This window comes from Tyto alba, unplaced genomic scaffold (genome assembly GCF_018691265.1).
Source record: "Tyto alba isolate M040663 unplaced genomic scaffold, T.alba_DEE_v4.0 Super-Scaffold_8, whole genome shotgun sequence".
NCBI classification, from domain to species: domain Eukaryota; kingdom Metazoa; phylum Chordata; class Aves; order Strigiformes; family Tytonidae; genus Tyto; species Tyto alba.
Window position 1 is genome coordinate 20067160 of NW_024881329.1, and position 68669 is coordinate 20135828.

Consider the following 68669-nt stretch of genomic DNA (forward strand, 5'->3'; position numbering starts at 1 on the left):
GGCTGTTCTATAAACCAACAAAACTGATCTAACTGGAGTAATATTTTACCACTTCCTGAAGTGAAGCATCAGTCCCAGAACAGTGAAGGCAACTGCTCTCAGCAGAAGGAAGAGGCCACTGATAACACATACCCACGCGGGAGCTGTGATGTGCCAGTGAAGAGGCCCAGCCCGCTGTCGGGATGAGCAAGGAAGGGAACTGGGCTGGTGCTGTGGTGCCCCGGCACTGCTTGGCCACAGTTCTGTGCATCTCTTGCTGCCCACAGCAGAAAACGTTCTCTGGGCTGAGCCCGGCCTGGCTGGGGAGGTGCTGCTGCGGGACAGACCTGTCCCGTCCCGTGGTGGGTCCTGTGCTGGGCTGAGCCCAGACCCAGCCAGCACGGGGAGTGTGAACTCACCAGAATAGTTCTGATTCTGCTGAAGTTGCTGTTCTGACCCGTGCTTGGGAGGAGGAGGCGGCGGCGGCCGCAGTGTCGGAGTGAGGCAAGTAACAGTTTGGGGGATGAGGAACAATATTTGGACTGTGAGTAATTTCCTTTGATAAATTTGGTCATTAAGTCTGATAAGGAATGAACTAGTGCAGAGGAGAATGGGTGTGAGAGGGATATTATGTTTAAAAAACCCAACAACCTCACTGCATAACAACTGAAGAAGTTGAATTTGAGAACTGTGAGCACAGATGGCAGAAACCTCTGGGCACCTGATGTCTCTAACACGTGAGTACATTGGGCAACATTGGGACTTGCTCCCATATCCACTAATGGCAATTAAAAAAGGTGATCCAATTTAAGAAATGCAATGGTTTATTTCTTTTTTTTTTTAGAAAATAAATAAGTCAGAAATTTACAATATATAATCCCAGTATTATCTTAATACCGCAGGGGAGGTATGGTGTCTTCTTGGGTGTCAGACCATGCTTGGAATATCTTGTCTCTCACACCTACTTGGGTTGGTTTCTTTTTATTTTTTTATAGCAGCATTTCAGAATGCATTTATCATTGCAGTTTCTAGGTGTAACTGTTCTCATGTAACAACCCCTGCATGCTGTAGCTTTGCCGTGACTGAGCTCACTTTTCCAGAAAAGACAGAAACTTGAAGAACAAGTTGAGGGATGAGTGGGGACTTTATTAGATTACACTGCAGGATGGCACGCACTTAAAATTTTGGGGAGAGAGACTGTTGTTCCTGCAGTCAGGAACACATTTCTTCTAGTATTGTCTCAAATTAAGGGCAAAGATCTTATTTAATAGCAAGAGGGTGGAAGAAGCTCCTTTTTAAAACTGTGGTCTCACAGGTTTCTCTTCTATGGCTGCATTTAAAGACACTCAACCCCCTGCAGCCCTGTGAGGTAGCAATAAAAAGGGGCTTGATGGCCAAATAAATCCATGGAGAGGTTCATCAGCACAAGGTTCTCCAGGCTGCTGGTGCTAAGACTTGGAGCAGCCACAGATCTGCTCAACTGCAGGTTGAGGTTTAGGGGTCCCATCCTCCCCATTTTTCTTCAGCAGCATTTAGGGGTTTTTTTGTTTCCTTGAACAATTTGGAGGATTTGACCTACAGTATCTTAGCTCTAGGATAAACATTTGTAATAAAACAGTTGCAGTTCCCATTTCCTTTTGTATTCTTAAATGTATCTTCTTCCATCACTTGCTATTTACAGGTGTATGACTGAGATTTGACCTTTTTTTTGGGGGTGTCAGGTCACTTCCTCCCCCTCCACTTGTGACATCGGGTGACCACAAGTGCCTGATTTTGCAGGGTCCCTGGTGCAGATATTTTGGCAGGCCAACCTGCAATTCTTGGGCTAATGTTATTTCAGGACACGATAGGAGGAAGGCTGGGATGTGGCTGATCTGTACTGAATTATTGCTATTTCCTGCTTTTTTAGGATCCATAAGCAAAGTCTGTCTTAACTGGTGCTAGGAAAAGAGCTGGGCCATATGTTTCCAGTTCCTTCCTGTTGGATGAGTAAGAACTCACTGTGTCAAAGCTGTTCAGTGCACAAGGTTGTAACACAGGTGAGATTGTGTGTGGCAAGTGGACACTGATGCAAGTTCTGCATTCACAGAATGAGGCTTTGCTGTCCTAGAAAGTAGAAGCTTAAAGATGGTAAAGAGGAACCTCCCCTTCTGTTGCAAGACAAGAACAAGATATTGGGAACACAGACCTCCAGGTGTGTCTGCTGGAAGGTTTGGTGTTAGTGCAGACAGACAGCACAAAGTATGTGCTAGGGCTAACGGAGGCTGAGGACCATTTGCCCTTCAAAGTCCTATGGCTGGGCATAGAACTCACCTGTTCTGTCACCGAGGGGGGAAGTGCTGTTACAGGTGCACGTGCTTCATGAAGAAATGGGAAGTGAGTAAAGCTCTGAGGGAAGATGTGTGCAGTACTCCTGCAAAGGGAGAGTGAACACCAGTAGTGTGTAGGCCTCCCCCCAAGGTCCTAATGAACATGGATCTTTGAGGAGTTCGGTTTTCCCAGCAGCAAGGAACAGATTCTACAGCTCAGTGCTGAGCCCTCTGTTGTCATTAACTGGGATGGCATCATGTAGAAGCAGCACTGGAGAACTGCTTTCTGCTACTTGAATGGATAATTCAATGTGTTTTCTGAGGAGCCATACTCAGCTTTCTGTGTAGGGGAATTGTCTGGGCAATAGAGCTGGCTAGCTTGTTATCTGAGCAACAACATTACTTTTCACACAGTTTAGAAATTGTTAACAGTTGTTATCCTAAGCCCATAACATAGAACTAATTTAGCCTCATGAAAAGAAGTTTCAGTAAAGCTCTAGAAATGTCGAATCGGTGTAGATGAGAACTCTGCAAGTGTGTGTGTGGTAGCTGGAACTCCTCATAATATGCCTTGTAATTGGCAGGGTCTTTAGGAGATACAGATCCAGATCTGAGAACTTGCCTGAAGGCCTGGGAGACTCAAAGTTAGACTTGGGAGTGAGAACCAGCCCCTGGGAATAAGGAGATGTTAGAAAAAAAAAGAAGAAAAGCTACACTGTGGTAATGTACATTTCCACAGAGGAAATGCTGGTTTATGTTGTGTGGATACCAGAGTACTGAAAAGTGTCCTCAGCTGACTGGGGGGGGGGGGGGTGGGCAATTAAAAAGCCAGCACTGGTGGTACAGGGAAGTGGTGTGCTGACAGAAATGGGTGGAGGTTCTACCAAACTGACCTTCCCTCCTCTCACCAGAGGCTGTGTCTGCATTAGCAGGTGCTGTTGCCAGAAGGAACAGTGCTTTAGAGGGAAACAGCTTTTGCTGAGCCCCTGCCACCCCCACTTACATGTATTTCGGGTGACTTTATTCCGGGCTAGCTCTCAGCTGGTGGGAGCATAGCAGGTGGGCTACTGGAGAGTGTCTCTGTTAAATTTCCTTCAGAGGGATTTAGCTCTGAGACTACTCTGATGTGGAGATGCATGTGATGAATGATGAGGGAACTTACTGTAAAAATGGAAGTCTGAATCCAGGCTAAAATATTAATGTAGATGCTACTGTGAATGCCAACAACTAGCTCATGCTCAGCTACAGGCCCTTTCATGCTGCTTAAATACCTTAGTGCTAAGGTGTGGAAGAGTGAAGCACTCTGAAGGGTGATCTCTTCAGACTACTTCCAATACCTAGGATAATAAAGTAGTAAATTCCTGAAGGATTTCAGGAGTTCCCCAGAGTGGAAAGGGACAGTAGTAGTTTTTCAAGCTGGTCTTTAACTTCACTGTATACCTCCAGAAACCTTTTTGAAGTGGAGCAGTAAGGGAAGTGTCTCTTAGAATATGCTTGCTTCAATCTCGACATCCGTTTCAGCTCCTGGGTGTGCAGGCATGGCTACTGTAAGCCTTGACACCTCTGCCACTGGGATCTTTTCTTCCAGTTGTTCTGCCAAGCCTTGTTCTCCCTCAGGAACGCTCTGAGCTGCTTCCTTCTGAGTCTCTGGCTCTCCAGGAAAGCCTGCTTTTGCATAGTTCTTCACCACCTCCTGCACCTCCATATTCAGAGTTTTCAGTTTCTCTTCATACTCTGCCAGTGCTTCCTGCTGGAGCTGCAAACAGAGACATCGAATCATTCTCCAAATACTGATGCTAAGCAGACATCAGGCTGAGAATGGCATAAAACCTTCTCTGAGACACCAATACCATGAGACGTTAGCACTGTGTGATTTTGGTTTCTATATTGAATGATTTCTCTTCACCCCCCTGGCAACCTTTGGCTTCCCTGAAGATGAAAGTAGGGAGGATTGCTGGTTTACATTACTCTGATTTGCACCAGAGTTTGAAGAATTGAGACTGCATGTTCACTGCACATCAACCCTGAAAGGACACAAACGCATTTTGTGTGTTTTGAGAGTTTGAGGAGCTCAGGGATGAGACTCATCTCCTCTAAAGCTGCATTTCTATCCCACTTCCACTTGAGGAGGTTTTTGGATGATCAGATGGATGTCAGTGCTGGCACAGGGCAGGGAGGAGTGCAGCACCCCTGACTTAGAAGGTGGTTCTACAGGAGCCCCCACAGATCTAAGTCATTCATTTTCTCAGTGTACTGAGGAGTGGGTGGCTAAAGTATGTGTGTGTGGGATGAGTGGAGCATCAATTAAAGAATGCACAGGCAGACCGATCCCCTGGGGTGATCTGGATTTACTGCACTGACTAACAGCATTGACCCCGAGCTCCATCTTTGCCTTTACCTGGCTTTCTTTCTCCTTGATTGTTCTCAGATTATCTGCCTGCTTCTCTTCCAGTTTCTGCTGATACCTGGCTGTCTTTTCTGTCACCTTTAAAAAGAACACATTAAAAAAAAAACACTTCAAGTTTTTATAAAAAAAAATGCATTAGCCACCCCAAGCTTTAACAACAAGGCCTAAGGTTATAGAGCATATGCCTCCGTATCCCCCCCGTTCCCAATTCTGAGCAGTTTCTGCTGCCCCAAGCTCCAGCACTGGGGAAGCATTGCAAGAGCATGCACTTGGGTGAGTGTGGACACACACACAAACGCTCTGCAAGGGGATGGGGCTCTGAAGGGCAAAGATGAGATCTTTAGGGTCTCCTCCCCTCCTGCAAAACTTTGCACATTATTAAATAGACATGGAGTTACACTGATAATTAGTTGTGCTTCAAAAAAAAAAAAAAAAAATCCCTGAATTAGAAATGCAAAATATCCCGGACAGCTGTTTGCCCTGCATCTCTGACCATGTGTGAGGACTCACTAGACCCTTATGGACCAGTGGTATTTTAGTAGGGGTAGGAGCTGTCTTCAGCTGCACTTTGGCTGTCTGAACTACACCCTCAGAGTCCTCAATGCAGTTGCAGTTTAATGGGATCTAAATACCTCAGGGAGCTCACGTTCTGTGAGACATGGTGATAATGTACAAGACACCCCCACTCTGCAGAAAACAGAGATGCTGTGTCAGACTGTCACAGGACAACTTACCAGTTTGATTGTTTGCACCACTTCCTGAATGTGAGAGTTATTAATTTCTTTCTTCAACCTTTAAAGAAAGCAAGTGTATAAAAACCTATAATTCATCTGTTCTCTTTATATAAAATCTGTTTATCAATACTGATACTGTATGGTGCTTTAAGACAGGACTGCTGGTACTGACACAGACAGGTGTATTACATTCTCACAGTGTCCTCCCACACTGAGAGGTTGCTGTAATTTTAGGAAAGGCAAATAAAACATCATTCAAATTTCACTGAGGCATAAGCCAAATAACTGGATGCAAAATTCTATTTTTTTCAGCTTAACAGACAGCAAGAGGACCTTGCTATGAGCTGGAAGCAAGAAGGTAGCGTACCCTTGAACACGTGAAGCTGTTACAACTGATTCATATCATGTGGTACTTGAACACACAGGCTCAGTAGCAGAGTATTATTTTTATAACAACAAAGGGGAAGGAAGGCTGCAGCCATTACATGGCTAAACCCAACCTCTTAACTGGGAGGGTTGCTGGAACTGATTACAGACAGATTCCAGAGAGGCTGGGGAAGACCTGCCTTTGATTCAAGGGGGAGATAAATACCCACCAAGGCAGGAGGAGGGGCAGGAGGTGTTTGGAAGTGCTCTTAGGCTTCAGCTGAAGTGACTGGAAGGTATGTTAGCAAGCAGCTTGCATGTCACCTAAGAGCCACAGCAGTGGGTGCATGGCAGGCTGGTCTGTAAGGTACAACTTCTCCACCTGTAATGTCCTTCCCCTGCATTTCCCTCTGAGCTCCTGCTGCCCGCGCCAGGGTGGGGGGCATTGCTAAGGCACTGCTCCTCTGGGGCTAGGCAGAGTCCAGTCACTGAAGCCATTTTTGCTGACAGCCTTACACAAAAAAATTAAGCCTAGAGAGAAAGCTCCAGAAGCTGCTGTGGGCAGTGACTGCGGGAACGTTCTCTCTACAGCGAGGGAGCAGATGTTTGGCTTCACTGCGCCCTTGCCTGCGCACTGGAGTGCGATGGAGAAAGCGCTGTGCCAGGAGCAAGGGCAGGCTGGCACCTTCCCCGAGCCAGCAGCTCCTGCTCGGATGAGGATTCCCTGTCGGAGAGGGGCACGGCGCTGGGCCCTGCCCGGAGCAGGGCAGCTGGTGGTCTGCAAAAATCCCCACTAACATCTACCCCAGTACCTCTCCTGAGCAGCCTTGTCACTGGTATTCCTCATCATGGCTTGGATTCGGTCCACTCTCCTTGCCTCCAGCTTCTTCTTAATGTCTTTAATATTGCTGTGGAGAGAAAAGGGTGCTGTGAGAGACAGGACTGATTACAAAGCCCAGAGACTGAAGCAGCCCTCTGCATTTGCTCTCTGGAGCGCTCTACTGTCCAGAAAAGCAAAGTTTAAGTGATTGTACAGCAGAAAGCCCTAATTCTTAAGAATATTTTAAGTCTCCTAACTTTTTCCCATTTTTTTTTTAAAGGGAGTCATAACAAAGGGACAGGAGAAAACACGTTATATAGTTAATTTGTGTTACATTACATAACTAGGTTGTATTGTATACATACACTGGGTTCCTCTTGAGCAGCAGGACACTTGCTGAAAGTACTTACACTGCTAAATTAAAAAAAAAAAAGAAAAAAGGAACTAATGTCTGTATAGCAGACCTAAAAAGAAGACCTGAAGCAAGCAGAAAGGCACATAAACTATGGGATGTGACTTTCAAAGCAGAAACCATAAACACTTAAAAGGCACTTGATCAACCAGTAAGAAATATGAAAAGAACAAACCCCAGAACACCCAAGATCTGTACCCCTGCCTGAGGCGTATGTGGCCATCGAACACGCTAACGGCAGGCCCGAGCCCGTGACGAGGCGGATGGAGGAAGGTGTCTGTTTTGGGGGGTGGGAGGCCCTGGGCCGCCCCCCCCACGCAAAGCGATTCCCCAGGAACAGGCACCAGGTGGGGCCCAGGGCTGGGCTCTGACCCCCACAGTGGAAGGCACGAACTCTGGAGAGAAGCATAAGAGCGAGCAAGTGTAGGGGGATTTTTCCCTCCTCCACCTCCCCAGCTCCCAGGCTATCCTCCAGCTCCCAGGTGTTCATCTCCCATGAACATTGCTCATACCTTGGGAGTTTAGCTCTACCTTTGGACTTCATAGCTCCTTGCCTTGGGAGGAAAAGAACTTAATTCACATGCTGTGACAGAAGCACTCCCTGAGAACTTCACTGGGTGCCCCACATTTCTTCTCTTATGAGAAACAGTGAGTAATCACTTCCCTATTCTTCTTCTCCATACCATTCATGATTTTACACACTTCTGTCACATCCCCCTCAATCATCTGTTCTCCAAGCTGAGTCCTATTTTATTTCTCTTTCTGCAGAAATTACTCCTCCCTGCTGACTATCCTTGCCAACCCCCTCTCGCTCTTTCAAAGCTTTTTGTTCAAGATGGGTATGGAAAAGGTGACTGCACTATGGAGGTAGATCTAGTGGCATAATGCTGACTTCAAATCTTCCTTTTTTTTTTTTTAATACAATTCCAAAAATTCTATTTACTGCTTTGGCTACTGCAGAGCTGTTGGAGAGAAGTATCCACAGCAGCTGAAGATCTCTCCTGAGTGACAATAGCTCACCCCTGTGTACAGCTGAGCTATGTTTTTTTTCCATTCACATTATTTTGTATTTATTCATACTGAACTGTACTGGGATTAGATGATCTTTAAGGTCCCTTCCACCCCAAACCCGTCTATGATTCTATGCTCATTCTATGATGATCTTTAAATCTTTGTGGAGCTCCTCACAGCCAGCTATAGATGGGATTGTACCAAATGACATTGTACTGTTAGCAAACCATTACTTAGCTACTCCACCTGTTTTTCTTAGTCTTGCCTGAATATGTCGAATAGCTGAGAGAAATGGAGACTCTGTCTTGATAGATGACACAAAAAGAAGTTTTGCCTGAGTTAGCAACTAAAAGCTGAGAGAGGATTTAATGGGGAGGAGGAATGAGTGAGGATTTTAGCTTCAGGACAATATTATTGCAAGAACAAACGGATAAATGCCTGGCTAGAAATTGAGTTGATTCTGCCAGTTAAGTACTGGAGCCAAGATGCTCAATACACTTCAGACTGAGCTGATCAGTCTCTGGAAGGGATTGTGAGAGATGTACTGACTACAGCAGATAGAGGTGACATCCTGTGACCAGCAGTCTTATTTCCTATCTTTCTGAATTAGTCAGTCAAGGCTACTTACTGCAGCTTGCACACTAGGACCCTGCTTGGTGCCCCGTGACAGGAACACTGTTCTGGAGATGACAGGACAAGAGCTGTCTTCCCACCACTGCCCCTGTGTAACTGTGTGAGACCCTGGGTCACATCGCTGTGCCTCAGTTTCTCAGAATAAAAGAAATGCTTCTCTTCCCTTGTATTCACTCACTGCTTGTAGTGAGCGCTTTGAGATCTAGCGGAAAGTGCTACCCCAGATAAGAACTATAGCATTATTACTCTGTTATCTAAATATTAAGTTTACCTTTCTGATGACTCCTTCAGTGCCTTCAGCTCAGCTGTCTGCTTCTCTCTGGCTAGCTCTATTATCTTGGTAACTTGCTGTTCAAGGGATGAAAACAAGATCAAAACCAAACAAACCAAGATGAGACACAGCACATCATCTGTATCTAATTACCACCAGATTCAGCTTTAGCCCTCCCTCCACTGAATTCCAGGGCCCAGCTAATCCACGAGGCTTTGTGCAAACCCATGCACCACAGCAGCAAGTTGATGTGCACACTGATGCACCGTGCTAGTGGACTGACTAGCTCCAAGGCTCCAAAGGCTACTCCACGAGCTGTCACACACCTCTGGGTTGTCTTTATGCTCAACTTCCTGTCTGTGCAGGAGGCAGCACCAGATTCACCGTACTGCTGGGAGATGGCAGTAGAGCCTACCTTCTAAACAACTGGGGCTAGCAGCGAGAGGATGGGCCTTCTGTCTTGGGGAAACAAAATTCTGTGGCAATTCCTGGCAGAGGAAGTGGCAGTGCAGTGAGACCTGCCTGCCGAGACACAGCCTGGAAGGGAAAACCCTGGCTGCTGGGCTGTGTGCTGTGCAGTGGGAATTCAAGGAGTTTATTTCCCTTTTTGTAGCCTTGGCCATTAAGTCTCTTGATCTTTGACGGAGTTGTGAGACAAGGATGTTTTATTCCTTTGGCTTCTCTCTCTGGTGATAAGCATGATTCCCAGGTAAGCTAATTCTCAAGAGGCAGGGTTTTTTCCCTCAGGGTTGGTATGGGCTAGACCAGCCAGTCTTGTAGATAGCCTGCAAGGTGCTTGTCAAGCCAAACTGCACCAGGGAACCCAAGATTTAAGACATATGATGCAAACCCCTTTGGTAAATAGTGATAGGAAAAAGCCTCCAAATCCTGGAATCATCCCCCTTTCACTGGAACAGCTCGCATACCCCATATTCATCACCACCATCTTGTGCACTTTGTCTCCAGGCACTGTGTCTCTTGTTGGGGTTTGCCTAATGTGGAGCATCTGAAGGTGTGGGAAACACTGATGCACTTGCAGGACTTGCTGGCAACACCCTACTTGGACACTTAATCTGACTTCTACTAACTGAAACAGCAAAACACTTTCCAGGTTTCAGGAGGAATGAGATCCAGCCCTGCTGTCAGTACTAAGGGGTGGGCCCGGGAGTGCTGTCCCCCGCAAGGCTTTCATGTTACCAGCACAGATGTGGCAATGGCAAGCATCGAATGCACCGGGTGGGGCTGCACACTCTCTGGCTGAAAGACAGCGGTGAGCATGGTTGCCCCTACGGTGTGTCTGTAAAGCTGTGATGGTTCCACCTGCAACATACCTGTGTGTCACGCTAGCTCTGACAGTACAGCATCAAGCAGGGAGCTGTGAGAAGTGTGGTACAGCCTCATGCATCCATGCTCCTAGAGAGCTGGCACCTGGCCGTGTATGAAGCCAGAAAATGCCACGTTAACTCCAAGCTAAGCTATCAGAAGAGTTTAAGCAGATGGAGCCTGATGTGCTCCAGGGCAGCGCTGCTCAATTTTTTCAAATTGCAGACCCATAAAAATGTTTCTGCTGGATTTTTATAGCTTCTAACAAATAAGCATCACTGTCTACATTCTCAATTATCTTGCATGGACCTGACAGTTGCTCTGAGCAGTGTTTTTTGCCCTGTGGCCATGTTTCCAAGCTCACAGTTTAGTGAAGAACTTGGGGTTTTCAGGCTGTCCTTGCAGGGTCTGTCCTAGGCTACATTTTCTGTTGACACTTGCAGTCCTTACCTCTGTGGCATGCTGCTCTTTCTTTCTTCGAATCCCATCATGGTGTTCCTCCCCCAGCTGGATGAGGTCCATCTCCAGCCTCTCTCTCAGTTCCAAAACTCGGCTATCAATTCCTTCCACCATTTCTACAGGATCTGTGTATGTACCAACGTCACCTGTTGTCAAACTCCTGCAGAACAGATATAGCAGCTGTGCTGCTTCTGGAGATGCTGATACAATCCCAACCTTCCAACCCACCCCTCAGTGGAAATGTCTGACACTATAAACACAGGGAGATGTGGCTGCCCGCACTGCTCCATGCTTCCTTCTGGGAGCAGCAGCCCATGGTTCTCTCAGGGAATCCCTCTGCTTTGGTTTGGGGAGGTGATCCCCAGGCCAGGCCCTGCTGGAGACCCTGTGCTGTATTTACCTCTTCTTCTGGGTTTTCCTACAGTGCATCACCCTTTTCCTGCCTCCATAGCAGACAGGTTCCGAAAAGAGTACAGAATATTTCTGCAGCAGTTCCTCCCTCCGTTTACTTCCTTTCCGCTCCAGCTCCCTCAGTTCCTTCTCCTGCTTCTTCAGCAGCTTCAGAAAGAGTTTCATCTGCTGCAGTTCTGCGAGGCTGGCTGTCTGAGGCTCTAAAACACAAAATAAAGAGAGGCTGTTCTCTTTCAACTAGCATTTCTCAACCTACCTGATACTTTTTGGGGTCACAAAGCTTTTTCAGCACTGCCTTCATTCAGCTTTTCCTCCCTCTTGTCAGCGTTCCATGCAGCTCAGCTCATCATCTGGTAGATGCGTGGCATGAGGGTGGCCAGGAAAACTGCTGCCTTTTGGTATTTTGGCCAGAGGAACACACTGGTGGTGACGTGCCAGTCTGTCTGTCTTGTGCCTTGCACCCTTTTCCACAATTCTAAGTATCCCAAAGACAGCACAACTGTTCAGCTACTTGGCAGCTCTAATTACAAGGGCAAAGCTGTTTTGTTACTGATTTTTTTGCAAAACTGAGTTACAATGACAGGTGCTTCCATCCCTTCCAGGTTTAATGCCTGGCATTTCTTCAATTGTGAGAAAGAAATGAAAGGGCTTTTGAGGTAAATGAAAATGAGAGGGAAAGGATGCCTGTGATCTGTTGGAGAACTTGTTATCTGGCAGTAGCAAGTCAGTCAGATGTGGTTATCTGTGGCAGAAAGGCCACAGGGAGTTATCTTCTCAGGGGAAGTAACTTTTTTTTTTTTTTTTAGTTTGGAATGTGTGAAAATTAACAGAACTTGAGGGTGTGTCTGCTATGCAGTGCTGTGCTGGGTGAACTCCTAAAAGGCTGGTATTGAGGAAACTGAAGCGTACAGTCTAAGTGGAAGTGTCTCTGTCAAGAAGTCCAGACTCTCAAATCAGACCCCACTGTGCTTCCACACTATGTAACGCCTTTTACCAGAGCACGTAATTGTAGTAATCATAGCTCTGTCCTGGGGAACATTTTTCTTTAGGAATAACTTTTAAAAACTGTAAAAGCTGACTTGCTGCAGCCAGTGGCCCGAGGGCCAAAGCTGGAGCAGTCCAAAGCTCTTCAAACCTGCCTGTGCAGGTGACAGTGGCCCAGCTTACATAAGCTACGGTCTGTGGCAACTCCAAGCCTCTTTTCTCCTTGAGACTTGCTGTGAGCTCAGTCCCAGCCTGCGAGCTCATCACACACCATGACAAAATGGACAAATGATGCCACAGGCAGAGGGACCAGGTCCCCGAGCCCGAAGACTCATGTGTTTTGTCTTCAGTACTGGCTACAACAGGCAGGGTTGGGTCAGGTCTTTTTAATTTGCAAAACAGGCTTCATCTCTATCCCAGTCAGAAGTCAGGCAGAGAGGGAATGTAAGATGACTGACAGGGCCTCAGCCGAGCAAACAACACAAGAGGACTTACCTGCAATCTGTGTCACTTCTGTCACATTTTCGTCCTTGGCAAACGCTCCTGCTCCTGAAATCACAGAAGAGGTTCCTGTTTTATGTTCCATCTTGGATCTTCGTGTTGAAAGTGGACAGTGGAGAGCTCATCAAGAACGCGGGCCACACGAATGATGTTGTTGTGAATACCAAGGAATTAATTAAGCTGCTGAGATGCTTAAGTGCTTGGGAACTTGTTTCCTGGTATTCCCAGTAGCTACCTGAGGTTACTTTTCTGTTGTGGAGTAAAAGCAGCATGCACGTCACACTCACTCCAGCCCAAGAGTCAGGGGATACCTACAACTTTTGCCATTAATGACAAGCACTGGAATTTAAGTTGGTGACTTGGCCTGAGAGGTTCTGACCCCATTACCAAGAATCTTCACCCTCCACCACTGTCTCTTTCCTGCCTTGTGAGTGTACAGGATTCCCCCTTCTACTTGTAGCTCACCCCACATCCACAGCTTTACCTGCAGGCCCATTTGAAAAAGGAATGCTGAATTTCCCAGTGGAGTCTGGTGTCCCATTAGTTTCAGCAGATGGGAAGTTCCTCTGTGTGCCAAGCCTCTAAAACAAAGATCAGAAGTAAATCAAAGCTCTATTATTTTAGGCTGACTCCATGCAACGTGCTTCAGAGACAATGACAGAACCTGGAAAAACTTACCTCCACCGAGCCATCTTTTAGCTTAACTGATTTCTTGTCTTGCAGACTGAAGAACTTAATGGGGTTGGAGAGAGCAATAGTCAGATCTAGAAACAAAGAGGAGGTCTTTGCTCAGATTATCAAATAACTCATTGTACTCTAATTTTCCTTGATTTCTGATTTCCTTCCTGGCCTAGGTCAGGAAATTATGGAGAAGGGATGTTTTGTACTCTCTACTTTTAACAAGCTTCTCCCTGAAAGCACAAAGGGAGGGCTCAGTCCCATCAGAGGCGATGGCTCACAAATGTTTCAGGCAGCTCTATAAAGCTGAAAAGAGCATATGGCTCCCAAAATCCAAAGCCAGGTTAAGACTTTCCTAACCTGCCCAGCTCCCTGCTCCAGTTCCAGTCCAATGCTGTATAAACCTGGTCTTTTTTTATGAATACGTGTTAAAACCATCAATTTCACAGGACTTCCCCCATGAATAATGTTTGTTTGTAGGAACACAAGAGAAGAGAGAGTAAACATGAAGTATTCACAAGAACTTCTGTGGCTGATGCTGCTACATGCTACATGGCTTCGGTCACGATTGTTAAAAAGTTTTGCTGTTAATACCTCAAGTAGCGCTTCTTTTCTGATTCATCTCTCACTGTTTGACCATCCCCTTTTTAAAGGGAAGATGACTATCTCAGTGCTAGCAAGAACCTCCCTCTCTTCAGAGAAGAACAATACTCCTGTGCTCCCTCAAACCCTAATTTTCATCACTCCCTGAGAGTTATCACCTCTCCACTCAAGGAAACCTCTCCCTACCTCTGAATAAACGTAGTAAAGACTGAGCCATTCCAAACCAGAGAGACAGTCACATCTGCGCTGCACGTCAGGTGTGTGTGCCTTGGCCTGTACTGGGAACCAGTCACCACTACAGTGCAAGCATCCACTCTCTTCTGGTGAAAGCAAGGGCGTGGACAGGATGCTGGCATGCGCTCAAGTCCCACCCTGACAAGGAACTAAGGGTGCAGCAGGAAGGCACCCTTTGGGCTGGAATAATGCTTCTGGATCACAGTTTAGACAAAGGCAGAGGACCCCTCATGCACATTCGAACGTGTACTACCTGCCCAAGCATCAGGAACGTAGTCCTTTATTTCCAGGTACACAAATAGAGAAGGCATGGTGAGCGGCATGTTGCTCTCGCTGCGGAGACAAACGTGGTGATAACCTGAAAGCAGAAGAGGTAAGCTGACAGACTCTGTCCCTTCTTGTCTGGGTGCTCCAACAGTAAAACAGAGTCTCTACAGGAGGGCATGGTGAATATATTATGGAATTAAGCCAAAGCTATAGTAGGACGAATGTGAATGCTCCACTGCCTACAGGAGCAGAGACCAAGTAGCAAAATACACAGATGTTCATATCTTCTTTACAGCTTCCAATGGGTAAGTCCCAAGGGTGCAAAGCTGAAGGGATTTCTACAAAGTTTACCTGGGTGCACTGCAATAACGGGAATGACACGATGACCAATGAACTTCCCTCCTTCCTCCCAAGCCACAATTTTGAGAGACGCCAACTCAGGCATCATGATCTAAGGAAAAAACAGAGTAAGGCACCAATGTCCTCACCTCTAACTCCTAACAGCATACTAGCTTCACTAAGTAGGACTTTACTTTCTCCTTCCCAAAAAAACAATGCCATCTCTCCAAGGAAGTCACTGCCTATTTCTGCATCCTGTAATTTAAGACTACAGTTTATCACAGACGTAACTGAATTCACAGAAACTCCACAGAACACAGGCTTCTCGGAGGAGAGACAGCACAGGGTCACAGGAGGGCAGTTTACCTAAAGAAAAAAATAGGGAAACAAACCCTCCAAACCACAAATTTCATGAAGCAATTCACCAGAGAGGGAATGAACTTGGAAGGATAATTTGGCAAGCATGGTAACTTTGCTGTAAGGGCTCTTGCCTCCCTCCTCCCCCATTTTCTTCTACCATAAAATGAGCTAAAAATTATTCTGCCAGAACTGATGCCTGAAAAGTGTTTTCTGAAATGAGGACAATATTTATCTACCACATCCCAAGTAGGCTGAAAATATCTGCCATTTCACAGTGTGCTTGACAGATGAATTGTGTATTTTGCCTTTGCAGCTTCCTGGAGAAAGGCCAAACACTACTAACACCTTTAACTTAACTTCCCTGTACCCTGTAGCTGGATTAGTGAGCACTGAATTCCTGTAGAGAAGCAGGGCAGCTTTCTGTACTCTGGCATGACTGAAAACCTCCCACTAGTCCCACTACTTTCCAGTTTATCTGTTTCTCATTTACATTTTCACCACAGACATTCAGTTCCTTTCTGCTTCCTAGTGCCTGAAGTTTTCAAAGCTGATTAGTCAATTCAGTCTGAAGTACATCACAAATGGGAGACTTTTGATGCCTGTTATTTCCAGAAATGTTCCCAGCTACCCCTTGTCTGTTCAGGGAAATAATGATGGAGAGTTGTTTTGGATATCATTGTCTGGATATTATCTGAGAGCGCAACACGTAACGCCTTGTGTGTCTAAAGCCATGACCAAGACCTCCATAAAGGAGTTCCTCCTGTTGTCACTGACATCTCAAGAGGCAGTGCTTGTGGCCAACAGGAACTTTAAGGATTCTCTGTCTAAATTACTATCAACTGTTTTTACCTTTTCAAAAACAAATGCCTCCTCTTTCCATACAGGGTTAATGGAATTGGCAGTGGAGGTCACTTTTGTTCTGTATTTGCGTTTTGTGTCCCTTGGCAACCCAAACAGCTCTACTTCCACATATGTCTTCACACTGCGGTCTGAGAGGAACTGACCGGAGAGTATCTACAAACAAGCAGAAACAATTAGCAACTGCTGAGAAGAATAAACCAGAAGAACTTGCCTGTATCTTTGCCCCAAAGTCACCCACCAAGCCCAAAATGTCTTTTCTGCTGCAGCTTCCAATCCACAACAGGCTTTTCTTTTACCTCCACCCATGTTTCTTGCTTCATCACTTCCTCCAACCTCCTCCCTCCCCATGATCACAGCTTTGGCTTCTTCTCTGTGGCAGATGCTAATTTTCCATTTTCATGCGATTATGATAAATTTAAAATAGTGAAAAGACTGGGAGTTGCCATGGTAACACTCTCCCACAGGACTCTCCGGGTTCATTTGCCACTAAGAACTCTACTGGGTAATAAATAGCTGGGACATAGATGCCAGTTATATCCATGGTGCCAGGAACTGGCTGTCAGGGGAGGAACAGCACCTCGGTTTGTACTTGCCGTGACAGACAGGGTACTTGCCACCACCACATCAATGCGGTCCACAGAGAAGGGGTCAAACTGCTTGTCTGGACGCCGCATGAATTCATGCTTGAGCAGATAGCCACACTGGCCATTGAATTCAAACAGAGCCATGTTCTGCTGCATGGGGACATCTGAGATAGAGGAACACAATGAGAAAAATTTCTGTGGGACCTCATCAGGTGGCTTGCGTGCTATGAGTGAGCTGAAAGATGCTGTGCTTTTACAGCCCCTGCTAGCCAAAGGTTCACAAAGCTGTTTCAAAAACTAATTAAGCCTCTCAGCACCCTACAGGGAAAAATATTACAGCAGCTGTTGTAAGGAAGGTAAGTGGTTTGCTTATGATTGCACCATAAGTCATGGGTAGAACTAAATTAAAACCTACTTTAAGTACCACCTGCTATTTTAGGGTGTGAAGCAAATAGTTGTCTGAACCCCTCTACTCCTTCCCCCTTTCATTTTAGGCCTCCTCTCAGTCCATCTTCTCCTCTGCCACTTCTCTTGAGAACACTGTCTTGTGGTTCCTGCACCCATCTTCAATATGATGTCCTCTCCATAACCAATCTCTCACTCTCTCCCTTTAGAAGTTGCTGCTTCTTTTCTCCTACTGATCCTACAGCTAGTCTCCTACACTCTCTATATGTAAGACACTCCTCTGAGGAAAGAAGAGCAGTACAGAATAGCTTTCTCTGGAGGCTTTTCTTTCCTTCTCATGCTGGCTGTGCATCAAGGAAAGGCCCTTCTTCCCTGGTCAGGTCAATGTACTGGAAATAATAGCACAGGCAGACCAGTCCTGTAGCCAGATGGAGCTCTGCCTGCTGCCTTGAAAAAGCAGCAACTCAGGGGAAGAAGGAGCTTCTGGTGCATTTGTGCACATTATTTAGTGTGACATCACGTTACAGGACAGCCAGGGACAGTACCCAGACACTGGACGACAGCAAGTCTGTGTATGTGTGTATGCATGAGTGTGCAGGACCAGCACCCTAAACTGTATGCCAGGTTTGTGCTGGGCCTGGAAACATGCTTTTGGTCTGTGTGAGACAGAGTCAAAGAACACCACCACTCTGGGGGGAAGGCACATGGAATAAACGCATTCAGGGAAACAGCAGCGGAGGGAAATGGCACCGAAGGAAGAAACTGTGAACACGAGCACACAACCGCAGCCACTTCAGGGGCTGGAGGACAGTGGGACACTCACCCATGGTCTGGAAGTTGAGTGCCACCATCTGACAGCCGACATTCCAGAACATCTGGGGCATGTAATTAGAGGAGTCCATCCGGGTGCCTTTGGGGTAAATCCGGCTCATCTGCCGCTTGTTATATCTACAGTTGCTCTATTGGAAACAAGTCTGAAACACTCCTTATGTACCCTGGGGCTAGCTCGCATATGCAGATTATGACAATTGTTTAAGCTCTGCTACCAAATGCTTAGAGCCTTCCAGAGTAAGAGAGGCCCTGGCAGCAACAGGCTCCTTTCCTAAACCCCTTCCACTTAAGGACAAGCACCTGGCAGCCTTGGCGTTCACTCAAGCAGGATGTATCCTTTCAAGAACCTCTGAACAGCCCCAAAGCCACCCGGGAAGATCTCATGTCCCACCTGCACACTTTATATCTCCGATGAAGAGTTCACCAGGTCCTGAAACCAGAAGCCAGTTGGGTATGCCTCAGCCTTACTCAAGCTTCAGATTAGCTCTCACTCCATACAACTAACTACAGTGGACAAAGGTTGCCAAAAGGATACTCTACGAACTGCACAGGGAACTTGGTTAGTAGATCATAACCCTTCAGCTCTGTGAAGGAAGAGATGACGTAACTCCGGTTCTTCTCTAGAAACAGGAGATAAGAAAGCATTTAGAAGGCAGGCACACCCAGCCCCCAATTCTCTGTGTGGGGACTGATGGATCCAAGAAACACTTGGCTTCTTTGCTCTCACTTTCTACTAGGTATTTTCTATCAAGGAAATTTACCTTTCTCTAGTCCCTTGAAAAGGGACTGAAGAATAATACTCTGTAGAAGGTGACTTATGTTTAGCAGGGAGATAGCAGCTATGTGCTACAGGACAGGAACTTCATGGAGTACAGACAGGTTTGGCTCACAAAGCTTAAATGGCAATAATTTTGTCCCTCTCTCCCTGGATTTCAGTGACACTTAGAGAAGAGCTCCTGCCTGGAGTTTTAGTTCCAAGTAAATCCAAACATTCAAAATCTCGCACAAAGTTCTTTATTTTGTCAAGTTTCCCCTTCTTCACTCCCGTGTTTTTTTCTTTTTCTTTTCTTTCTTTCACCAAACCAGCTCAAAGATAGACCCAAATGTGGGAACTGTTTAAAGGAAACTATTGTGTATAAAGAAATTGCATGCATTTTCAGTGTTTCAGACATTTCTCTGTCCAGTCACCACAGAAGTGGAAGGCCAGTCACATACTTTAAGAACAGCTGGGCTCAGAAGCAGCAAAGCAAGGCCACAGAGATGTCACTGGCCTCTAGGCTGTTTCTTTTCATCCTCACTCATATAACTGGGAGCAGTACCAGACATCTCCCTGTCTTCTCCTCACCAATTCCTTACGACAGGGAGGAGGGCAGAAGGGAAGTGTTGTGACCATGCACTTGTGGGAGAGAGAGAACACAACAGAAAATAGGTGAAAGCAAGTCACAAAGGCAGGTGGAGTACAGCAGCATCTGAAAGCACTACTCTCCTGGTCAAATGAAAATACTTGGGATTCTGAAAGGATCAAGTTGGACTTACGGGCAGAGACTTCAAAGGAGTCAAATTTGATAGGCTGTACATAGTTAACAAGGCTGGACATCTCCTCGTACGCTGTCACTTCCAAACCAGCAGTGCCCTGAGCAGAAAACAAAATCCAAGAGAAGACAGGTGATGAGACCTTTCCTAGAGTTGGAAAAAAACACACCTGGGCTTCACACTCAAAGGGCTCTGGTGGCTGCCATGACTACAGCACACCAGTTTCTTTGGCCTCCTGGTCCTACAGTTAACATCATGGGCAGCGCAGTCAGGGACACAGAGATTCCAGGCAGCTTGGCAAAAATTGAAACCGAGGCATATGGAGAGGCATCAGTCAGTATGCCAGAAGCCCAGGACCTCTTCAACCCCTCAAAGGGTAGAGTCTGGGACAAACCAGGGACCTTGTTTTCTCTATTCTCTGAGTGATACCAGGAAGATGGAAATGGGAAACGGATTTTTTTATTCAAGGGAATGCTGATCATCTTCCCCCTTCAACAGCAGCTTTTCATGTTTTGTTAGCAATTTTTATCAGACTAAGGGTAAGCCTCTCCAAACGCCCTGAAGGCAGGCAGTTATCTCACGGTTATGCAGAATATCAAAGGCAGAGTCAGTAATAACAACTATTCTGCCATATTCTCTGTCTTAGTTTGGGCTGAAATAGAGTTAATATTCCTTTTCAGGACTAGATGAGTGCTGTGTTTTGGATTTAGCTTTGGGTTTGGTATGGGAAGAATGCTGATAGCACACTGATGTTTTCAGCTGCTACCGAGACTTCAAGGACTCTCCAACTCTCCATGTCCTGCCCGTGCGCAAGGGCACAGGGAGCAGGGAAGGAGCACGGCCACAGCACCTGACCCTAACTGGCCAGTGAAATATTCCATAGCATGGAACGTCATGCTCACTATATAAAGGAGGGGTGGTTGGGAAGGAGCTCTCTCGCTTCCGGGATTGCGATTGTGGGATCTTGGTATCTCGGGGTTGCTAGCCGGGAACGGGCTGGATATCGGTTAGCGGGTGGTGAGCAATTACGCTGTACATCGCCTGTTTATATATCTCTCTTTGTTTTCCCCCATCATCTTTATTGTTCTCATTTTATTGCCATTATTAAACTGTTCTTATCTCAGCCTGCGAGTCTCCCTTCACCCCTCTAATCCCTCCCCCATTCCCAGGTGGGGAGGGGGAAGGGAGGGTGATTAGCTGCGGTGGTTGGTTGCCGATCAGGCCCAAACCACAACATTCTCTATGCTTGCAACATCATTTCTCTTATTCCATTCCTTCTGCAAAAGTTGTCTTGCATGGAGAAGGAAAGCCCCCGACTGGTCATAGCACAGTTCATTTCCCTTTGCATTTAGGGTTCATCTCTCTTCAGCATGGTGAGGCGCCAGAGAAAACTGGAGGCCAGAAAAAACCCAGAAGGAACAGAAACAACAGCAACAGTACCTCATCTGACTGCATCTTTTTAATTTCCTCTTCATCCAGGTTTCCGACATGTTCATCCTCTTCCTCTGGTTCCTCTTCAGCCACATCACCTGCCCAGACTAAGCACACACAGCCCACATCAGTAGTACATACCAGTAGCACACGGGGAAAAGACATTGCATTGAGGGAGGAGTGTGGGGCTGAAGGTTCTATAAACCTTCAAGAACCTCTGGGTGAAGAACAAGGCCATGATGAATTTGTGGTTATTGGAGAGATACAAGTAGTAAAAAACTATCCACTCTTCCATCAAACCAGTAGCCAGTGTGTATCAATGAATTACCAACTCATGCAGCCATACACCTCAGAGTAGGCAGAAGAGTTGACTGATGGGCAGGGCATAAGTTGATTGTCTCTTTTGGCTGGAATGAAGTGGTTGAAAATATTCTGATGATTTAATTTATCTTCCAAGCTTATGCTGCTTCTTGAGATAACTGAATTAATGACTAGTACTGCCTTGCCTCAAGCTAGTATTGGGTGATTTGGAAGGTGTCTAGTGGGCCAGACTTGCTCATCTAGCTATACTTGTCCCATTTTCCCTTCAGACATACCGGTATCTTCAGCATCCATAAGAGTTGGCTGCTCGATGACTTCTGGTTCCACATTCTTCCCTTTCTTCAAAGAGTTCTGCCTCTTCCCAGATATAGATTGGTTCTTTTTGTTCTTAATCAAGATTTTCCCTAAGAGATCCTTAGGACTTGGCAGAGGAACTCCTGGCTTCAGCTGCAACAGACAAACTTCATACTGAATTTTCATCACAAAGACAGAATTTACACACTCATCTCTCCTGCCCCTCCCAGTATCATTCCTCAGGCCATTTACTGGTGCCTGGACACATCTCTCACCCACTGTATACTTAAATTTCTCCATCTGCCAGCATATCCCACTATTTCTATGCAAATTTTTTCTAAAGACTTCACCTTTGGTTTCAGACCAGCATTTTGCACCTCTCAGCCCTCTGATATTCTGCTGCCTGCACATGCCATGCTGTTCCCAGCAACCTATCATGCACCACAGCTGAAAAAAAAAAAATCTACATGGCCTGAAGGCATCCACACACCTCTGATTTTCACATTCCACCTACTTCACTCATTATTCCAGAGCCTCAGTCCTAGATCAGCACTCGGGCCATATTTAAACACTCTGCCTGCAGCAGATTTGAAAAAAAGATCCCAGAGTAGGTGGCTTAAGACAAGGATGTGTGATTCAGACTGTGCTTCTAGATCTATACTTCCTGCACAGATAGCAGCAGGCCTATTAATAATTTAGCTAATACCCTGAACTGTTTCTCACACACACACCCCACCCCCCCCCCCCCCCCCCGTTTCTCCCTATTGTCTGACAAGGACATGGGTCTGGGCAGTGGGCAACTTGCTCACTGCATCTTTTCAGCTTATCTTTGGATCTCAGTGCTTTAAAATAGATGCTTGGGCCAGGTGTCGCAGCTCCCCGCTCCACTACATATCCCAAGGAACTGCCTCATGCTTTGCAGAACACAGGCACTGCCTGTTATTTATAGATCAGTGTCCATTTGCAAGGCAGCTGAAGTAGCAATGTGCATGGGAATCACCAAAGATGTCATTGTGTCCACAAAAATACACGCTTGTACAAGTAAGTTGATGACCGGGGTGAAGCCCACTGGGAGCTTTACTCGGCTATTCAGAGCACAAAGCTATGGACGTCACTGACCTGCCCTTCTATGCCTGGAAGGGAATACTTCGAGGCTGGAAGCAAGAATTGAGAAGCATTAGTAGAAAGAACCTGAAATGCTACTGAGACCTTGTTCCTGTTTCTTTGCAAAGCAAGTGCTGGCAGACAGATTTGAAACAGTATCGTGTACAAAAATACACCGACTCATATTAGTACAACTGGTACGACTTGGCTACCTAGAGCTCAGTTTCCAAAGCCACTCGAGTCACAGAGTGTTAAATAAGAGCAGAGTCAGGCAAGTGCTTAGGAAAACCTCTGTGACTGAGAGGTCTTCCACCCACTTACCATGTTGCTCAATCAGGCTTATTTGTCCATGGCATCGTCTTCTCTTTCACTGTCCTTGTATCTGTTGTGGTATCTCCTAGCACCAGGAGTGACCAATCTTTTCAGAAAGCCCTCTCCACTAGCCAGCCTCCTGCCCCAACTTCCACTTACTGGGTATTTGTCCAGTGGCTCTGTCAGCAGCATATCTCCAAATATGGTCCGGCAGTACTCAGCCATCTTCGCCTGCTGCTTGGGCCTAACGAACAAAGAGATCAAGCAGAAGTGAATAGGAGAACAAACACCCAAATCCAGAGTTTAACATGAACAACCATCTTGAGATCCATGTACTCTACCCAGAACACCATCTCCTGCCTTCGCTCGAACAGCTATGCTTATCTTGAAGTCCCTTCCCAGGCCAACTCCCCTTTGTTCATGCCCTGCCATCCCGAGCTAAAAGGCTGCACAGCTGTGGCCACTCTCACTCTGCAGCTTATGGCTCATCTTTGAGCTCTGACTCACCTCCAGCTGCTTCAGAAATCTCAATCATGGTTTCATTTCAGCTCAGGTACCCACTTAAAACCCAGCAGCCCTGGCCTGTATCCTTCCTGGTCCGGACAACAGGGAACAAATTTCTCCCCATCACTAGATACTCACGAGTCCACGTGGTTCTCAAAGGACAGGATGACAGGGTAGAGAGATGTCTTAAAAGCACTTTCCGCAATGGCCTCAATGGCATCCTAAATGAGAGACAATGGTCAGAGAAAGGATCAGCGCTCATTATTAACAGACATGCAGCTGACCTCCCACTGAGTGGACTCCAAACTGATCAGTGTCAGGAGCTTCTCCTTAAAGTAACTAAACTTCTCTCAGTAAGGTGAAGTGTCACCTTCTCATACCCACCTGGATTTCCAGCTTCAGAGGATATAACATGCAGCTCAACTCAATAACTTGCATAAAAAATGAAGTTGAAGATGTAAGAATATGAGGTTTTATTTTTGTTATGTAGTTCAGTGTATGCATAAATGAATGTGAAAGCGTCTTACCAGAGAGGCAAGCCACTGCCACATGCACTCTGAATTGCTAGAGGAAGGTGTATGCAGCACCAGATTAAACTGCTTCAGATCCTATTTATACTTGTATTGGGTTTGCATGGCAAGCTTTTGGTAGCGGGGGGGCTACAGGGGTGGCTGTGAGGAGCTGCTGGAAGCTTCCCCTGTGCCCGACAGAGCCAGTGCCAGCCAGCTCCAAGACAGATCCGCTGCTTGCCAAGGCCGAGCCCGTCAGTGGGAGTGCCTCTGTATTTAAGAATGTATTTAAGAAGAGGGAAAAGTTGTATTTAATGAGTATTTAAGAAGGGGGAAAATTTGCTGCATGACAGTAATTGCAGCCAGAGAGGCGTGAGAATGTGAGAGAAACAAATCTGCAGACACCAAGGTCACTGAAGACTGAGGAGAGGAGGTGCTCCAGGCTCTGGAGCAGAGACCTTCCCTGCAGCCTGTGGTGAGTGGGCAGGCTGTCCCCTGCTCCTACGGAGGTCACCGGTGGAGCAGATGCCACCCACAGCCCGGGGAGGACCCCAGGGCGGAGCAGGGGCAGTGCTGGGAGGAGCCTGGGGCTCTGAGGGCAGCCTCGCTGTTGTAGCTCAGCACTGGGAGGACTGAAACGCACAGGGGTGTCCCACGCTGGAGCAGTTCATGAAGAGCTGCAGCCCGTGTGATGGACTCACGTGGGAGACGTTCACGGAGGACTGTCTCCCATGGGAGGGAGCCCAAGCTGGAGCAGGGGAGGAGTATGGGGAGTCCTAACCCTAAGGAGGAGTGGCAGAGACAACGCGTGATGAACTGACTGCAACCCCCATCCCCTGCCTGCCAGGGCACAGGAGGGAGAGAAACTGAGAGTAAAGTTAAGCCTGGGAAGAAGGGAGGGGTGTGGGGAAGGTGCTTTAAAGGTCTGGTTTTATTTCTCATTATCCTACTCTAATTTGGTTGTTAATAAATTAAATTATTTTTTCTCCAAGGTGAGTCTGTTTTGCCCATGACGGTAATTGGTGAGTGATCTCTCCCTGTCCTTATCTCCACCCACGAGCCTTCTGTTATATTCTCTCCCCTCTCCAGCTGAGGAAAGGAATGATAGAGTGGCTTTGGTGGGCATCTGGTGTCTAGCCAGGGTCAACCCACCACAATACTTTCCTCTGAACCTGTCCAATTTTCTATTATTCCACCTGTTTATAAAATCCTTCTGTGTAGCAGCAGAGAAAACTGGAATGTTCAGCAACCAGCAGTGCTGACATTTCAAACGCAAATACCATGGAAACGCTCTCAGCATTAATGATGTAAGAAAAAACAATTGTATTCTCCCCAAGCCCCTGTTAAACTACCACAAACTTCCCACTATTTTCTGGTGCTGCTAACTGACATGGCAAAGAAGTGTCATTTGCTCCTTTGCAATTACAGGGCCCTACTCTCCCCAAAATCCTGGTTCAGCCATGATCTCAGAACTGAGGGAGGCTGCCAGAGCTGCTCCTCCATGGACCGCTCAGCCTCTATCACAGAAACCTGTCAGGTGCAGAGGAGAGAAGCTACAGAGAAAGCTACTAAAAGGCCACAGGCAATGGTAGAAAAGGGAAAGAGGTGTGGAGGGAAAGAGCTACATATTATGTAAAACTAAAACCTGGGGCACATGCTGCGCTAACCGGTTATAATTTCCTTAAGGTACAATCGCATGCTTTAGCAGAACTCTGCAATTACAGCAGCTACAGCTGTCATTATTTCTCCTATCTGTAGTGAGCTGCTGTGCAAAAAGCAGCAGTGGTACTACAGGATTCTGGAAATTACTGACACTGAATATGACAATACCTCTGATCTTAAGGATTGTTTTTTTTTTCTCCCCACATAAATATTTTAATAATAGAGAAGTGCAGGAACTGAGGGGAAGATACAGAATACTAATAAACAGCTCTGAAAAGAACCTAAAGTGCCTCTGCCTCTTGGCAGCAGCTGTGTAAAGGAGCACAGAAAAAATAAATGTGATGCATTGGTTTTTAACCTGCAAGCTGTTTGTAACTTCTGTGGTTAAATGCCCTATATTCCCAAGGCAGAGGCAGGCTTTGCACTGTGCCCTGAAGCCTAGGAGCTGCATCCTCAGGGAAGCCATCTGCCCAGCGCTCTGGAGGGCAGTTGCTCCACTGCACACATTCCACACACTCATGTAATTAGGAAGTAATTGCACCCTATTCCTCCCAAGCACCACCATGTGAGGCTGTAGGCCACAGAAACCCTCTGCAGAGACCAGTTAGAAGATAAACTCACATTAACTGTTTTCTAAAAGCCATCTTGTTTCTCTGAGATGCATTTATTCATAAATCTACCATCCTCACGCAACTTTCCATCCATCCAACCATCTCGCTACACAGCCCTGTGTATGCAGGCACATCTACTCAACCACCTCCCCATAGCTTCTACCTGACTGGCTGCATTTCCCTCATTCATTCAGTCATCTTCATCCGGCTAACAAGCTCTCCTCTGGTCCTCCCACTCCAAAAATGTACACAAACTCCAACCTACTGCATATCTGTTCGCCTTTCATTCTATCTACACATTCATTCACTTGTCATCTCGCCATCAATCTTTTCCTCTCACACATCTTTGCCCTCAGCCCATCCATTTGACAGTTCCCTCAGCCAGCGATCAGTCTAAAACCAAGCAGGGGAAAGCATGTATGGAGAAAACTCTTTCCATACCTTGAAGAGGATCTCAGTTGTCATGGTGAACCCATGAGTGATGATCGGCTCCTCATCCGGGGGACGGCCCTTCCAGCAATCCAGTTCCACGCAGCGGCAGCCAGCCAGCAGCGTCTGGCGATACATTTCAGGAGAGGAGATACCAGAAAACTGTCCAGCTGGAGGAGAGCAGAGGAGGGAGGCTCGGTGTTAGCTATTCATGTGGGACAGTCTCTGCATAAACTGGAGCAACAGAGCTCTCTGCCATCCTTGGGCAGGTGTATGTGGCAGATTGACAAGATGTTTTTTGTTATGGGGTGACATTTCTTCTTCTTCTACAGCATTTACATGCCAATCCCCTCGCAGTGCATTCGAGCCCTCCAAACTTCAGGGCAGAGACATCTGCCCGACTGACTGAAGTACCACTCATCCCCCCCAGCAGTGGTAGGTACATGTTGGAGCTGAGGCAGACGCTGCAACTGCCCATACCTGTTAAATATGTGTTGTGTGATGAATTGATGAAGTAGTGTGAGAGCGGCTGGGTCATGTCCTGGTACAGCACCAATTTGTCCAATGCTACCACATTGTTCTCAGGGCCACAGAGAAACCAGACCATCCCCTCTGGAGACAGCTGCCCTACATGGAAAACAAAGCTGTTAATAGTACTGAAACAAAACGGTTCTGGCATTTCCTTGCCAGTGCATTGCAACACAGGGACTTGTGAGGATCAGGCTGATTGCTCTCCCAGGAAAGTCAGGGTAGCAGAAGGTGCAAGATCCTCTGCTTTTTTCATACTACTTCTATAGCAAGACTTTTGGGCTGAACAAGACTCACCTCTCTGGATGTTAATCCCACTGGGTTCATACTTCTCTATCAGGCTCTGCACCTGCTCAGGTTTGGCTGGTGGGAAAAGGACATCATTGAGGCGAGAGTCTCGTTGCTTCTTGTTGATAAACTTTGCCAAGTGCTCTTTGGTCATGTAGGGCTTTGCTTTTAAATGGCTGAGGTGAGAGAATTACAGAGGAGCAAAGGTAAGGCCTGTGCATTACCCAGAAAACCTTTTCACAAAAGAGATTGTTCAGGTTAGCAATAGGTGTCCATGTCCCTGGGCCCAAAAATTCCTGGTTTGTCTACATTTCTTCCCATAACTGATGTTTCCCACTGTGGCCTTCCTTCCTCACTCATTCAATACTGTGAAGAGGTTGTACTGAAGGGAGTACAAAGCATATTTTGAGCCTCTGACTTGAATTCTAAATGGACTTGAATTTCAGTGCACAGTGAATTGCTTGCCCTATTAAATCAAGACCCTTTAAGATGTCACTGATTTAGCTACCTGAGCTACTTGTGAGGATCTATGGTTCTCACGCTGTATATGGCCTTGTTTGGGGCTAGCCACAAGCAGTATCACGTTAGCATGATCTAGTGTTGGCCTGGAATCAACCCTCCTGATGGTGACAGTTAAGAGTCCCTGCAGCACAGTGAGGTCTCATCATTTTTATTCAGGCTGTGAGTGAAAGTGTTAAGTGCCCTGGCAGTGTTTTGTGACCTGGGTTCCTGCCCTTCTAAGGCTTGAGACCAGACAAACCACACAGCATAAAATCTCCTCACCCCTCTTTTTGCCTATCTTTTGCCACAACAGATCAAGTTCTCTCCTGTGGCTTGAGGGAAACTTACTGTGAGGTAAATATCTCATCAATCTCAGGCCGTGGACACAGATTCATGAGGAAAGTTTTATACACGGTCTCAGGGAAATCCTCTGGGTTGATGGCATCATTCTGAGAATGTAATAAGGACATATCAGTATCACAAACCCACGACAGCCTTCATCGCTCCATTAACACTCAGTCAAGCACTTGCTTGTGACAACGGAAGGAGGCGACTAGAACATCTGGCAAAGTGTTTAGGAGAGAACGGATGGAGTGGGGAAGCACCATAATGCCCTATTCCAGAACAGACAGTTATTTAAACTGTCCCTCGGTGCCTCTTGTGTGATGGTATAAAGCTGAAGCTTGATGCAGTGGTAGGAGCTGTCAGAAGCCTGGACTGTACTCTGCAGCTTGTTAGAAGTGCCTAGATTAACTGCCAGATCTCTTGCTTCAAAGATCTGACAGTGAAACAGGCAGAAGGGAACGTGCTGCTTCTCGTGCCCCAGAGCGCAAGCGAGGGAGTCACAAGCGTTACTGCAATATAAACAGTAAGAACTGATCCTAGCAGGCCTGCAGTTAAGGCATGGGTGCTAGTGGTAAGGAAAAGGTTTCACAGCAAAACTAAGATGCTCTTAACTAAGAACATCTGGGCTGATGATTTTTTTCATAGCCAAGGGCATCACAGTCAGGGTGGGCAAAGATTATTCTCAAACTAGCAAGAGCTTTGGCTAGCTAGAGAAACCCTTACCTTGCCCTTTGGAAGATGACAAGCGCTTAATGCTGCTTCCACCCTCTTCCTGTCTGCAGGAAACATCTGAAAAATACTGACCAGATGGAAAAAAAGAAATCACCACAGCATAGCAGGAGTGAAGTCAGAAAGCCTGGGTTTGGGTGGTGCGGGGTTGCAGCCAGAGTGCAAGACACTCAAAATGCACAGCAAAGGAGGCTGACAAGACAACTGCAGATGTGAACCAGAGAAGACAGACAGTGTTTCTCCAAGAGAGTAACTGATGTACCAAGTCTTACAAACCTACAGTGGATTTTTTGACTGCTGCCTTAATACAGAAATTCTGTATTTCTGCTACAGACCCTGTAAGAACCTTGTCACTAAACTGCATCATCTTACTCTCAAAATCCCTCTTCCTTGTCCTTCCCCTGCCCCCATTGGAGATGTTCCCCTGTGGCAGCAGGCCTTCTGCCACAAATGCCCCAGGACACTTCCCCCCACAAGACACTATCCTAGTTGGTAGCTGGCATTAGCAAGGAATAAGTTTGTAGTCAAGACAACATTCAAAAAAAAGCAAACAAACGTTGTGCACATTTGCTGCTTTGAAAGATGGCCAAATTTTCTGGAACCAAAGGCTTTCAATGAATTCAAGGAACAAACTCATTACACAGGCAAAGCAGCTGATATACTACATGCTGCAGAAGCCAAAGCTCACCTCCAATTTCAAAAGTTAGTACTGGTCTTCAGGGCAGAATTCACTTGGGCAAGCCTTCAGCTTAAAGCAGCCGCTTTGCTGCACTACGGAATAGTAACAATAACTGAACTCTCCCTACTTTCAGAACATCCCAGTCAGCAGCAATGAGGTCTCCTCCATGGATAAATTTAGATGTCAGTTCTATTAAGCTCCTGGAATCACAGCTGGTCACAGCCAAAAAGGGGAACAAAAAGTGCCAAATGCATTGACAGGTGGAAAAGCGTTCAGTGGGAGCTGCAGCAGACTTATGCAAACTCAGTGCATATTGGTTCCCAAGCTGCTCTTTGCAAGGCAAAAATTGCAGCACCTTTGTTATGATTCAAAAGGGATTTAAATGTCTAAAAGAAAAGGCAGATGGTCAGTGGAACTTTCAGAAGAATTCAGACAGAGTTTTGAAAACCTGACATATATCTGTATCTGAATGGAGATACTGAATATGGCTCAATTTGAACTATTTAATCATCTAATGCTTTACACAGTAAAGCACTTCTACTGCTCCACAAGAAAGACTGACCAGGGCACTGAGGAGAGGTACAGCCTGTACCAGTTATTTTTTCTAGCTTATTTCAGAAGAATAAGCTGCTTTCTCTCTCTCTGCAGTAATGCTACCTTGCTTGCATTTTAAAAATCAATTCAAAGTACTCTTCCCTAGTGTGAGTTATTCATTAAAAACCTATACATTTTTAAAAGCTCTTTGATGAATACACTGGTTTCTGACAGAATGAAATTCTGCTGGTTGGTGGTTTAGAAAACAAACAACAAAAAAAATCTTTATTGTTGAATAATGATCAACCATCCTGAAGCCCATTTAGCCAGCATAGACTTAATCTAGAATCATTATGCAATATAACACGCAGTAGGTAGCACATTTATTACAGGTGATTAGCTCTTACCTCTTGTGATGCTATAATACTGCATAAACCTAGAAGCAGAGTGGTTCAAAGCTTCCCAGGAAATACCCGCAAATGCACTATCTACAGGTTCTTATTCTTAAAACAAAAGATTATTTATGCACCCAAAAGGGAATCTAACATAGTGGTGCAGCCTTTTCTCACTCATGAGTTGAATCAACATGGAGGAGCCATAGGATCAGCCATGGAGTGATTTTATTAGGGAAGACCCCAAGTTGCACAAAATCAATTCTAGATTCATGCCATGCAGTGCAGGGGAGAAGTAACAGGCTGGTCTTTGCTTCATCAAAGCAGCCTCGGCTTATTCTAACGGCAGCCCTATCCTGATGTGCAAGGCCAACCCTGGGGACAGCAAAGGGCGAACCTCCACTGTTCTGTACCTGAATCAGCACCAGCACTGGCCCAGAGGCCTGCCCTCAAGGGCTGTTTCCCACTCATGTACATCCAGAGTAAAGACTGAGGGCAGTGGAACTACACCAGTGGAGAAGGGGTGTAGTGGTCACACGTGAAGAAAGGAGACAAGCAAAAGCAATGGACCCCTACATCAGGCTAGCTGGGGAGTGAAGCAAAAAGATCTCCAAATATAGAACTCCTTCCATGAAAGGTAAAATGAGTCCTACACCTCATCTGCCTTTCAACTCAGGTTTGAAAAACAACCTGTGATAGGAATTTTACTGAACTTTTGTAGATCATTTCTTGGCAACAGCCAGGAAGTGAAAGAGCTGTTTAAGGCAATTTCTTGCTGTAGATGAAGGGCACAAAAGGTCTCCTTTCCCGACTCAAGTTATGTCCCAGGCCCTTCCTTGGAGGAACCTAGGTGCAGCAGGAGTCCTTTCACAGACTGAATCCAGAGGGAATGATCTCTACCTCAGGTACAGAAAGAGCAGGCAACTGAAGCCACTGGGCAACCACCCTCTTATCAGCTGCTCTGCCTTTAGTCTGACTGAACACACAATAAACCAAATATCCATACTCACTTCCTGACAGGAATCTTCCCCTCTGCATTAAGCTGCATCTTCAGCTTCACCAGGCTGTGAAAAAAAAAAAAAAAAAAAAAAAAAAAAATCAAGATTATGAAAATGCACTTGTACAATCTTAGAAGACCTACTAAGTAAGGAAAAAGAAAAAATATGCAACTGAGAAAATCTAACAGTTAACTCAAAATTGGGGTCTTACAGACCATCAACTTAACCTCAGACAGAACCTGTTCCTGTTTCTTGGGAAGGAGAAACAGATAAATTATAAGAGGTTAGGTATCAGAAGGATTCTTCTGAAACATAAGATGTAGATATAATGATATCTCCTATTATTTAGTATTCCTCAGTGATCTCAGGTGGCCAGCCAAACGGTATTACAGAGCAAAGCAAAAGAGGCAGCACTTTGTTGGGGTGAGTGCTGTGACCGTGGTGAGAGACAGTTGAGGCTCAGAATTTCAGTTTGTCTAATACCACATGTGTGTGTTTGACCGGCTCAAGTACTTCTGTGCCAGTCATTTGTCATGCAACAGATGGCTCAACTACCAACTCCCTGCTTGCCTCGGGGCTCCTGAGCTGACAAACGACTTGTTTCGGAGGCTGCCAAAGGACCTGGATGCTAAGAAGCCTTTTCTTTCCAGTACAGACAGAAAGGGCAGTACCTGACTGTTTCAGAGAAAAATGTTTGTCAGAAATTACTTACATTTTCTCTAGAAAGGTGTACCGAGAAGCGTTGTATGTGAGGGGATTCCGAACGATGGCCATAATATCCTCAGCCCAGTTCTGGGAACAAACACACACAGTTGGGCATTATGGAACTGCACCAAGAAGTAGACAGCAACAAACATGGAAAGGGCATAGAACCACAGATCCATTTGGGTTTGAAGGGAACTTAAAGATCATCTAGTTCCACACTCTGGGCCAGTGTCTCACTGCCCTCACAGGTAAGAATTTCTTCCTTATGTCCACTCTAAAGCTTCTGTTCTTCAGTTTAAAACCATTACCCCTTGTCCTGTCACTACAGGCCCTGATAAAAATGCCTGTTCTGATACTGCTAGGCTCCAAATCCCAACAACTGCACCGTGGGTTTGGCTATATCACCTTCCTAATGCCTATATATACTAGCTGCTGAAACTTTTCCACTGAGTCTTCTCAGTGGTCTGTTTATTCCATACAAAGCACATGAAGGACAAAAATGACATTCTCCTACTGGTAAACAAATTTCTCCTACTGGTCCTTCTCCATACAGGGCAGAGTTTCTAGAACTATGGAGGTATCACACCTTACTGGAACAAAAACTTGCTTGTTTATAACCTTGCCTGTAGCTGACAAGGTTCAGGTTCCCTGTCTCCCCCTCTCCTGTCCTGCTCCCCAGTTAATGCCCCAATCCTTTGTGTTTCCCCGTGTTTACTTGCCCTCAGGACCCAGTACCTTGCCAACATTCTCCTTGTAGGACACAAAATTATGGAAAGTGAGGTCAACCATGTCAGGGCCAGACACAATAGTCAGAGTCTTAAGCAGGAAGGTGCTGTGAGGATAATCCAAGTTAAAAACCTCTCGGAGCTTCTGGCACTGCAAAAGAAACAGAACAGATGGGGAATAAGGGAGAATGAGGCAAACTGTACCTGAAAAAAAACAGGACCCAATCCAAACATTGACCCAAATTAACAGCAAGCTTTTTAAGGGTTGTAAAATTCTTTAATGTAATCTTCCGTTCCTTGGTTTTCCTTATTTTTCATCTTTATACTGCAGCCTACATTACCTGGATCTTCCATGGAACAAAACATTGTGACTAACATCATTGCACAAACATGCTGTTTTGGTCTGAAAAAAATACAAGTTGGAGACTCCTCTTAAAGAAATTCCTTCTGAAACTTCAGCCTGAGCTTGCAGACAAGCAGAGGAGTATTTGGCCAGCTCATACCAGAGGTGCATAACCAGGTTAGTGCAGACAGCCATTTGTCTAGACACATGCTAAGAAAGTCTTTTAAGTTAGTGTGATACCTTTTGCTGTAAACTCCATCCACCACAAGAAAGATGTTGTTTGGGACCTGGAAGGTTTACCAGCTTTAGACCTGGTCACTGGAGAGGTGGGCTCTCTCCCTCCAAGTAATTTTCTGCTAGTTCTCAGTTGCTAGAAATGTTTTTTTCCATAGCAATTGCAGTATCCTACAGCAGTGGCTCACCAGAGATTTGTTTTGTTAATAAAAGGCTCATCTGGTTAGTCATACTCTGATTTCATCACCATATGAAAGTATTTATAGAATCTCTTTAAATTATTTAGCATTTTCTGCATCCCTACATAAGGCATCACTAAGCCAACGTATCCTGGTGTTGTATGAACAGTCACTATTTTTAATGAAAGGATAAAATTCCCATGTCCTGGAATAAAGCACAGCAATCCATTAGCTAAAGCACAGGATAAATCCATATCGAAGCTGCCAGAGCACCTGCTCCTTCAGAAACTAAGGGCAAATATTAATGATCTGGGATTGTTAGTAGAGCAGGTCAGACTCACAGGTTTAACTGGAACTGGAATCTGAGCTCTCCCTGTGTGCACAAATCTACATACAGGTAGACACATGGCTGAGCTACTGCGTTTCCACAAGTTAAAAAAACATCAATAACACCTTAACACGTTACATATCACGTCAACTTCAGCAAAAGAGGTTTTAGCTAAATGACTTTACCTTTCTGTTTGCTATAAACTTAAAGCATGTACAAAGTCAGTCGCTGCAGGTCAGCTCATGTTTAGTGACCTGTTAAGCTGCTACTAACTGGACAATGTCTGGATCCTTGCAAGTTGAAGAAAGAATTCCCTGATCTTAGGCTTCCATGGACCTCAGTTTAGCCCAAACCAACTAAAAACCCCCAATACTCAACCATCTGTTTGCATCCCATTGCAATTCACATGGAAGCAATTCCATTTCTGCCCCAGAATTTTCTCTTTACATTTGGACTGTAATAGCAGAAACTCCCAGGCATCTCAGCTTCAGGCATTCCTATGTGTCTTCACCATGTCACACACAGAGCTGCATGTATATAAGGAACTCCACAGATTTTTTCCACTGCATTTTTCCAAATTTTTGGAGCATTTGCAACTGTTACACATCTGTAGCAAACAAGCATCTTTAGGAAAAACAAATCTTGCAAACCTGCTGGCATTTGTTCAGCTTCCTTACCTCTAGTGTCGTAAATTATATGATGCTAAGACAATAGAGAACTTGTGGTTTATGCTGAACTCATTTCCTGTATTTGTTACAAATCGGCTCCTCCCAGCCCTTCCTTCTCAGCAAGCTGGTGTCGCTCTGCTTTCCAGCAGACATTTCGTTCACACTACATCCCTCCCAAGCTGAATGCTGCATCAGAACTTTTGCCTTTATCAAGCTGTGCTCTGCCAGACAAACCTGACACATGCCGTGTTTGGTAATGGCCTGATATCTGACCACCTTCTCAGAAGTTGCTCACGGTTAGCTGTAGCCTGTGCAGCTTTCTATACGCCATGCCCTCTATCAGCATTAACTTACGACACCTCCCAACACCTCGGTGAAGTTGATAGCTTCACATTATTAGAAGCAAACTGCAGCAGGGAGAGGAAAGGATGATCTCATTAGGGATCTAAATTAGGTCATATTTTCCCAGCCATTGCCTTCCTGCCTGGCCTTAAGTGAGTCACTCGCTCACTTTGTGCTGCCTACTTTACATGGGGATTATCTCCCATGGGATAAATGCAGTGATGTTGGCATAACACTGAATGAAGATGGTCAGAGAAGACCAGGGACCCCGTCCAAGGGCACAGAACCTGATGCCACAGCTCCTTCATAACCACCCCTTTAGCACCCTGCTGCTACAGCTTGACTACGTTATTACTTAGCGTCATGTTGCAGGTGGCCATAAAGGAAAAATAGGAATTGCTACGTGAAATGCAGGACAACCATATTAGCCATGCAAATGAGAGGAAGGGAAACATGCTTAGCAAATCCACTTAAAAAAACCCCACCAAGCAAACAGAAAACAACCCAGCAGCAGAGTGGCCGAAACACAGATTCAGCTTTCATTTCACTTCCCACCCTCCTGATTTCCCTAAAATCCTCATCTGTATAAACCAGATTCATAGTCCAGAGAAAAGCAAATTCTCATGCAAATATAAACAAAGAGCCAGGCCTAATGTAAGAGGCAGTGAGAGACAGCCCTTTCTCTACTCGAAATGGGATACAGCCGAATGACAGTTGGGATTTGCCACAGCTGCACGCGCTCACCACACTCTGACAATTTTCTGTCTTCATGAAACACGCTACGTGATGCAGTGCTTGTGGTATCAGAAGACAGGACGTGACAACAAGTCCTCTCTTTCAGAGAAAAAAGGTCTTGTTTGGTTATCAGAAAGGAAAGGGAGCACCAAGATTATTCAAATGCCTTTGGCTCTGCAGGTAATGCTCATGTCCTCGTTAGCAGCACTGCTCTGTCATGGGATTCAGCAGCAGGACCAATTGCTGTGCAGCAGGGAGGGCTGTCCTGCCACCGTCTGCACCGCAGGGGCCAGCCTGTCTCTGTGCAAAGCATCTCAGCAAGACGAGGCAGAAAAAAAAAAAAAATAAGCAGACGAAGCACTCTCAGCTCTCATTGCCGTCTTATCTAAAGGAACCGGAAAATGCAGAGGCACACAGATTCACATGGCACAAAATAACCTGCGGCATTCTGGAATCGAGCAGGAACAGACCACAAGGGAGAGATGCAGACTGTTCATCCTCAGTAACTTCTGTCCCTGTGGTCTAAAGGCTCACACTGTGGAAAGATGGAAGAAGCTGAAAAAGGGCCCAGCACAGCAAAAGGCCATTAGTCAGATGTGACTGTTTCCTTGCTTGGCCCCTGCTTCACTATTTATAAATCCTTTACAAGCCATGTGCTTCTACCCACTTTCCTCTGGCATGCACACATATCCGTTTGTTTCCATACAGCTTCTTGTGATCACTCTCTTATGCGGAGGCCTGAACATCAGACTTTGTTTAGTTCCACCCTGTGCTCCCATGCATTGCTGAATCCACAGCGAAGGGCAGAGATGATGCTTAATGCCCAGAGCTGTCGCCTTCCCCCGCTGTGCACCAGAACCACTGACCACCCATAATGCGGCTGTAGCCCATGGCTCAGCGCCCTGCTCAGCTCCCCGTGCAACATGAGTGCTCTCTGCCCTGGTGGTTCCTAAGCACCACTCACTCCGACTTTGTCATCTCAAAACAGGACGTGTGAAATACCTTGATATAATTTTATCTCTTGTACATGTTCAGTTCAGAGTCTGCATCTCTGGGTTCAATAACAACAAAATGCGTATGGAGGATGAAACTGTTCTATAATCATGACAGTCAGAAAATACAACTTCTGTTTTTATGAAAAATTATGCTTGTTTCAAAGCCAATGCCTGCTGAAATGTCTAAACAAAACCCAAGATGAAGCCAACAGCCCAGCAGTTTGGCCTAAAATATCATGTATTTTGGTCCTAATTATTACATTCCCTGACAATGTTCTGGGGTATTGGTGTACCATTAAAAAAAAACCAAAAAAAAACAAAAAACCACAACAAAATGGAGCAGCCATTATTGCTCTTTGTTACTCAAAGGAAAACACAGAATTGCATTGTAAATAACATCTTGATCTGCTTCGGCATGCTGCTGAACTACATTCAATAGCTTTTTATCTTGTCTCATTTATGTTCAAAGTGCCTGCTAATTCTTATCTTTATTACTTTTGAACATGTGCCAAAGTTCATCCTGCCCTGTCTCTCAAAAAAATTTCCATGGAGAAAAAACACTGCAGAACACTGAGTAGCTCTCAAAAGAAACTGTAGCAAAGGGGGTGAAAAGGGGAAACCTGCACATGCACAGGAAAGGTCACAGGAGGGACTCGAGGGCTGTATGCAGGTTTCTGTGCTAACATGCCAGGAGGCGAGGGCTCGGCAGCAGGGCACGAGAGACAAGAGTCTTTCCCAGTGAGAACACGGCTGTGCCTCACCTTTTGGCAGGTTCAGCTCCAGGAATTGTTTCCTTCTGGGGCAAAGCAGTGGCCCTTCTCATCTGGAGGTGGCTCCTACTGCTGCCAACCCTTAGGGACTTGTCCCTTTTTCAGTGCCACACACCGTGCTGGCACTACAGGCTGCCGACCTACTCCCTGAACACTCCACTGCGCCGGGACGCGGGTCTCACCAGGCCCTGCCTCCCAGCTTGCTGTGACCTGCACTGGTGACTGAGCGCCTGTGACAGCACATCTTTTCAGAAGTGGTTTTCTGCGTGGGAGCTTTGGTGTTATTCTTGCTCTGTATAGAGAGGTTAGAAAGAAAAACCCCAAACCTCTTGCTTAGCAGCAGATGGAGAATGTTACTAAAGGCAAGTAAATCCCAACCAACATCCACAGTACCACCACCACTCGTTAGCAGCGAGACTCATTTCACCTACATGGGTCGAAGAGCTCAGGGCATGTTTCACCCTCATGCTGCTTGAACTACAGCCAGGAAGAGCACAGTACCTTGGCGGGGGAGAGCAACAGCACAGATGCCCTCAGCAAAGCACTGTCCTTCTTTGCAGATTCCTTCAGCCACGAGTCAGTAGGAAAACCAGATCACAAGCTTTGCTTCAGAGAGGCTGTGAGTCTGTCATGGTGCCACTTGCAAGGAAGGTGAGGAGAAAAGGATGCCTGATTTCTAGGTGGTACTATCCAAAGCTCTTCCAACAGCTGCGATCTTGTTCTCTTTGTCTTAACTATCACCCATTAGCTCCTTCTCCTCCACTTTTAGCCAATGAAACAAGTAACTATTTGTACTAATTTCAGTGGTTATATACCACAACCATTCCGAGCTGTTATTTTGTAACGGGGGAGACAGCACCCTTTGTCATTCTTCTGCCCTTCACCTCTAACAGATCTTTGCTTCCTCACACCAGTTTTTCATATTTATGCTTCTTTGTAACGAAGCACCAGGCATAGCTGCCCTATGTGGAGAGTGTGGGAATTCATGTTAAGAAATTTTCACTGTTTTCTGCATTCCTTTGAGCAAATTCTGTTCTGAGGAAAGCCAACTGAATACACAACTGAGGGCTTTAAGCAAGCCCTGCCGAAGCATGGTACAGCCATGTGTAAATAGGACATTTCCAGGACTGGACGGCACATCTCTCCCACCATTTTGGTTCAATGGCCATTTTGGTGCCCACACAAGACCTCCCATTATCCCATAAGAGAAAGGTGGATAAGGAGCCAGTCTAGTGCATTTTACTAGATATTTCCATAGAAATGCCAGAAAATTCCCTAAAATAAAAAGGGGACTTATTTTAAATGGGTTTATCTGAAATTAATTCAAAAAGCACTTGGGATTTTCACAGCAGAGGTTGTCATCAAGTGCATCACTTCTGCCTGTTGAGAATACTTAATAAATCATTTGATGCTTGACCTTTGTTTCTGAAAAACGAGCTGTAGCCAATTCCCAGGACTGTAAAATACTGTCTCTGTCCTCTTACAATGGCTAGAATACAACAGCTACACCAGGTCAGACCACAGATCCATCCACATGCCTGGGGAAAAGTATAAGAACAGGGCAAATAGTGATACTTCCCTGACACATTTCTGCAGCTTACAGAAATTTACAATTCAGCAACTTGCCAAACCAGAGGCATTACCTTCCATTTAATAACCCTCAAAGGGCATTTCCTTCTTGTCCTGACTATTTAAACTCACATATGTTTTCACAACTGGTGCAGGAAGGCATCCCACAGTGCAGTAACACGAGGTATAAACCAGCAGTACCTCCTTCTGCCTGTGCTGAACCTGCCTTTGGAAAATTCCACTTGATGTGTGGCTCTCACACTGGAAGAAACACTGAGTAACTGCTCTGTGCTCACCTTCTCCATTCAACCCCTGGTTTTACAGCACTCCATAATACTCCAGCACATCTTCCTCATCTTTGTTTTTGCCAGACTACGGTCCCTGCCTACTCAGATGCTCTTCCTACAGTAGCCATTTCATACTTTTGTTAATCTTGCTGCTCTTCTCTACCTTTTCCAGTTCTTTGTCTCATTTGAGATGCAGACACTAGAAATGCACAGAAATATGAGTGCATTCAGGGTGCAGACAGTGGCATGATTTCCTAATCCTTTCCTTATAATTCCTAACATACAACTTTGAGCAAATACTACTGAACGCTGCATTGGTATTTTACTATACCCTCATCATCTTGTTTCTGAGTAGCAAGAGTCAACTCGGAGTCTGTTATTACAGAAGGTTAGGATGGGAGGTTTTTCTGTGTGCATCGCCTGATTTTTATCTGTACTAAATTTTATCACCTATCAGATCATCCAGTCAACCAGTAATTCAAGGTCTTTCTACAAATCAGCCCTCATTTTATTACCCCGAGTAATTTGGTACCATTGGCAAACTTGGTCTTGTCTCTCTATGCCTCTTCTGCAGATCACATATGAACACAGTCAGTCACAGCCTCAAGCACAGATCTTTCTGAGAGTCTGATGGTTCCCTCTCCCTCAAGAGACCTTTTTCTTACTCTCCAGCAGCAATTTTCCCATGCAAAGATGTCCTCTCTTATTCTGTTCTTTAAGAATCTTTGCTTATGATAGGAATCACACGATCCACTTTCCAATTTTATTGAAAAGATTTAGAGCTAACTGTGGCAGACAGCCACTGCTTCCCTGTTCCCTTTTGCTTTTTGCTACCCTGGTACAGCTCACGAACGTCCTCATTCTTTACACAAACTACTTTCTGCTTTTGTTAAAACTCTCCTTTAAAAGGCCATTTTAGTTTTTAACTGAATATGGAATGTGGTCATCCCAAAACTCTAATGTGAATTAATCTTAAACTAGAGTTGTTCCTAGTTCCAGGACAATTCCTTGTCTGTGAGCAGGGGCTCATTGCAGAGAGGCGCTGTTCGAGTAGAAATTCCTTGTCTAGAGGCAACTCTGACACTGCACTTGTGCTGGCATGTTTCTCCTGGTAGTTTCCCACTAGTGTTCCTTAACTAATTGCCAAAATCTAGGACATTATTCTCCAGCCTGGCTGTTGCCACCAGAAAGACATCCACCTATGGCCTCAGTATTTACACCATCAATTTATAATCTGTATCAAAGCTGAATTCATTCTGTAAACAGGTTATTCATGAAAGTTTAACACCCTAGAAAATAGTATTGCATGCCTCTCCTCCAAGCTGGCCTTTTCCTTACTGCATTCTGCCTGGAGTGTAGCACCTAGCTCCATCAGCTCCAAATATTTAATTCTCACAAAAAACCAAAAACAAACTCCAAAAACCAAACCAAAAAACAAAACCAACACTTCTGAGAGTCTTTTTTCAAACATTATTCCCACAAATCAAGTTGCAGACAAAGTTTTAGGCTTGTTGAAAATTCAAATGTTTCATTTTAGTAAATTTCCAAGAAGAAATGTGGTTTCTCAGAAGGAATTATTATTTTTAAGAATTCTGTAAGACGGGTACTGTTCTTGAGCTCTGCTGTGCTTTTAGTACCCACCTCATTACGGTCTTTTGAGAAACATCAGTCTTGGAGAGCTCTGAATAGACATTTTCAGAGCAGTATTAAGAAAGCAGCTGTTCTACTTACGCAAAGAAGCTGCTTGTGTATCTCAGTATATGTTGCAAAATCTTCCCCTTTTGCATTAGACTGAATCACCTATGTTACCATATGGAGCCATTATCTTTACTCCTTTGTTTCCTTTTCACATTCTAGCTTTACTTCAATTTTCTGTTTGCCTTTTCCATACATGGAGAAGTTAACAGACAAAAAACAGACCCAGAAAAAAGTCCTAACAAGGACAACTTTGCTGCAGGAAGCTGAAATAATAACTGAAACCATGAACAAAGCCATAACCATGTGCTCCCCTTAGTTTGCCACCCTGCAAGCAGAGAATTAAAAGTTATTTGGGGAAAAAAAAAAAAAAAAAAAAAGAAACACTAGTTTTTCTGAAAGTACATTTTCTTCCCTTTAAAGGGAAAAAACCCCACCACACACTGTGTTGGAATCTCACTGTAACGACAGGTTTGTAGCTGCCTTGACCCAGCCCATGCATCTTTGCTCTGGTGACTCAATACAGAAGCATCACAAGTCTCCTGCAGGACTCCCCAGTGTAGCCCAGTGCACGCAGAGGCCAGGCCAAGACTAAAGCTCGCTCCACGCATGGCAAAGGAGAGAGCCCAGCCGCTGTGCACAACAGAAAACGAGTCTTGTGGCAGGCACTCGGGAGGGGAATTGCTGTTTTCCCAGCATTCTGGCATATTCTTTACAACAAACTCATCTACCATTGTCTGGATGTGCCTACCTTTTGGGTGCACTCCTGGGGAGTTCAGGAACAAGAGTAAAGATAGCTTTTCTGTATTAATGTAGCTGTGGTGTAAGGAGACAAGGTCCTCTCCACCTTCTTGTAACAGAAAGCCAGGGTAAACTGTCTCAGCTTATGCCAAAGCCCTAGGCAGCCTTGCCTTCCCCATATGAACCACCGGCAGAAATGAAGCTACACACTCACCTTGGGGATTTTAGCAAATCGTCCTACTCTGGTATCTCGGATGCTGGTTATATCCAAAATTTCCATTTCCTACAACAGAATAAGGACAAGGAAGATGAGGAAAGACAAAGGAGGAAGGAAATCCATTGCAGAGCCTCTAGAAGCTGCAAAGCAGGTCTCAGCCAGCACCCTTCACTGGGGAAGGGCTCTCCCACCAGGAACAACAGAGGCAGGGCAACACTGGCCGCTGAGGCTGGCAGGCTGGCTAGTGCAGAGGCAGCGGTGGTCTGCAGCACCATCCTCCTCAGGTGAGGCCAGAGGCTCGGTGTGCATTACCATGAGGGAGTGTATGACATGTCTACAGGTTTATGTGGGGAAACTCTCTCCCAGTTACCATCCATGTGTTAATACAACCCAGAGTCTCCTGTCACTGACATTCTCAGCCTGACCTCTGCCTCCATACATTCAACACAGAGCGGCTGAGCTGAAGGCAGGCAGGACAGACCACCTCTCCCCAGGTCACCCCCAGCAGACCTTCACCTAATCTGTTTGGAAGCAATTCCCATGGAGGACATTTCACAACCTTCCCTAGGCAGCCCGCTCCACGTCCTCACTACTGGCTAGCTGTCATGTTTATTTTGTTTGTTCTTTTAATATTCAACCTGAATTTCCTTCCTCTGTTACTAATTTGTCTGCTCACCATGGGTCTGGAGAACAAATCATACTTGTTGCAGCAGATAATACTATTTTCCAAGATCACAATAAGGAACAATGTGGATATCATGTCCTCTGGCTGTATCCCCATTTTATTGTCAGACAGGATGGAAATTTTACTCCTGATCCCACTTCTTTCTGAATCCCCAATGCAAATACAGTGCAGTTTTTCTTCCTTGCTGTTCATGACAAGCAGATCCTGAGAGGAGTCAGCCAAAGACTAACAAGCCACACTAATTCAACAGGCAAACTACTGACCATACCACACCATGTGCTGTATCAGTCCATGTCTTGTCCCTGTTTGCTGTGCTCAAGCCAACCTGCACGGGACCTTCACAAGCCTGCCCCAGCTCCCTCTGACAGCCAGCATTTGCCCACCACACTTGCTAGCTCACACTGTCTGCAGATTCTCACCAAGAATAGGAAAGATGCCAGACAAGTGCTTCCCCAAGGATGTAAACCAGGCTGTTGCTCCACTGCAGCTCTCAAATTTGTTTACAGTTTATTTTAGGTGTTAATCAGTGGTATTTTCCAGGAACATGAGACCCCTCCAGTCTGGGTTTCCTCATGTCAGCTATGCTTCCTTACCCCAGTCCCTTTTCAAGGTAATTATATCCCTCATACCACTAACACAGTAAAATCTCACTTTTGATGGGTGACAACAGCTCCCCTTGCCCCATTTTGTGTATCTCCTCCAGTGCTGCCACTTCTTCCTGCTGTCTGCTGGAACCCTTGAAGCAAAAATTCTACTGCCAGGAGCAGACCTCAAAAGAGGAATGAGTATGACAGAGATGGCCAAGAGGAGAGTACAACTAGAGGGATGTGCCAGTCCCCAGCCATATGGCACTGCTCTTGGAGGATGCGGCTGTGGGGCAGTGCCTTGCCCCAGCTGGCACTGGGGCACAATCTCTGAAGAGGAGCCCACCAAAACACATCAGCTCTCTTGGTCAGGGCACTGTGCAGGACTTCTGTCTCTGCCTCTTTATCTACCATGCCTCTTCAGCATGTAGGTCACGAGGAGGAAATGGAGCTGAACCACAGCTCTGCTCTGGAAAGCAGAAGTAAGCCCAGCCTTCCACCTCCAGTCAGCCCCATCTCCCCACCCCTCATTACTACTCATCAGCAAGGAACAGAATTCTCTTTCCTAAATTTGTTGCCTCTCTCTCCTCCAGCAGCCAGCATCCTGTGGTTTATCTCCAGCAGTGTGCATACACCACCCTGGCCTGAGAGGAGCACAACTTGCTCTCCAGACTTGTAGTCTCTACATCACTACAGTCACTATTTTTTTTTTAATTAAAAATTTCAAAAACCCCAACAAGTCAGTTAATTACAACACAGGCTGCACACAAGGTACATGTTAGCTGAAGCTGCATACGTTTAATTGCATATGTTTAGCCATTTTCTTTCCAACTGCATCATCATAGTGCTTGGGAGAATCTTTAGCATGCAGGATATCAGGGATATCACTGTTACTGTTCTCTGTGAAAACGTTTGAAGCACATCTGATGAACTTTGCAGGTGTACGATGCCAGTGTGACAAGCACAAAAAGGCCATGCTCATCTCTCTGGCATGTTCGCAGCTTAATTTCCTGCTCTTTTCTGTAACTCTGAAGTCAGACAAATCTGCCATTGAATAAGCATGAGACTCCCAGGTCCTTTGTGGGGGGTTTCCTACGAAGTGGAATTAGTGCGGTAGTTTGATCCTGAGTGCAGAGCTCGAGCACTTATGGTGTTTTAATCTCACACAAACTTGAACAGGCTATTTGGAAACCAAGCTGTGAACTCTTAGCACTTACCTTATTCTGATAGGTCCAGTATAAGTAAAAGCCCTTTGGATCCACTCGAAGAATCACAGGAGCAGCACTTGCTGTTTCCTGACAAAAAAACAAAAACAAAACAAAACAGAAACAACACAAAAAACAAACAAACAAAACAAACCAAACACACACACGCAAAAAAGAAAACCAAAATCAAAAGAAAAAAACGCCACAAAACAGAAGAAAGAAGGTTAGCACCTTAGATGGCTTGGAGAACCCATCATGAGACATAAGGTTCCCAGTTCAAATATAGACCCAAATCAGGTGAATCATCCTCTGTGATTTATGGAAACGAGCCAGGTGATTTTACTACATCTCCAGAGTAATACTGTGAGGCTCTGGAAGCTGAACTCTGCTGAAGCCTGAGTCTCACCTAACACTATGTATTTAGCTAGAACAACTCTCTTGGAGCTTTCTATACAATGAATTAAGAGGAGAAAGTACCCACAGATGCAATTGTTTCATTTGAACTGCCTTCCCTCTAAGGCACCCACTTTGTTCTCCTAGCTCCAGAAGTTGCTGAGGCCAGAGACAGCATTCACCCAAGGCATCTACCACCCAGGTGCTCATGCTAGTTATCCAGGCTCTCTTTACAGAAAATGGGCCAAGTCAGGAAGAGTTCAAAGAGGAGTCTGTCTAATACAGCAGATGAGTCCGCTTTACGTGGTGATTCTTAATCTCCATGAACTAGCTCTACACAGACTATAATAAGCAGCAGCTATTTCCACACCCACACTACAGGCACAAAATTAGACGAAATTATTCAGGGCTGATCCTGAACCCCATTCAACAGAGGCCCTCCAGCTCAGAACCAAGCCATGTCCTGCCAAGGGGACACTGGCTGCTGTGAGGCTGTATACTTTGCCTCTGAATAATTATACTGCTTCTGCATTTGCAGGTAAAGACAACTTCACAGACATTTTCAAGACAACATCCATTCCCATCTCACACGCAAACCTGTGCTGAGAGATGAATTAGGGTGAGCTCTTTGGAGACTGAGATAAAGGATGCTTGGTGCCTCTGCTTGGGTCCCTGCCCATTTGCTCATTCAGTCTAGATGACTCCACACTGTGTTTGACCTCTGGTGCCACAGAAGATAACATCATAAGACCTATCGGCCATTTCTAGGAAGGCTTCAAATTCAATTGAAGAAGCTGAAATACCCAGCTACTGAGAGGTAAACCCATAATGGAATTTGGAAGATTTGTCACTTGGCCTTGGGTTCTTCACTTTGTTAGTGAACTCATACTTCAGGGTGTATCTGTATTTCCAGGGACCTCCATTTCTATTCAGTAATCTTCATTACAGTAAACTGCCCATGTCACAGTGCACTGTATGTTCTCCTTTTACTCCTCCCTGTCCTTCTCACACTGTACTTGTGACAAAGCTGACCTGCACAGCATCACGCCCATGCTCCCAGAGCTCTTGATTAGCTCCCTGAATGCACGGCCGCAAGCCACATAGGGCAGAGCAAGCACTGCAGTACTACTACCGAGGATTGTGCCATGTTTCTAGTTTAACCTTATCTCCTATGAAGCAGCTTTCTTGAAAGCAAGTTGAGGCTGCAATAAGGCCTGCTGACAGCTGCCCTCCTGATCAGGGATGTGGAGGGCTGTGGGGTGCAGGTAGTCTCCTACGGGGTGACTCCTGGCAACAAAGGAAATGGTGAGTTCTACAGAAGATGGTCTGGCAGACAAACTGGCTGCTGCTCACACTATGGAGTACAACTCCAGAAAGCAAGTATTGTCTGGTAAAATCCCGTATTCCACAATCTTTAAGAGAGAAGAAGATTTTTGCTTCTACTACAAGGGCTAAGAGTCAGTATAGATCCAAATCCACATGTATCTGCTCCACTTATGAGGTCAGCTACTACCTTGTGCCCTACCTGAGGTTTTGAAAGGGTCTCCAAGCTGGTTCTTGAAATAAACCATCATCCACATAGTAGGACTTAAACTCTTTTGTCTGCTTGGCAACCCCAGCTTGCTGGATGCTAAACAAAGCACAGCAGAGTTGCTCCTTACCCCAAGATGTTGCAACTCACTCATTGGGACAGGTCAGAACAGCCCTGCCTGTCAGAAATTCTCCTGCACTCTCCTCTAGAGGATACATTACAAATGCTGGACAAGGTGAAGGCACTACAGAAAAAGTGTGATTTTGCTTTTCTCAAGAAACTGTTGGGTACAGTGAAGGCTCTGGTCCAGTCTAAGGAGCCAGACTGATCTACCTTCATTCCTTTGCCTCAGATACTGTGGAAGGAGTTCAAAACTGTTACCAGCAGGATGGCCAGGTCAATTCAAAGAGTGAGACAAAAAACCCACAGGCCTATGACCTCTAAAGAGCAGCAATCCTGCAGCCTGGAGCTCTTGCCGCCATCCTTTGCAACCTGCTCTAACTGTCTTATTATTGTTGGAGATCAAGCCTATGAACTACTTAGTAATTAGCGGCAACCTTTTAGGAATGTTTACAAATCTGTAAACCTCAGGAAAAAATCCACACAGGACTTGAGCTCCCTAACTCCTATGGTTGCAGCAGCAAATAAACATTTGGTGGGTCTTCAAAGCCCAGCTTGACTCACCCTGGGTTTCAAGGGAGTCCAACTATCCCAGGAATTCCTGGTGAAGTACTTAACAGCTTCAAGTTTCTGGGAAAGTGGTCCCCAGGGACAGAGCATAGCAAGTCAGCAGCAATTTTGGACAATTTTGGCTACTGTTCTTCTCAGAAACCAAATCACTGTTTAAATCCAAAGCAGCCAAAAGTGCATTCTCCAGGCAGTGGCCCCCCTGCAAAGAAAGGGCAGTCTGCGCTTTCTACCATACCCTGGTATCATCATCCTGTTTATGTACAACTAGTGGAATAACTGCCTGGTGACATGCCAACCTGCCTTCCTCAGCATCCATCCTTTCTGTCAGCTGTATGTTACATTGCTCTCATTTCTCAGTGCTGCTGGACCACTCATGCTTATGCTGGAAACAAGTGATCTACCTCCCCCACACACACTGCCTTGGAACTTAAAACTCTATTCCAGCTTTACGCCCACAAAAGTAAGCACTAATCCCTCCTTCATTGCTGCTGGAGGTTCCTTCTAATGCAACACATTTGCAATACCACATCAAATGTTTTCTCCAGATCTTGGTGAATAATCATAACCTGGCCTGCCCCTTGTTTTACCAACATTCACGCTCAATAGCAAACAATTCATACTCCTGAGAAAACAGATGGGCAGCCACTGTCCTCTTGCTCAGGTATGTGGGTATTAATGTAAATACCCCTTTGCTTACTTTAATAGTGCCCCTCCTCACTTTCTCATTCAAATTAACTTCTCTTCTGCTGCTCCACACCTTTTCCCTCACAATGAAAGGCAAACAGAGACTGCAAACCAAGCGTTTGGAAGATACAAGAGGACACCAAGTTGGAGAGAGAAACAGCTTCTCTCAGCACCCTCCAAGGTTAAAGCACAGGCCCCTTGCTGCTCAGCTGCTGCGCAGTTGGTAGCTCACAGACCCATGAGCCGGGCAGGCGTGGGAGGACATGGCTCACCCTCAGATCAGCTCCAGCAACACGGCCATAAGAGGAAGAAACTTGGAGCCTGATTTCCTCTCTATCTGCAAAACATGGAGAGGCCGCTCAGCTCTGAAGTAAATCCTACCCCTCACGCTCCTCCAGACGAGTCCGAAGGCAGCATATGCCCCTCGCCCCAAGGAGGCTCCCAGCAGCGACCACCTTCCTGAGGGCTGGTTCAAACACTGACAGGACCCTGGGGTCCTGCACCAGGGAAGCTGCACACACAGACCATTTACTTCTATCTTCTACAACAAGACATGCAGAAGCCATGTCCCCAACCCCTAAAGCATATGTTCCTCTGTTTTGAGTCCTCAGCTCTCCTGTTGTTCTCAGTTCACTCTCCCCACCAAGACATCACTGCTCTCAGGTCCGACACACAGCATCCTATCCCCCCTCAGTGAATACAGGCTCCCAGCCTCCCCACCAAGCCTGACCAGAACACGGTATCTGCCCTGCCACCACATACAATCTAGTGAAGCACAAATCCCAATACTCACATCATCCCATTTGATGAAGCGCTCGCCCTTGGATAAATACTCCTTCACCTCCGCAGGCTGCAAGACAGGGGTAAGCATTGACATTCTGTCCCGTCGATGTGCTCCTCAGCTACTAGAGGCAAGAGCAGCTGCACAGTTTGCTCCTCCTTGGCCCCCTCTCCTCTATCTCTGTCTCTCACATGGCAGGGCACTCTGCCATTGCCACTGTTGGCATCAGAAAGCAAACAGCCTCTTATATCCCAGCCAAATTTAGGAGGGGCAGGGGCAGGCAGGCGAGGACCGATGAATCTGCATTGTAAATCAACAGCTCTCCAAGCAAGCACACGGAGCTCAGCCCAAGGTCATCTAGAGGAAAGCTTGCGATGGGTTGAGATGCCCGTGTGGGCAGTCATGCACACACACCGTCTTCTCCAGGAGGGACCTACTCCTCAGAGTTGTACTTGCGAAGCGCACTGTTCGTAGCACTTCCGCAACTGAACTTCCTTAAATGTTCTCTTTGACAAAGTGCAGGCATTGCCAGCCGACACTCAAACTATTTCAGCAGATGTGGTTACAGAACAACTCAGGCTTCAGCTACAAGGAGACTGCCCCCTTCATGCAATGGGCCAAATACCACGTAAAATAAACTTACTCTTTGCTCTATACAGACTCCACTTTTGGGACCACTGGCTGCCCTGTCCAGTCTTTAACTTTTTTCCTTTCTCTTATGGGTTCTTCTGAATGTCAACCTGAAAAGTGAGACAGACCAGCAGAGCAGATGGAAATTCCACAGACAGATGAAATAAAACATTCACAAGAGTCCCTCAGAATGGCAATATTCTCCAGCTTCACTTGGGTCTACTGAAGATACTGTGGGAACACAGAATGGGAGAGATGTGTAAAGTGGGGATTATAATGATGAAGCTGCAGGGAACGGCCAGAAAGTAGAACACAAGGTTAAATGGCAAACAAGGCAAAAATGAGTGCCTGCTCCTGACCTTGGAATGAAGGAATTATGTGTGGACAACAGAGGAGAAAAGGAGCTCTGGTGTCAGATATGTGCTGGCTAACCAGGAGGAGAATGGCTTGTGAGAAGAGCTGACATGAGCAAGGTTAATTTTAGTCAAAAAGGCAGAAACTCACAACTAGTTAGAAGTGGCAATAACCATGCTACACTTGCTATAGTAGGATTTCCCAGGCACACAGTGGGATTTCATTTTTGTGGCCTCCCATGAAAATCAAGGTATGGCACTTGCTGTTGCTCAAGAGGGACAAGATGCTGTCAAAAGTAGTGCAGATTCTGAGAAGGGTGGACAGAGAAACTCCCACTGTGCAAAGGGAGCCAACTGTATGGTTTTGTTGCTTCTTTCCCACCCCTGACTTACCCAGTCTGATAAAGCCAGCACCTTACAGCAGGTTGGACAGCTGGGGGAAGACTGACTGAAGGAATCTTAAGGACATTCACAAGTGTTAGTGGCATGAGGCAGGAGAGATTAAGTGGACCTGTAGCAAGTACTCTACCTGTAAAAAAAAAAAAAAAAAAAAGATAGCAGCAATTATCAGGAATATGCCTACTGCACAAACAGAGAACCCTGAACAAACCTAACATCCTTTGTACATTTCTTTCTTGGATTTATCTGCCTGACAAACTGGGAGTAAGAGAGCTTCTACATTTCTAGCTACCATCGAGTTTTCTGCATTTACTAACATATTTTGCAAGACACCATACTTTCCAAGAATTGGCTAACCCAGCTAAGGCGGTTGTCTCTATTTTATTAGGGCAGCAAACCGAGGAGGCTTACCCATAGCTGTGGTTGCTCAGTGTGATGCTGAGACCAGGGACACGGGAATCCATCACCTCTGGTCTCATAACCAAGCCACAGTTGCGGTATTAAGCTTCCTTTGCATGTGTGTCCAAGTGACACGTGCTTCTCAGGCAGCCAGCTGACAGAGCACTGGGGTGCTCCAGGCCCAGCCAAGACAGAGTCACCAGGGCCTCGGACTCGGAGCATGCTGCTAGTCCCAAGCAGCAAAGCAGCAGATGACAGTGTCTGCCCAGATCCTAAAGGCTGAGCTGGAAGCACTCAGGGATGTCAGCAATGTCAGGATGTCAGCCTGGGACTTGGCATAAACACCAGTGAAATGCCACATGCTGCTGGCAAGGTTTTGTTCTCCATGCTCTCCTTGTAAGTAGTTTAAGAAGAGACCCCAAGGCCTAGGGATGGATAGAGAAAGCCCACGGGAGCACAGGAGCCTGCAGTGAAGAGTTTTCCTCACCTGATCCCTTCTGCAAAGCCAGAGAAGTTTTAGGGCTGCTTAACATAAAGGATAAAGAGCAGTGACCTTGCTCAGGAATGCTGCAGTGCTCCTCTCCTCTGCAACACAGAAGGCACTAAAAGGCCTTGGAAGTCACAGCTGTGAAGCAAAAGGTGGGATGAGCTTTGCCAGCTGGTACTGCCAAGAGCAGAGGGACTGCAGGTGTGACCAGTCACAGCTACTGGTTCCAGTGGCCCATCGGGTATTTATCACAGTTACCACCTTAGCTTTATGAACCACGTCTGCCTCCTGCCAGAATCAGGGCCTCACGGAAAGGCTGTTTCTGTCCTGCATCCTCTCAGACCTGGATATTCAACAGCTTTCTCTGTCTCATCAACAAATCTAAAGCAAGCAAGAATCCTGTCACAGCTTTACTTGCTTGTCACTCAAGGTCAGCTTCCCCTCAGGGATAAAACAATAAATTGTTAAAAAAAAAAACAAAAACAAAAACCACAACAACCCACAACATTAAGAGCAGCAACAAGCCAGCGGCTGCCCTGCAAGGCCACATCAACTGCCAAAATCCCCACTTGCATAAAGATGGTCACAAAAGCTGAAGCTCACTTCCTTTTGCATAACCCAGCCTCCTTATCTTTCATTTCACACTCTTTGCTCTATGTGGGAGCTTCTGTCCCTTGCATGAAGAGACAGCTGATGGAACAGTGATAGAATAAAGCAACAGTCCTGCCCTCTGCTGAAAGCTCTGATATCACAGCAGGCAGGAGCAGCAGCACTTTGAGCAGTATTTATTCTAAACGCCCTTTACTTCCTTTCCCCTGCAAAGCCCATCACCCAGTGTATACTCATCCTATATCTCCCCTGTTCAGGGCCCCAGACCTCCTTTTCTTTCATCCTTTACCTTTACCACTGTGCATCCCACCACTCACTAGAAGAGTTTTGATATGCAAAAAATTCCCTATTTTTCCCTGGAGACTCTTCCTTATCTCCCTGTCCTACCTATTCAGCAGCCTCTACCTCCCACAAAGCGCATGCAGAAGCAAGGTAGTCAGCATTATCCTTCAGAGATTTTGCAAGACAGGGTCTGTAGACAGTGACTTAAGACATGCTGTCTATTAAACCACCTTGACTGGATGGCTCCTGAGTTCTAGTAAATTATTTCATAACCTCAACCCCAGTCTATTCCTAGCACACACAAAATCTGTAAGAAATCTCTTCCAGCATTGTTCCATTATAATTATACTTTGCAATGTGTAATACTGTCCTCTAGTGAACAGCTTTGATATTGCACACACACCTTTGGCACTGCCTTCAAAAACGAGTAATAAATTCACAGCTAAGCAAAACAGAGTTCATCCTGCTGCTCCTTTTTCTATCCTGCCCTTTGAGCCCTGGGAATCTTGAAAGGATTAATGACACCATTAGGACCAAAAAGCTCAATATTTCCTCCCCACCCCTGGAGAGAACTGCTGAGTGTGTGCGCTGGGGCATATTTTGTGTCCTACTTTGAGCCCAAACCACAAAGCCGAGGATTCATGACAGCTCTCAGCTGACAGCGTGACTCTTCAGTGTGATCTGTGAAAGTCAGAGGGAAGTGGACTATGGCACAAAAAGACAAGTGGCCACAGATGCCACAATACTGCAAAAGCAGTGAGGTCTTGTTTAAAAAAAAAAAAAAAACCTATCTGACCAACCACTGGTTAGGTCCATAATTAGCTGTTCACTGGGCAGGAATATGCTGCAGGAGTATGTTATGCTTACAGCACTCTGATGGCTTTCTGCATATTTCCAAAGTGCTCAGCTGAGTGATGCAAAAGCAGACTCATACACTATGTAAGCATCCTATACATTACTGCAGTACAAAAAAGTAATTGCTGCATAGGGATAACTGAACAATGTAATTCCTAATTGCTAGCAAAAGAATGAAACTTTCCAAGACAGGTCATTAACAGAAGAGGAAGGAGGATGAAGAGCAGCAGCACACCAGACAACGCGCTCATCTCACGTTACCTTGCAGTAATGGAGCAGCAAGAACAGGAAAGCGACTTCTACAAAATCTGTAGGTGAACGTATCCAATTGCCCCACTGAATTTACCTACAGTATAAAACACTGAACTGGAAACAAGAATACTAGGGGAGGAAGCCCCATTTTGCTCTTGACCTCATCAACTTTTTCTTCCTACTCCACCAGCCCAACGTAATTAAACTGTAAGCTGTCGCTTTCTGTGGATGCATCTGCTGCCTGTCACAGCAGGTTCCCAATCCTGGCTGAGACCTTAGTATTGGTAGAATTCTTCTGCTGTTCTCACATCCTTATTGCTTCCACTTTTCACAGTCCATTAGTCCTACAACCTGGGTTTTACTCTATTTCCCTTGGTTAGACATCATTTTTTCCACTTGTGAGAAGGACAGATCCCAAAGCATATTTTACAAGTACAATCTCCTATGGAAGGCCCAAAGCAGCAAACCCAGCTGCCACAGCAACTGCGTCTGCCCACGAGTCAAGTCCGGAAGAACACAGTCCCCCTGGGCAGCTCACAGAGAACAAGACATCATTTCAGCTGCACCTCAAGGGACTTTGAAGATCAAGGTCAACATCTTAAACTGACATACTAGTGAGATAGTACCTGTGGCAAGACACAAACATAACAGCTTTAGGAATGGGAGAAGTTACATATTTTTAAGGTTAACATGCTCATTCTTAGTTGAGACAAACTATTATTCCTAAAGCATCAGTCTTCATTGTGAAATAAAGAACGAAGAGTGAGCTGTCTGATAAACAACAGCTTCTGCTTAAAGTGTTTGGGGGGTAGGAAAAAACAAGATCCACTGGAGAGAGGCAACGCTTCTTGCACCATCCAGACAAGAGCCAGGGCACAGCCTCAGGTACTGAGCATGCTTTGACACTTGCCCTTCTGAGAGCTCCGAGGCAGCCTCTCAACACCAGATTGCCAGGGTGTGGTAGCAGGCTAGTCCCATCTCCAAGGCAGGACTGAATCCACGCTTCCCTACACATGCAGGTCCAAGAAAGCCTCTTTGGCTGAGAAGCAGAGGATATAAGCTTGGTTCTAGCATCAGGCTAAGGCAGAGTAACACGGCCATGACACTTCTATACGAATTTCTAACTCTGTCCATCTATAAAAGCCCCAATACACTGACTTTGAAAGGCAAAGCATCCCAAAGAATCCCATTCAAGAGACAGCAGCTCCCATTCCAGACTATGCCCTGCTACAGCACTATTCAGAGTCAGTGATGAAAGAACAATAAAAATAAAAACAGGCTACAAACTTCCTTTCTGCTGCCTCTACCAGCTGATTCCAAGTGAAAGCAGCCTCAGACTGCTACCCAAAAACCTCTCTGCCAGCTCAGCTAATGGCACTGAATAAGTTTCTGCCATGGTCTTCCCTGGCCCTTCCACAAACTTTAGTTCCTCCTGTGCTAGACCAAATATCTACTTTCCTAATACCCAGTCTCAACCTTCCAGTATTCCCCTTATCACTGTGGAGGCCTTCACACGCTATATTCCAAACTCTTCACCTCCTTGGGGTGAAATGCGCTTGTGAAGCAATGACATATTCAAGTTTAGTCCTGCAGAAAAGAATGCATTTTCAGAGGCTGCAAAGGAAAAGTCAGGTAGATTCGCAGGTAGGTCTACAGCCTCCACCATTTTAAGTGATTAGAGCAAAATCAGAGATTCACAAGCTTTACAAGCTAAGGGCCACTTTCAGCCCCAAGTTTCTCACTAACCTCCACCTAGATCATTGAAGCTGTTGCTGAAAAAAAATCTCAAAAGGCACAATGGCTCCACAGCCCATGGAAGCCATCTCACAAAGCTGATTTACACCACCTGATATCCCCAGTAACTGTAAAGATGAAGCTAAAGGGGTAAGATCTCACCCAGGCATTGCCTGTTGACAATCACCTGTGGGTGGGATGAAGATTTTGCATCAGATCCTAAAGAGATGATGAAACCTATTTTTGTTCCCTTTTGCAGAGAGGTTTGCTCTATTGACACAGCCCTGCTCCCCGCTGTGTACACAGGCAGGTTACTGACTCAGCCCGGTACTGTTAACTAATGAGCACAGGAATACACACACACGGCCTGGCCATTGCTTCTCTCCAAGAGACTCATCTTCCTGTCTTACCAGGAAATTACCTTCTTTTTACCTTGTTTATTGTGATTTTTACATAGCTTTTTAGCTTGTATGAATGCAATCAGTGCAGTGTATTTTACATCATCTCCTGTCCTTCTAGAGGTCAAAGTGAGATCTTGAAAATTATTTTTTATTTCATCACATTATCAAACCAGGAACAAACAATATACAAGCACACAAAATGACTACAGAGCTTTAGAAAAGAGCTCTCTAGGAAGCATTTAACACTGCATGCTATTCCAGCCGCTCTTTTTTTTTTTGAACAGTCAGATAAACATGGGAACAGGAAAAAGCAGCAAATGGAATGGAAATTGCTACGAGAACACAAGTCCTTCTGTGGTGTTCATGGTGTATGAGTGGCCAAAGGCAGTAGTGTGTTCATAAGCTACACTGACAAACATAGGGCTGGGTATACTGGTGGGGCAGACACAGAAGGGGTATCAGAGGAGGCTTCCATCTAATGAGGCATGTTCACAACAAGCAGCACAGCTTCCCAGACAAACACCAGCTCTGACACACTACCCTGTCAGTACCCAGGGCATACACAACTGGGTTAGCCATCAGGTTTGATTTCATTCTGCAGTTCAGTTTGTGGTCTTTAAGATTCCATTGAAAAAGCTGCAGTTGGTCCCTAGGCTCACATGACCTCCACAGTATTTTTCAGCTGACAATGACACATGCACCATGGTCTGCAAAAAATTGAGGAATACTCCTCAAACCAAACCAATCAGACATCTCTGCTGGAAATTTAATCATCCACTCTTCTGGATGTATATCAAACCACTGGATCTGGAAGAAATATTTTCCTGAGCAGAATGGCCAGTGGCTTGTAATACAAAATTCATCTGAAGACAACACAGCATTAACAAGGAATCCCACTTAAGACCATTGCCGACAAATCTTTCCCCTTTTCACAGGTGTACAATATCACAGTACTGAACCTTCTGCTGACATCTTCCCTGTTTTCTGCTCCTGGAAGCATCAGAACAGCCTCTCCTAAGACGTTACAGCTCCATTTTCAGTCGCAGCCTGAACCAGGATGGCAGACATCTGAAAACAGTAAGATGTAACAAGTAAGAATCAGCTCCAGAAGAACTGGGAGAGATTTCAGACTACTATTTTAGTTCAGTTAAATAACCCTCCCTTGCACAGGGTTATCAACATGAGTCCGGCACATTTTCCTTATTCAGCTACCAAAGCCAAGCCCACAGAAATGGAGAAAGTCAAAGTAACAGCTGCTTTTGATTTTTTTCTGCAAGGAAAAACTACTGTGAGATCAGGGAGCATAAAATTATGTAGCTTTGATTGTTTTAACTGAGGTGAAAACCCACATTGATCTCATCTATAAAAGAATCTATTTGGATCTTTAAAGCAGTTAAAGGTTCATGTTGCCTTAGTGTAACTCAGTAAGGACCCAAACCTAAGCAAAGTCAAGTTGACTTTGAAGAACAAATAAGTTGTTCAGTCTAACCAAGAGCTTAGCTGCATGAAGCGCTGGCCCCAAAGATGGCTGGAGCAATCATGCACAAATGAACTACTGAAAAAGCACCCTTCTCCATCCTGGGGAAAAAACTAACCCAGATTGAAACAGCAATAACCCAGACTAAACCAGGATTGCTTCTGCTTCGGCGCCTAGTCATGCGATCATGGAGAAGGCCTTCCAAGAAAATCCTGGTCTGGTGTTGTAGGGGCAATCACAGGTTGGTGCAACTCTAAATAAAAAGCGTCATGGTTCTGCAACTATTATAGGTTGTTTTTTCAGACAACCTATGTCAGTGCTCTCGCATACATACAGGTGAGCAAATACGAGATAGATATATATGTGTGTGTATATATATCTGTGTGCATGAGGGAGAAGCATAACTCATACACATTGATTCTCCACACAAAGGTGGGTGAGTTCAGCTTCTTCAGACCATGAGAACCAGAGGCAAAGACAAACAGTCAGATTATGTGGCCTTTAAATCATCTCTGTCCTATTGCTTGGAAAGTGGTGGTTATTTTCAAAATACAGCCCTCAGAACCATGTTCAGCTGGTGTGTGTACATGCACATTTCCTCCTTGCAAAATGAACAATGAAGCATTGATTTTTGACTCTGGATTCCTGCACAGAGACTGGTTTAGAGTCACAACCACACACAGCACAGCTTCACACCCAAAGAGAAACTTTTTTTTTATTAAAATACCCACAACATTCACTTTCATGAAGTCCTGCAGTCAGTGTAACAACTTTCCTCTCAACAAACCAATGTGTGAAACCTACAGTTCAGCATACTGGGAACCCCTGGGACTAGAGCTTAACATGTGAGCAAATGGCAAACTTTCTTGTTTCAGTGAATGTCCATGGAACTGCCAAGCCATCCTTGTCAGCTTTCTCTTGGTTTCAGAAACGTGTCATGGAAACAACAGACCAAAAGACAATTCATGTTATTCTGGGAGAACTCCCTGTCTCCAGAAAGCTGTTTGAGAATTACACCAAACAAAAGCAGTTCCTCCAAAATGTTGTGAACACCTCTGCTACAAAGCTAGCCAGGTGGCTCTCCCCACTCCAGCTCTGAACCACCGTCTACTTACAGGAGCTTCTAAACATTAAAAATAAATCTTTTTCAGACATTCTTTTCGCTCTCAAGAGTTTCCTCACCAAGGAAACATTCACTGTCCAAGGCTCTCCTTGAAAGCAGGACACACTCTTTATACTGTGCAGATGGTTTTCAGGATAATAAAATGGCTCAAAATGGGCCTCACCAAATTGATGATACAAGGTTGAAGCTGCTGACGCATCACTACCCTGAGCTACCAGGAACCTCCTGCCCAAGGCCTCTATCCTGAGCAAACTCAGGCCTCTTGCTGTTATAGCTCAAATTCAGCATCACTTCTATCTCCCTCCCCCACACCCTGTAACCTCTGCAGATCACTTTCCAAGTCAGTGCAAGACAGTGGGCTGTGCAAACTTCACTTACCACAGCTAAATCAGAAGCTGAGGGAATTAAAAGAACATCCCCAGCCTCCCCCCATCTGTTATTGGATTAACAAGAGAGACAGCACCTTCCCACATAAGACAGAGGAGATTTTGAAGTGTAAGAGGAAAATGCCAGAGAAGAACATAATCTGATTCCCTGCAGGCTCCAAATGGAAGACTGGAACAAGAGTGTGAAATAAGGCACATTTCCTTTAGAAGATCAGACAGGAGAGCATGAGAGATTGTCCCCTGTCAAGAGCAGAGACATTCTCTATGACAGAAGGCTCAAGCCTAGCAAAGTATTTGCTCAAGGACTTCAGCCAAGAAAGAGAGATGAATTTAAACATACCTATTCCATCCTTTAAACATTAGGAGGCAGGTAGAAAGACCTCATCCATCTCTTCTCTCCCCAGCTCACAAGTGTGACCAAGGAGACAGTATAAAGTTTAAATTGTCAATTAAAAAAAAATGTTCATTCTTTATGAAGTCTATAATCTGTAGAAGTCACACTGCTGGAGGCAGACACCAAGGACAAAAACCAGGGCCAGAGTTCAGACAAGGGAGTGTATAACATCATGGCAGTGAATTATGATTTGAGTTACACAAGCTAACCTGAGCGGAGAAATCAAACCGCACACCTCAGGGAATAAGCTGATCATTTTTAGAGTGTCACATCAGATTGCCTCCTAGTAACAGGGCACAGGAAGGAAAGGCAGAGCAGTCACCTTTGCCGAGTCAAAAGCACAGGGACAATGGGACTGTGGGAAGCCACCCAGGCTGCCCCTTGTCCCAGGGTAGGATCAGCTGAGACAGAGAGCTTCAGGAAGCCTCCATTAACAGTGGCAACTCCACCACACCTCCCAGCAATTCAATCCAGTGGTTTCAGGTCTGTACAGAGGCAGTATCTTAGGCCAAAAACCTTCCCCTAATTAAGACATCTCTGTCCTGAAGCACTAGGTGCTATCTACTGACCCTGAACATGGGAAATCAATAACACAAGTTTATTTAGCTACATCCTTCAGGGGCCCATATAGAGCAAACAAGCACCCCATTGCAACAGGCAGCAGCCAAATTCAAGCAACAGTGTTCATTCAGGTAGGTTGAACAGCAAATCTTCAACGATCTGTCTCAGCACTTAGGTTTTCAACTAAACTCAGGTGTAAGGCAGTAAGTAGTAGGCTCATAAGTAAACGAATTTTCTAGTGGGCCCTCAGACCAGAGAAGTCAAAAATTAAGACTGTTATAAACAACCAGGCCCTGAAGCATACCATGTTTGGACTGTCGTAGGAGAAAGGCCAGATGTTCCAGGGCTATACAGCTCTGATCCATTGGCAGGTCCAGTCCCAGAGTGCACCACATACCCTTGACTGTGTCTTGGGTGAGTAACCTCTTTTCTGTTCTTTAGGAAAAAAAAATCTCAGAGAGGACTAATTTGCAAGCTTTGTCTAGTGCCTGACATGTTCACTAACTTTACAAGACCTCTGAGTTCTGCAGCCCAGAGCATTATTTCTACACCACAGAACCCTGCTCAACGCACAGCTTGGCATTTCTGCTAAAACCCAGAGGACAAAGAAAATATCATTATTGCAGGTCTGGCTTCCTGGCTCTCATTTGCCTTTATGGGTGGTTGTTAGCAAGGAACTAAGTTTAGGAACAGAAGGCACACGCCTTCTGGCAGCTGCCTGCTCTTGAACAAAAGGACCTGGAGAGAAACTCACACCCATTTATTTGTTCACAGTAAAAAGAAAAGCTTAGACCTGACTTTGGCAAAAGCCAACTAGACTTCAAATTTAATGAACACAAGTCTTGTCTTACTCAAAGCTGAGACAGCAGAGGGCCTAGCATAGAGAAGAGAGCCTTAACACTGAATTTCTTTAATAACATAGAATGATTGTCTTCCATGAAGGCTAAGTCTACGCTACAGCCAGGAGGCACGCTGCAGCCTGAATAATCAACGAGTAAGTGCAGTGGAGAGATGAAAATGCTAGGCTGAAGGTAGAATGTCTCTAGAATGACACGGTTCAGCTTTAAGACAACTACAGATCTGTAGTCCTGAGAAGCGGAGGGGAGCAAGAGTTGGGAAGTCAGGAGTGTAACTCATGTTGAATTATCTATTGCCACATTTTCTAGCTGGAGCAGCTTTAGTTGCTCCTAGAACCTACATTCAAATGGTACGAGGTGTAGTGGGATCTCAACCACAACACACTCAGTATCTTTGCTGGAACTATTTCTACAACTTCACTGCATGTCCTTAGCCAGTCCAGTCTGCCAAGACCTCCACTGATGGGAAAGAAGTGCATTTAACTGTTGGATTTATAAACAAAGCTTGGGTGAGCAGAGTTAAAAAAAAAAAAACAAACAAACCCACAAAAACGCAGCACCAGAGAAAGAGCAGCAGTCATTTGCAGAGATTAAGGAGGATTTGTTTCCTTCCCAGGAGAGGGGAAATTAATTTTGGGGACACAGTGCTAAGATACTCAGCTATAACTGTTTTTTATTATATTGATCCCTACCACCTCACTGTTACGTCCTGTACCTACTTCCTGTACCAACCTGCTGACTCGTTTAAGCAACTTTTATTAAACTCCACAGAATAGACATTTCAATACCTAGCAGTGCTGGAGCTCTGATTTTTGTCTCCAACTTCTACAAACTACAACAAGGTAGAGTTAAGCAACAAAAGAAGATGTAAGTCAGTCCTTGGAGACACTAAAATGCAGGAAAACAACATGGACTAGACAAGCATCAGGCAAAAACTAAGATCTCATTCAGCCCCAGGGGAACTGCCTGGGGTAAGTGTCAATCCTCTCCCCCAAAATTCCAGAACTGGAATTAAGGAAGAGCATAGGGAAATGACTTTAGGAGGCAATAATTCAGCATCCTTTCATCAGAGGCAATGATAAATTGTATCAGCGGCAACACCAGAGATAACAGACAGCATAAGGGTTTGGCATGAAGCGATTTCCACACAGATGATTTGAGGAAGAACTACGAGTGGACACAGACAGCAGGCCCATGAGACTCTGCCCATCTTTGCAGCATTCAATAGCAGGAAAACAAAGGCCAGCAAGAATGTGAATACAGACCGACAGCTGAGCAGATGAATTAAAAAGCAAGCCGAAGATCTAAGAAATTATGCCAGACAAAAGGTGCAAACTCAATCTTAAAACACTCTGCAGCACAGAAACCAAAAAGTCTGACCTCAAAATCAATAGCTCTGTGATATATGCAAAGCAGAGGAAAGGTGTGTTAAAGTCCTAACCAAGTTACAGAATTATTCCCTGAAATGCAAAGAAAAGATGGAGCAGCAGACAGCTGCTGATTGAAACAGGAGAAGCAAGGGGAGAACGGTTTGAAGCAAACCCATCATCAAGAGAAAACAGCCTGAAAAATTAGTAGAAAATTAATTTAGTAGGAATTGCTATAAATCCACATGTAACACTTAAAGATGCACAGCCCAAAGCAATGCGTGTACAGAATCTACAGAACAACACAAAAGATGCATTTCTATGACTCAGGAAAGCTTTGTCAGTAGGACGCCATCAGCTCATGCTATTCAGGTGTACAGAATCTGACTGCAACGAGAAGGATGCAGTCAGGTGTGATAAATCAGGGCAAGAGAGGTAAGGGAACCAGCTCATGCTGTTCAGGTGTTTGAAATTTGAATTCAACAATAAGAAGAAAATCAGGTGTAATAAATCAGGGTAAGAGAGGTAAGGCCAGCTCGTGATGTTCAGGTGTATGAAATTTGACTTCAACAAGAAAACTAAAATCAGGTGTAATAAATCAGGGCAAAAGAGATAAGGGGCCCACAGAGAAGTCATAATACATACTAACAAATGTTCCCTAGACATACTGGTTTACAGTAATATTTCCTGAAAATTAAGTATTTCAAGAGGATAAAGCATGTTATTAGCTGTAGTTCAAAATTACAGAATCATTTGGGATGGAAGGGACCTTTAAAAATCGTTCAGTCCAATCCCCCTGCCACGGGCAATAAGCCCCCTCTGCCCTGAACAGGCAGTGAAATCACTGCTATCCTTGCTGGGGCTAGATCCCCTCACTGTATTTCCACTGCACAGCCATGACTTCTGTGACTACAGATAGACTTGTGCTGAAACCAAAACAGCAAAGGATTTCCAAAAGCATCCAGCAACACAATGTCACATCCTTTAGCCCTTCCCTCCAGGTAAGGGCAGGGCTTGGATACAGGACATCCCACATTTGCACAGCTGCTCTCTCCCAGAAAGTTCAGTCCCCCAAACTCCTTTGCCCTTGTAAGAAGAACCAGCAAGGTGCCACTCACTGAAGGGCTGCAGAGCCCCTTTCAGCAGGCTGCCCTTGCTGCTGGGCACTGGGAGCTCCCTGCCATGCCCAGTTGAGGGTCAGCGTGTGCAGATCACGGCTGCAGTGCTGCCCTTCCACCTGCACACGGCAGCCTTGGGGCTTTAGGCAACACAATCCACCTCCCCCCCCAAATTACAGGTTTTCTGAAGTTATTCCATTTTATTCCCTAACATACCTTCGGCCCTAGTAGTTTTCCTCAGAGCTGCAAGCTCTATACTTCCTGCAAAAACCCAGAGGTTTTCCCTTTCTCTTCCAACCCTCCCCATTTCTCCTGCTATTGAAAGTAAAAATAAAATGCTTTAACTCAAAACTCAATCACTCACTTCCTCTGGTGCCTTTCTGGGCGACAGTCATTTCTCCAGCTGCTGTTAAGCCTCTTTCAGAACCACAGCTCCTCGTTTACTAGAGGTTTTCTGTTGCAACACACCTGACTGGCCTAAGAACCAAGGGAGGAAGAAAATTACTGTAAAGGAGCAACTAAATCACTCCCAAAAGTAAGCACTTTGTGACAAAGAAAAAAAAAATGAAAGGCTAATCCATATCTTAGAACAGCATTTCAGCTGTCTTCTGAATAAGCCAATACAATGCTTTTGGGAGGGACTAACATATGGGGAGAAAAGTCAATACATGCCCTAACAGCAGCTTTAGATAGGAAGGGAACTAAACCAGCCCCTCTCCCTCCAAAAGCCGCTGCTCATCCAGGGCACCCTTCAAACTTCCCAAAAGTTGGAGGCAGGGAGGCACCAAGTAACTCCCCTTGGGAACAGAGCAGAGGAGAGATGCCTCGCCGCCGCCTCCTCCTCACGGCCTCTTCCAGGAGCCTCCCTCACCCTCACCCTCCTCGCAGCGCAGAGCCCTACAAACCGAGCCCCAACAGCAGCCCGACCCAGAGGGAGGTCGCGGGGGGTTGCCCACCCGAGACGCCCCCACCCGCGCACCTACCGCTGCCCCTCGCCCCAGGCTGGCGAGCTCCAGCAGACAAACAAGAGAGAGAAAGACAAACAGACAGACACACAGCGGAGTAACGACCGCCCCCCTCAGCCGCCGCGCTCCCCCTCAGCGGCGCACGCGCAGCAGCTGCAGCCCGCTCCCAGCGCGTGGAGCGGCAGAGCACACCCACCCCCGCCCGGCCATCGCCCCTTTAACCGCAACCCGCGCCCCCTCCCCACCTCCACCAGGGCGGTGTTGCCCCTTTAAGCCCCGCCCCGAGGTTGGAGCGGAGTCGCCGGAGCAGCGCGGGTCCGCGGCGGCGCGAGGGGGAACCGGGAGCGGGAACCGGGATGTCCTGAGGCGGCGGCGGCGGCGGCGCCGGGCCCCGCCACGGAGCGGGCGGTGGAGCAACGGGCCAAGGGCCGGGCCCCCATGAAGGAGAAGGAGGCGGGGGCGGAGCGGGGCAAGCCCGCCACTTACACCGGGGACAAGAAGGCGCGCATGGCGGCCAAGACCAACAAGAAGTGGGTGCGCCTGGCCACCGTGCTGGCCTACGTCCTCTCTGTCTCGCTGGCCGCCATCGTCCTCGCCGTTTACTACAGCCTTATCTGGCAGCCGGTGCGCGGCGCCGGCCCCGGCCCCGCCGCCACCCCGCAGCCCCGCGCCGCGCCGCCGGGCCCCGCCGGCCCCACGCAGGAGGCTCCGCCCGCACCGCCGCCGCCGGGCCCCGGCCGCGACCCCGGCCCCGGCGAGACGGAGCGGCCGGCCGGGCCATCGCCGCCGCCCGGGGCCGAGGCGGGCTCCGCTGCGCTGCGCCGGCTCCGCGGGAGCCCCTGAGGCACCGGGCGGGACTGCGCGGAGCGGCCGCGCCTCGGCCCGGGGGGCCCTGCCGAGGCCGGGAGCGGAGGGATGCGGCGGCGGGGGGATGGAGCCCGGCGGAGGAGGAGGAGGAGGGCGAGGACGAGGGATGGAACCCGCGCCCGGCGGCGGAAGGGATTCGGCGGAGGAGGGAGCCCGGCAGCACCGCGACCCCCGCCGCGGCCGAGCCCCGAAGAGCTCGGGCTGGAGACTGCCCCGGCCCGGGAAGGAACCGGTTTGACTTGGGACAACTGCGGTACCTTTTTTTTTTTTTTTTAACCCCGTTCTTCCTCAAAAGGGAATTTTGTGGCTTTGTTTTTCTCCTCACCAGGGCTAGTTTCTCCCTTTGAACCTGCATTGAATTCCTGCGCTATTTATGCCAGTCTGTTACCTATAAAAGGATATCGGTGTCCAAAATTCCTCACTATTTACAGCATCAGCTGGGAACATTATGAATTTAGAGGCTGTAATCCATTGTTTAAGTAAAACCAGCTTTGTTTAACAATGAGCATAAACTTATTTAAAAACATGTGAAAGGTAAATTGACTTGTTTATTATATTAAAATATTTTCCCAATATGAAAGTCTCTGCAATACAGTATGTTCTCTTCGGGGGTGGGAGGATGATTTGGGAGGAATGTTGAACTGGAAGGAAGGGCTCTCTGGGTACCAGAAATGGTTTGCCCGCTCTAATGGGCAACTGCGGCATATAATGTTGTTGATTCATTTGTCGTTGGTCTCCTTAGGTGAGGCTGGAGAAACCTCCATGCGCGCCTAACTTCTGCTAATCATGGCAACTAAGCGTTGGTGCTGAGAAGGTTTGATCTTTCCTGACAGGAGCAGGTGGAGCTCTCGCGGTGCTCGTGCTGGCGTGGGACGGCTGAGCTCCGTGGCACCCTGGAGTGGGTTCTGTCGGGAGGTAGGTTGGTGCCAGCCAGCTCGTGATGTGCCCAGGGCGAGCTCTCCTCCCGGCTTGATGTTTTCATGCCCTGTAGTTTTCGGAAATGTTCTGTGTGAAAAGAAGAAAAAGGCCTTTAATGACCGTGGGGTGTGGGCTGTCAAGGAGGAAACTGTAAGGCCTCTGTCATTCCGAGCAGCTGCTTTTCAGATGGGTGGCTTCGGTTGAATGCTGTAACTGTGAGGCTGACAGGCTATTCTGTGTCCCTGTGAAATGATGCCTGGAGTTCAGACTTCCTCTGCTGAAGTATAAAAATGTGCTCTGATGTGGTGTATACATCTCAGTTGTGCAAATCGTGAAGGTACTGTCAAATGCGGCACTTAGTATTTTTTTTTTTTTTTTTTAACTTGGTGGGGAAAATAGCTGTATCATACCTGGATTGGTGATGGTGCGTTAAGCCCATGCCATCAGCTGGGCACTTCCTTTACAGTATTTGTTAAAGGTAGAAGCCAGAAACAGGGCTTCCAGAAAGAAATGAGGCAAAAGGAGGGAGCGGTTTGGGTGTGATCTTCCACCCTCCTGTTCTGGATTGCGTGCAGGAAAGTCTGTATGTTGTTAATGCGCTTGAAAAGAAAGCTTACTGGTGGGAAGGAAAAAAGCTTGTTACATAGTCATTTTAGCCAAAAGCATGCATGGGATCATTGCCAGCCTTCTGCAGGGCAGGTGGAAGAGCTGGTGAAGGAGCTGCGGCTCTCGCGGGCGGCTGCCCTGCTCGCACGCTGCAGTGCTGGGGCTGGCGGCACGCTGGCAGCAGCACCGAGTGGGGCATGGGCCAGGCCCTTGGCTGAGCTCGGCCCCACGTGTGCCTCGTGCCCCTTCTGTAGCAGGGGCTGATTTTGTTCCCCTGGCAGCTCTGCCTGCAGCACGCCAGTACCTGCTCATGGGGCTGCCGCGCATGTGCTGTGGCTCTGGGTCCTGGTGATCACGGTGCTCTCTGCTCTCCTTGGTGTGCTCCTCTGGTTGTAGGGGGAAAGGTTCCTGCAGTTCTCTGAGGGAGGAATGAGTAGAAGAGAAGCAAGCCAGGCTCATTGCTTGGTGCTAGTCGAGTTTAGTCTTTCTTGGCTCTGGTACTAAATGCAGAACTAGTTGGGAGGCATCTCTGGGAGGGAGCTTGTCTTTAACTTTCAAAACCTCTGAAGATAAATAAAAGCTGGGTGGAATTACAGAGATGTTGGGATTTCTCTGGGCCTGGCCTGCAGCTGAGAACTGGTGAATCTATAGTGGCTTTGAACCATATATCCAATGTATGCTGGATACGCACAGACTCCTGGCATTTTTCACTTTAAATACAATTGCTCTCAGAAGACTAACAGAGCATGGCTGCGTAGAGCAGATGGAAGAGGAAGTGAATTAAATGGGCTGCATGGCCCTCTTCCAACTTGTCATGTAACTGTGGAAAGATGCCTTGTGTTCAGGAGCAGGAACAACTTAAAGCTTTTCACCTGGTTTGTGGTTCTGGTGGCACAGGATCTCTGGGACAATGACTGTGTTCAGATCTGCTTTATCAAGGGCAATAGACCCATTGCTGATGGTTGTCTCCCTTTCTGGTGCTAAAAATAGTTGATGAGCCAGTACGAAGATGGTTGTGGCTGTCTTCATTCCTGTATGAAAGTGCAGGCTTGATGAGTTCCCAGGCTGTGTTTTTGCATCTTCTCCTCTGCTGACAAATTGAGATTTAAGTGAAACGCTTCTATTTCTGTACCTGTTACAACTGGCTTTGGAGCGTCGTGTTACTTCACTCCTGTTGTACTAAGTGTGCAAGGGGGGGAGCTTTGGCTCGTAGAGATGCAGAAGGCTTGCGGACTACTGGCCCAAGGCCAGGGAGCTTTTGTGATTTGAACAGCCTTGTTTTCCAAAGCCCTTTTGGGCCTAGAGTCTTCAGCTAAAATCCCTTCTACATCCTTTCTCTAGCCAGGAATCATAGATCTCGTTGGGAAAATACGTTCCCCTTGAGATGCTCCTGTTGCCAGCCTGCAGTGAGCCAGTCTGTGCTTGCTGTTCTTCGTGGCAGACTGTCCAAGAAATCCGTGACTAAGTGCGTGCATTTTGTGAATACTTCTAGTAACAAAAATGGTTTGTCTGGACTGGTTTCTAGGTGTAAGCTAACTTTTTAAAATCCAGGGTACTAGGGATTTCTTGGGAAGTAGGTTGGCTGAAACAGATAACAGCTGCATTGTCATCTTGGACTGTGAATTTTTACACCATGTTGCCATCTCTGTACTGAGACACTCATCTGCATTTGAACAGAATTTTTTAGTGCCCTAAAATGGCGCAATCACCAGTCTCGGGTAAACCTGAGGCTTAAGAGGCAGAGTGTCTTGTTATCTGTTGTATTACTTCAGCTCCAATTCAGTCTTTCCCTTCATTGCTCCTGAAAAAAAAAAAAAAATTCAGCTCACTTAGTGTAATTGTATCAGGCGAGATAAGGCACAGGCTTTTGTGTTGCTTCTTAGGTAGAAATCGCTGTAACCTTGTGATTTGTAATGTTATTTCCTTGGAGATGCTGGTAAGGGCTGTTCCCTTTACACAAACTGTCCTGCGTATTGCTTGCAAACAGAACTGTGTCATATTTCCAGTGTGCGCAGACCTGTGTGAAAGGGAGTTGTCTGAAAGTCAGTTTGGACAAAGAAGATAATCAAAGACAAGTGAAATGTTGGGTCTTAGGCCCTTTGCTTTAGTGATATAAGGAAGTTAACAAGAGTCTCAAAACTTCCAACTCTGGGATGCTCCTGTAAAAGCATGATAGCTGTAAGAATAGGGCTGGAATAGTGGCATCTGTGCTTCTGGTTTTTTACTTCATTTTTTTTATTGATTAAGCATGCTAATAATTCTGTAATGCCAACTTTTCCTCCAAGTTTTGAGTCCCTCTATCATTTAAGGCCTGAGTTCTAGATTTTTGTCCTCGAAGAGCCTTTAAAAAAATTGTGGCACAGAAAATAGAAGTCACTGTACACTTGTGCTTCAGGTGCAATTTAGTTTTGAAATGCAGCGACAGAATGCCTGGTTGGCAAGTGTTAAGGGGGAAGGTGAATACCATGGTAGCTTTAATTTCCCAATTCCTAATGACAGTAATCACTTAAGAGGAGGGAGAAAAGACCAGGTCATGTTCTGCTTTTCCTTTCTGACTGAGAAGAGTCTCATGAGGGAGGAATCATACTTCTTGTGAGAAAATTTCTGCTAATGCTGCCTTGTCCAACTCTCACATGACAATGGTGACCCTCCAGCGCTGTGTAATGCTGTCACTGCTTAGGTCCTTACAGAAGGATGTGAACTGCAAGCTCTGATGTAATGAAGTGCTCCCTAAAAGGAGGAGTAATAAGTGAAACTTTATTAACGATGTCCAGTCAAAGGTGTAGCTAGATCAGAGGATGTTTTCTCGAACCTTCTTGGTTCCTTCCTTGCACCTAGATACCTCTGGGCTGACACCTATTTACTTGCACTCTGCCTGCACATGCTGGTCTTATCCCGTTGAGCTCAATTTGTTCAAGGAGAGTGCGTTTGGTATAACTCACGTGCAGAGGGGCCAGAAGAAAGGGAAATAGCTGGGAAAAAAGTTACTGGAGCATGTAATATGCTCCAGCAGCTGACTTACATTTTCATCTTCTAGAAGCTACCTTTTCCCCACAT

The 68669-nt window shown here is 46.1% G+C and overlaps 2 protein-coding genes across 3 annotated transcripts; one reads left to right on the forward strand and one right to left on the reverse strand.

The window, feature by feature from the left end:
- Positions 1-785: 785 nt before the first annotated feature.
- Positions 786-48893, reverse strand: PLCB2 (phospholipase C beta 2). Of its 2 annotated transcripts, XM_009972530.3 has the most exons (32): positions 48585-48893; positions 44506-44583; positions 42017-42085; positions 32927-33067; positions 32199-32278; positions 31499-31552; positions 28878-28953; positions 28158-28258; positions 27318-27484; positions 26973-27119; positions 26505-26662; positions 23420-23502; positions 22937-23021; positions 21343-21514; positions 20756-20853; positions 19319-19415; positions 18318-18402; positions 17775-17899; positions 16556-16710; positions 15951-16115; positions 14754-14853; positions 14389-14493; positions 13299-13384; positions 13105-13201; positions 12615-12668; positions 11125-11335; positions 10716-10884; positions 8943-9019; positions 6608-6703; positions 5430-5487; positions 4687-4773; positions 786-4044 (listed from the first exon to the last, which is right to left on the reverse strand). In XM_009972530.3, the coding sequence occupies exons 1-32, from the start codon at positions 48666-48668 to the stop codon at positions 3772-3774; spliced, it is 3633 nt and encodes a 1210-aa protein (XP_009970832.3). In that variant the 5' UTR covers positions 48669-48893; the 3' UTR covers positions 786-3771. The 2 variants fall into 2 exon arrangements, 1 of the variants encoding a protein (XP_009970832.3); XR_004407637.2 differs by lacking the exons at positions 786-4044; positions 4687-4773; positions 5430-5487; ... (2 more) ...; positions 10716-10884; positions 11125-11335 and having other exon boundaries at positions 13105-13199.
- A 14471-nt stretch (positions 48894-63364) lies between these two features.
- Positions 63365-64357, forward strand: INAFM2 (InaF motif containing 2). Its single transcript, XM_042784741.1, has one exon. The coding sequence runs from the start codon at positions 63660-63662 to the stop codon at positions 64062-64064; it is 405 nt and encodes a 134-aa protein (XP_042640675.1). The 5' UTR covers positions 63365-63659; the 3' UTR covers positions 64065-64357.
- Positions 64358-68669: the final 4312 nt, after the last annotated feature.

Coding starts and splice junctions, on each gene's coding strand:
- PLCB2 (XM_009972530.3), bottom strand. CDS start 48,668: ATGTCAATGCTTACCCCTGTCTTGCAGCCTGCGGAGGTGAAGGAGTAT. Junction 31,553..32,198: donor TACACCTTTCTAGAGAAAAT/GTAAGTAATTTC, acceptor TTTTTTTCACAG/CCTGGTGAAGCTGAAGATGC. Junction 28,954..31,498: donor GGGAAGATTCCTGTCAGGAA/GTGAGTATGGAT, acceptor CCATCTGGTCAG/TATTTTTCAGATGTTTCCTG.
- INAFM2 (XM_042784741.1), top strand. CDS start 63,660: ATGAAGGAGAAGGAGGCGGGGGCGGAGCGGGGCAAGCCCGCCACTTAC.